This window comes from Martes martes (assembly GCF_963455335.1).
Source record: "Martes martes genome assembly, chromosome: 6".
NCBI classification, from domain to species: domain Eukaryota; kingdom Metazoa; phylum Chordata; class Mammalia; order Carnivora; family Mustelidae; genus Martes; species Martes martes.
Window position 1 is genome coordinate 114293394 of NC_137893.1, and position 72089 is coordinate 114365482.

Here is a 72089-nt window from a genome sequence, read left to right on the forward strand (position 1 = left end):
GTCTTAAGCAAACTCTATGCTGAACACGGAGCCCCATGCAGGGTTCCATTTCCACCCTGAGATCACAACCTGAGCCAAAACCAAGAGTTGGATGCTTAACTGACTGCACCACTCAGACACCCCTAATATCTGTTTCTTTTCTGTAATTTGCGACTTCTTCATCATCCACCTGTTCTTTGTCAACCATTTCTTCTTTAGGCTTACAAATTGGCTTTGACCACCATTGCCTGGTGGAAATACTCTCCTTTTTCCATCTTCTTATGCTTGACTTCTTTTGAAACTGAGAACTTACTTCTGAATATTCTAGACCTACTCAATCTCTATGACTTCATGCTCCATGCTTTGACTCTATTTGCTCCCCATTCTCTTTTGCTGGCTCTTATTTCACCACTTATAGGGTAACTAGTCATTCTTTTTTTTTTTTTTTTTTTCTGGGAACTATCCCACATTTAGCACCAAAAGTCCCCTATCCCAGGAAACCCCTTAGTCCCAAGCAAACCAAGGTTGGTCACCCAAAACTTGTCCCTTAAATGTTGTCATTTCCCTAGACATCTGTCCCTAGTTCTCATCTCTTCTTAGGAGGAATCTTTGTGTTTTTGGAAAATTTTCACCTATTTACTATATATCAGTGATGACCAATTCTATGTCCCAGACATAAGTGCTCTACCAAATCCCAACAGTCTTTCTGAGAAAAAGAAATGGGCTCTGGGCTGGACCTCAAACATCCAAACCATACCAGCTTTAAGTGTGGAGCCTTATGTAATTTACTTAACATCTCCACATCATAGTTTACTAACTTGTGATGAGGATAATGCTCAGTTTAGGGGGTTGTTGTGGGGATTAAAACGAAAAAATTGAAAGTTCTCAGTGCAGTGCTGGTATAAAGAGGCATGAAATAATTTGCAGCTATTTTTCTTTATTATCATTGGAGTTATATTTGAATCTAGTGTTTTTTTGGCATTTTTTCTACCCCAATTCTTCTGAAAGATATAAAAGGTACTCCAGTCGGGGTGCCTGAGTGGTACAGTTGGGTCAGGGTCTGCCTTTGGCTTAGGACATGAGCCCAGGGTCCAGAGATCAAGACCCAAGTCAGGCTCCCTGCTCAGCCAACAGCCTGCTTCTCCCTCTCCTTCTGCTGCTTCTCTTCCTTGTGCTTTCCTGCTCTCTCTCCATCAAATAAATAAATAAAATATTAAAAAAAATAAAAATACTCCAGTTAGTCCACTGGCTCACTATGAGCAGGAATTTTCAATGAGTAGAAAGGAAAGACACGTCTAGCTTAGAAAAAAGGCACCAGGTGACCCTGGCATTCAAGCTCTTGGGAAGTCAGTGTCCATCTCCTCTCTCCACATGCCTCTGTTCTAGCAAGTTCAAAAGACTTTGTTATTTACAAATGTAAATTTAAATAACATAACTCAAAGTAAAATAACATTTTATTATATCTTCTTTACATTTCTGAATTTTTAAAAATTTTTATTATTGTGTTCAATTAGCCAACATAGAAGTACATCATTAGTTTTTGATGTAGTGTTCGATGAGTCATTATTTTTTATCCCATTCAGACAACGTGCTTATCAGTCACCTAACACCCATTAATTAAATCCAGCCTGTTTTAGCTAGAGTAGTGGTATTAGTACTAGTTATTAAAACTTACAATTTGGTTGTAGCTCTTAAAGTTTAGAGTGTGTCAGAGTCACCTGGAAGTTGTGTTAAAATGCAGGGTCCCCTGGCCAGGATTTCTGATTCAGTGGTCTGGGGTGAAGCCTGAAGATGAACGTTTCTCACATGTTCCTAGGTGTTGCTGGTCCAGGGACTATACTTTGAAAACTTTTCTAATGTATAGCATGACAGTTTAATTTAATTTTAACTTCAAGTATTTGAGGTTTTCTTCCCCTCTTCTCTTCCTCTTCCTTCTTCTTTTGGCTTTTTTTGTTTTTGTTTATTGTTTTTTTTAACCCGGAAATCTGATTTCTCTCCCTCATGTATATTTAGGTCATTGTTAGACAGAGGAATGGCAGTCCCAAAGCTATCCGTGGATTTCCATTTTACCTAGGATTATTGACCATGTCTTCCTGGCATCAAGACATCCAGCCGGGTAAAATAAGATGAAACATTGCAGTTTTTCCTGTGATCCAAATGGTTGATTTTTGGAAGCTCAGTGTTACTAATGGGAAGTTTTGTTTTTCTTCTTGCTTTTCTGCCTGTGAACTGTGAATTGTTTTTTAAAAAAATACTTCACAGCAGAACAGTGTGGGGAACGTGTGTGATCATCAAATGCCAAACACAGAGCATTTTAACCTAATGAGAGCTTTCACTTCCCAGGGTGACCTGTTTGTACTCTGTGCCAAAAGACCTCTAAGAGGTCCACAGCTGCTTTCATTTTGTCATTTCAGACTTGAAGTGTAGCCCCTGAGGCAGCTGCAGAGCCCCCCACCACCTGCTCTGCATATACTCAGGAAAGAGGCTCTTTAATCTCTGGGCTTGAGAAAAAAGTTTATTAAGGAAAGAAATGGGGCCACAGAATTCCTGGGGTGAGCCTCAGGAACACAGCAGGTGGTGGCCAAAAAGCCATGACAAAATTAAGGAAAAGGATTCAGATTCTTTTCAAGGCTATGCGTGATTAGCAAAGTACATGTGGGTTACAGCTGTCCCTTAGAGAAGACCACATGTTTCATCTCCAAGAATGAAGGGCAGCTTTCCATCTAATGAACTTGGAAGGGTCTCTTGGCAGGTTGTTTTGTTATAAATAGGTATCTCCAGTTATACTTTGTTTTTATTCTTTTCTAAAACCAACTCTATTCAGGCAAGCAATTCTGAATGCTCTTCTAAAGTTTGCAATAGGAAATGAGATTTCTTTTCTTCCTTTCTTTCTTTTTTTCTTGTTTTAATTAAATGTGGTCTTTATTAACTCTTGGACAAAGCCTCTCTCTCTGTTGCATCAATTTCAAGAAGCCCTGCTGGTGGTGATGGCTGTCTGTCATTCTGTTTCCAAAGTAAACTCACTAGGTATTGAAGCAGAGGCAGAGAATATGGAAACAAAGGTCAATACTAAAGACAAATGATAGCAGCAATAGCAGATTCTTTAAAAACTTTAAAAATCACCAACAACACTGGAAGTTTTTAGGGATGATAGGCTAGCGAAAAGTCAACTAACAGTCTCACTTCAGTATAGGCTTATCCTGGACCCCCAGCAACTATGGAATTATCAGTGATGTGCATGAGAGATTAGGGGAACTTGATTTTCTTTCTTCTAAATCAGCATCCTGTTTTTTTCCCCTCCTCCCTGTAGGTATTTCATGTGTTTGTGTTCTGTGTATGTTATCTTCTGGGTACCAGGTAATTGAAGTGGAGTAAACATATCTAATTCGTCTAAGTATAAAATGCTATTGTATTCACTTTTCACTGCATATGCTAACCAAATGTTCTTAACATTGATTTGTTTGCATCCATAAACCTGCCAATGAAAACAACTCAGTGGCAAAATTCTTTCTTATTTATTTTACTTCCTTCTTTGCACAGATGAAGGCACAAATCAAAATAGTTTGCTCTGCTATGTTATCCAAAGGTTAAAGAAAAAAAAAAAGCTACACAAAAACTAAGCTGACTTTTGCAGATAACCTTTATATTGTTTGCTATATTTCTGCCTTGATAAGAAGGTATATGGAAATTATGTGTTAAATACTTCAAAACATTTGGTCACATATTGGAACCTTCCTTGCTCAATGTAACCTATTTATAGTCAGTACCAAATGACTCTCAGGAGGACTATAGCTACTTGCATTTTGCTGTTTTAGGCCCAAACCATAGCTGCTGCAGCTGCTTTGGGTGCCCTCTTCCATAACTGCATGTTTCCTTCTCTCCCACTTCACAGATTCATTCTTCTGTCCACACCACATGCCCAGGGCCTTCATAATGACTGACAGCTCCCCAAACCCATTATGCCCCAAACTGATTGAAACCTTGGACCCAAAACACCCCTCCCCTCTTTCTTCACTTGATTAACTTTTACTGATCCTTCAAAATGTAGCTGAAATATCACCTGCTCTAGGAAGCTTTCCTTGATCTGTCACCTCCCTGGCTCTCAAGTTGTATGGTTCCTCCTATATGCTTGCATAGGACACAAGGTTGTATTTTGCAATAACCTGTATTATCTGTTTGCCTTTTCCTTTTCTAACCAGTTCCAGAATTCTTTGGTGAGAAAAAGTGTGTTTTACTGATTTCGCTGTCCTTCATTACCATAGTGTTGAGTACCTGAATAAAAGTGCTGTCAAGTGAAAATTGAATGAATAACTTTAAACAGATATGTAAAGCATAATTGAAGAGTGGTATATTATGCTAATGTCAGGAGCCCTTTCAAATGAACTCAAAATGTGTGTGGCTCAAACACAATAGAAGTCTATTATTCACATAACAGTTTGAGGTGGTATTATTGGTCGGTGGGACCAGAAATTCTTCATGGGATCATTCAGTAATTGAGGCTCACAGAGGCTCTACCATCTTTGATATCTGACTTCCAACCACTTCAGTAACTCTGGCCTGGTTGGCCAGGAGAGTGAAAGAGCTCTGAGAATTGCTCCAAAGAGCAGAATGCACACATGTGAGAGGAGCTGCTGGGCCAGGCCAGAAGGGGCACACGTCACTTTCACACACATTCCACTGCCTAGAGCTCAGTCTCTTGGGAGCACAGACCTCTTCCAGGGCTAACATTCTAGTACATGAATTTAACGAAATGTCAATGTGACTCCTTTTCATACTGGGCCAGCCTTTAATTAAATTTCTATAAAACCATGAAATTGCTAGTTTCTAAATGTTTTACTTTATGTCTTCAAAAATAAAGCTGCTTTTGGTCAATTATGAAACACTTTTCAAACACTTAAATCATAACAAAAGATAACTCAAAATGCATTTTATTTGTCTGAGTCCCACCATATGTCTCCCTGTTCAGTTCTGAATTTTTTTTTGTCCAGTGTGTGTGTGTCGGCGGGATGGGGGGAGAGAGGAAGAGAGAGAGAGAGAGAGAGAGACATAGAAAAAGTATATTCATTAACCTATCTATTCATTCCTATTAGGTAATTAGGTACCAGATGCCATGTTCAGTGGTAAGAATGCAAAATGAGTAAGACATAGTATCTCCTTTCAAGGTTCTTATAGTTGTGGCATTCACATAGACAGAAAATTATGAATCAGTATCGTAGGCAAACTTCTCTTTCCATTTTTCATTTCATTTAATATTTTGACTTCTTTTCTCATATCCATTTTTTCCCAAAAGTGAACTTCAAATCCTCTAATCTTGTGCAATTATGGATCTTTTAAAATTTTCTGTTTATATCATGTGCAAACAAAGAGATTTCATATAAGTAGCCAATACTAGTGATTTGTGAGAACTATCAGACTGTAGGCATTTTCATATTATATATTCTTTGGGGAGAATAAAACAGACTTATTTAATGAGTCATTCTAGAAGCCTAGAATGTTAGATAATTGAGCAACATAAACACCACTAACCATCAAAGAAATGTAAATCAAAATCACAATGAGATTTCACCTCATATCTGTTAGAATAGCTATTATCAAGGGGCTCCTGGGTGGCTCAGCCTTTGGCTCAGGTCATGATCTCAAGGTCCTGGGATTGAGGCCCATAACAGGCTCCCTGCTCAGCAGAAAGCCTGCTTCTCCCTCTCCCATTGCGCCTGCTGTGTTCCCTTTCTCGCTGTCCCTTTCTGTCAAATAAATAAATAAATAAATAAAACCTTAAAAAATAAAAAGAATAGCTATTATGAAGAAGACAAGAAATGAAAAGTACTGGCAAAGATGTGGAGAACATGGAAGCCATGTACACTATTGGTGGAATGTAAATTGGTTCATCCACTATGCAAAAAATATGGAGGTTCCTAAAAAAATTACAAATAGAACTACTATATGATCTAGCAGTCCCACTTCTGGGTATGTATCCAAAGGAAATGAAAACAGGATTTGAAAGGGATCCCTGTACTTCTATGTTTATTGCAGCATTATTCACAATAGCCAAGATTTGTATATATATGTATACATACACACACACATACATACACTACACACACACACACACATATATATTTCAGTCACGAGAAAGGAGGACATGGACATCCTCTCATATGTAACAACATGGATGAAACTTGAGCACGTTATGTTAAGTGAGATAAGTCAGACAGAGAAACACAAGTACTCTATGTATCACTTTCTGTGGAATCTAAAAGTGCCAAATTCATAAAAAAAGAGACTAAAATGGTTATTATGATGGGCATAGAACAAATTTGTTTAAAGGTACAAGCTTACAAGGAGTAGTAAATAGGCCTTAGAGATCTAATGCACAACATGGTTAATATAGACAGCAGTATTGTAGTATGATCAACAACCTTGATAATAAACTAATTGTTTTACCCACTTAAAGAAAGGATGAGTATGTAATGTGACAGAGGGCCCACTTATCTCAACAATGCTGTGATATTATGATATATGAATACACAAATTAACATGTTGTACACCTTAAATTTCCATGTTATATGTTATATATCATGTTATATATCAAATATATATCATGTTATATATCAAATATATTCTTTAAAAAAGAATATATTCATTATATTCACACAAAACATCATAGAATTTTCAACTAATTTTGAGAAAATAAAAACTTTTTTTCCCTTAAATTTGAAAGGAATCACTTTAAAAAGAAGCTTCACTGTTACTCATATTACCTCTCATATATTTTTTTCTTGTATCACAAGATAATTCTTTTAGTAAAACTTTCTATACATATTTTTTTCTATGCCAGTTTCAGTAGATGGGTCTAGATGGAAAAAAAATGAAGAGTAATTTGTTTCAAGTAAGTTCTGGGAAAGGTGAAACATTTTCCCCCCAGATATGTGCATATAATGTAAATTCAAATCATGTAATATAAAATAAAATATTATACTAAATATTGACTAAATATTTTATACAGTTATGTTTTGTCTCAACGCTGAGATTGTAAGCTTCTTGAGAACTGAAATCAACATTTTCTTTTTCAACTTTATCATGGTATGTCTTATAATTAGTGATAATTGGATTATGTATTCATTCTTGCGTATGGTATATGCTGCTAGCAATTTTGCGCTTTTACCTTCTTCTTATATTTGTATTTTTAAGGTTTTTGCTAATAATTGTAACTTAGTATTTATTTATCATATAGTTATATTTACTGAATACTGAAAGAAGTCAGTAAGAAAGCAGAGCAAATTTGAATTTTCTTTATTTTTCTCAGAAGATTCTAGGGTAAGTTAAAAAATACATTGCTAGAATAGCTGTCAAAATATTAGACAAATCACTTAAAATATAGTAAATGGAAATATGCATATAAAGAATAAACCATTTTTAATCCTCACAAAAATGGAGGGGAAAAAGAGTCAGCCTTTGTAAAGGGTCTATGAGTCAGAAGTTCCAAACTTCATCAAAGACTTAAAAAACAAAACAAGAAAAAGAAAGAAACCAGATGTACATTTGGGGCCCATCTATGGAAAGTATTATATTTTGTATTGTGCCAACAAAGGTACTAGAATAATAAAATGATTATTATGTTCAGTAGGACTCACAATGAAAGTGAGAAATTGCAGAACTGCTTTAGGAAGTACTTGTTCATTTTAAAACTCTCAGTTGAGGATACTTTTGCAGACATCCCTTGAATCCTAAATGAATACAATTAGATACCCTTGAAAAGTTGCATTTTGCCATGTTGTGTCCACCTGATAGATAATGGACATGAACCAAACAGCTGGATATACGAACTAGGTGCCATGGTGGATTACAAGGCGAGTGCTGGCAAAAGTTTTCAAATTTGGGTAGACCACTAAAACAGCTAAGTTATAGAGATCAGAATATCATTTTGTGGGGTACTGCTGCTGGTTACCTCTATCATTATCTCTATCAATCTATCTATCTATTTATCTATCATCTATCTATCTCAGATTAATTGATATATAGTTTACACACATTAAAATTTACCCATTTTAAATGCACAGTTGTCTGAATTTTGTTAATGATATAGAGTTCTGTAATCACCACCAAAATCACCCTAAAAAGTTTCCTCATGTACCTCTACAGTGTTCCCCTCCTGTGATCTTTGCTCGCAGGCAACCACTGCTCCGATTTCTGCCATTTCATTTTTTTTTCTCTAGCATTTCATATAAATGAATTTATGTAGTATTAACATCTTTTTTTTATTTTAAAAGATTTTATTTATTTGACAAAGAGAGAGAGACAGCAAGAGAGGGAACACAAGCAGGAGGAATGGGAGAGGGAGAATCAGGTTCTTTGCGGAGCAGGGAGCCTGATGCGGGGCTTGATCCCAGGACCCTGGGATCATGACCTGAGCTGAAGGCAGACGCTTAACAACTGAGCCAGCCTGGCATCCCAGTATATAGTATTAACATCTTAAGTTTGACTTCTTTGTTTTAGCGTAATGGTTTTGGGTTTCCTCCATGTTGTATACATTAATATTTTGTTTCTTCTATTGTCAAGTAGTGTTCTACTATACGGTTGGTTATATCACAAATTGTTTATTCATTCACCAGTTTACAGGCATTTGAATTATTTCTAGTTTTTGATTATTAAGAGTGATGCTGCAGTGAACATTTGTGTACAAGTCTTCATGTAGACCTGATTTCATTTGTCTTGGATATATATCCAGAAATAGAATTGCTGGGTCGTGGGCCACCTGGGTGGCTCAGTTGGTTTTAAGTGTCTGCTTTTGGCTCAGGTCATGATCTCAGGGTCTTGGGATCAAGCCCGGAGTTGGGCTCCCTGCTTGGCAGGGAGACTGCACCTCTTTCTCCCTCTGCCTCTCCCTCTGCTTGTGCTCTCTCCCTCTCTCCCTCTCTCTCTCTGTCAAATAAATAAAATCTTAAAAAAAAAAAAAAAAAAGAATTGCTGGGTCCTGTGACAAGTGTATATGAAACTTTGTAGGGCACTCTCATACTAATTTCCAAAAGCGGCAGTACCATTTTCTACTTCTGCTAACAAAATATGAGGATTGCAGTAGCTCCTCATTTTCACCAGCACTTGATATGGGCAGTCTTTTAAATTTTAGCTGTTTTAGGAGTTGTATAGTGATGTATTGTTGTGATTTTAACTTGCATTTACCTGATATCTAGCAATGTTGAACATCTTTGTATATGCTTATTGTTTCTGCTCAGATCTTTTGACTATTTTGTAATTGGGTTGTTTTCTTATAATTGTGTTGTAATATTTTGTTATAGATTCACTACATATAAGCTCCAGTGTCAGATACATGTTTGCAAACACATTCTCCCAGTCTATGCCTTATCTTTTAATTTTCTTAAGTACGTCTTTCAAAGAAAAAATGATTTTAATTTTGATGTTAAAACTATGTTTCGTAACATTTGATGCTTTTGTAAGTATTTTTCTAATTTCAAATTCCAATTGTTTATTAGTATGTAGAAATCCATTTTTGTGTATTTATCTTTATCCTGGAAACTTAATAATATAACTTATGATGCATGCGTCATCAAATTTTCTATGTAGATGATCATGTTGCCTGTAAATAAATACAGTTTTTCTTTTTTTTTTTTCCTAATCTGGATCCTTTTTGTTTCTTCTTTTCATTTTATCGCTCCAGTGCAATGTTGAATGGGAATGGCCAAAGCAAGCATCATTGTCTTTTTCTGGATCTTAAGGAGACATCATTCAGGCTTCACTATTAAATATATCAGTTGTAGGTCTTCTTAGATGCCTTATTATGTTGAGGAGGTTTGTTTTTATTCCTAGTTTGTTGAGAGGTTTTTTTTTTTTTTTCTCACAAATGAAGGTTAAATTTTGTCAGATGCTTTTTCTGCACCTATTGAGATAATCATATAATTCTTCTTTTCAAATGATTGTTAAACAAACTTTGCATTTCCAGGATAAACCTAATTGGTCATGGTATATTATGTAATATATATTTCTGGATTGGATTTGCTTAAGTTTTGTTAACATTGTTTGCATCTGTATTCCTGAGCAATATTTGTCTGTAGTTTTCCTTTCTTGTGATGGCTTTCTCTGGTTTTGTATCAGAGTAGAGTATCCTTCATAGAATAAGTTGGGAAGTATTTTCTTCTCTTCAAGTTCCTCAAAGAGTTTATATGGAATTGGCATTATTTCTTACCTGAATATTGGTAGGATTTCCCAGTGATGCAACAAGGCCTGGAGCTTTCTTTGTAGAAAAGTATTGACTACAAATTCAACTTTTTAAATACTTATAGGACTATTGAATTTATTTAATTCTTCCTGACTGAGTTTGATGTTGTGTCTTCCAAGAAGTTTGTTCATCTAATTGTCAAATTTATCATCATAAAGTTGTTCTTAATATTCAATTCTTATCTCCTACTTTTATTTATTTATTTATTTTTAAATATTTTATTTATTTATTTCACAGACAGAGATCACAAGTTGGCAGAGAGGCAGGCAGAGACAGAGAGGGCAGCAGGCTACCAGCTGAGCAGAGAGCCCAATGTGGGGCTTGATCCCAGGACCCTGGGATCATGACCTGAGCCGAAGGCAGAGGCTTTAACCCACTAAGCCACCAGGTCCCCCTTATCTCCTACTTTTAATTAAATATTTGGGGCATAATTACAGTTCACATGCAGTTGTAAGAAATAATACAGAGAGATCCCATGTACCTTTTTTCTACCTTCCCCCAGTGATAACATCTTGTAAAACTATGGTACTAGAGTATAGGACTAGGGTATATACCTGATATCCAGGAAGTGGACATTGAAATAATGGAGATATAGAACATTTCTATGACAACAAGGATCCCTCCTGTTGCCCCCCCCTTTTTTTAACCCCAATTCACTTTCCCTCCCTAATTCTTAACCCCTGAAAACCACTCATCTGTTCTCCATTTCTGTAGTTTTGGTATTATAAGATGTATATAAATAGAATCATTCAGTAAGTAATTTATTAAGATTTGCATTTTTTCATTCAGCATACTTCTCTGGAGGTTCATACAGATTGTTGCATGTATCAATAGGTTGTTCTTTTTTACTGCTAAGTAGTATACTATGGTATGGGTATACCATACTTTAACCATCCTTTCAAGATATCTGGATTGTTCCCAATAGTTGTCTATTATGAATAAAGCTGCTACAAACATTTGTGCACAAGTTCTTGTGTGAGCATAAGTTTTTATTTTTCTGATGTGAATTTTGAGGTTGTATGGTAGTTGCATGTTTAGTTTTTTTATTTTTTAAGATTTATTTATTTATTTTTTTAGAGAGAGATTAAGAGAGAGAGAGAGAGCGAGCGTGCATGAAAGACCAGAGGAGCAGAAGGACAGGGAGAAGGAGAGAAGCAGGCTCCCTGTTGGGCATGGAGCCCAATGTGGGCATGCTCAGTCCCACGACCCATGAGATCATGACCTGAACTGAAATCAAGAGTCAGGCATTTAACTGACTGAGCCACCCAAATACCCCACATGTTTAGTTTTTAAAGAAATGCCTATTTTTTGGAAGAGCTATATCATTTTACATTCCCACTAGCAGAGTATGAGTGATATGGTTTCTCTACATGTTTGCCCAACATTTGACATTGTCATTTTTTTTTATTTTAGCAATTCTGATAGGTGTGTAGTGACATCTCATTATGGTTTTAATTTGCATTTACTTAAGGGCTAACATCTTTTCATATGCTTATCTGCATCTGTATTTCATCTTCAGTGAATTGTCTGTTCAGGTCTTTTGCCCATTTCTAATTATATTTTTTTTTCAACTGTTAAGTCTTGAGAATTTATTATATATACTAGCTATTAGTCCTTTGTTGGACATGTGTTTTGGAAATATTTTCTTCTTGCCCATAGCTTGCATTTTCATTTTCTGGTTAGGGATTTTTTGCAGAGCAAAAGTATTTAATTTTGATGAAGCCTAGTTTATCAAAGTTTTCTTTTATGGACAGTGCTTTTGGTGTGATGTCTAAAAACTCTTTACCTAATCCTAAATCTCAATTTTTTAAAATTAGTTTCATTCTTTTACATTTTATATTTAAGTCAGTGATCCATTTTGACTTAATTTTTGTCCTAGATGTGAGCCATAGACCTATGTATATCTAGTTGATCCCGCAATATTTGTGGAAAAGGCTATCCTTACTCCATTGAGGGAGGCATATTTGTGTAGGTCTGTTTCTGAGTTCTCTATTCTAGGGCATAGGTCTAAGTATCTATCCTTCTGTCAGTACCAGATAGTTTTGATTATAGTAGCTATCTAAGTAATTTTAAAATTGGGTAGATTGATTCCACCCATTTTATCCTTCTTTTTCAAAAGTGTTTTAGCTATTTTAGATTTTGTGCCCTCTCATGTAAACCTTACAATTACCTTGTGTACATATACTGAAAAATCTTGCTGTTATTTTGGTAAGATGTCTTAAAACTTTATGTCAATTTGACAAGAGCTGCCAAATTTACTATACTGTGTCTTCCAATCCACAAACACACCATATGTCTCTACTTATTTAGATCTTTAATTTTATCAACATTTAGTATATAAGTCCTTTATGTGTCTTGTTTAGATTTACACCTAAATATTTTATTTTTTGAGCAATTTAGATGGTATTATATATTTAATTTTAGTGTACTTTCTAATATATAAAAATACAATTGATTTTTAATTTTTATGTTGTATTCTGCAAACTCCTGAATCCATTTATTAGTTCTACATGTTATTTTGGTAGATTTCTTGGGATTTTATATGGAGATAATCATGTTATCAGCAAATAAGGAATGTTTTATTTCTTCTTTTTTTTTTTTAAAGATTTTATTTATTTATTTGACAGACAGAGATCACAAGTAGGCAGAGAGGCAGACAGAGAGAGGAGGAAGCAGGCCCCCCACTGAGCAGAGAGCCTGATGCGGGGCTCGATCCCACGACCCTGGGATCATGACCTGAGCTGAAGGCAGAGGCTTTAACCCACTGAGTCACCCAGGTGCCCCGTTTTATTTCTTCTTTACTGGTCTCTGTGCCTTTTATATTCTTTTATTGTCTTACTGCATTGACTAAAACTTCCAACCCTGAGTTGAATAAGAGTCATAGGAGCAGGTCATCCTAGGGTTGTTCTGAATCTTAGGGGAAAGTATTCAATCTTTTATCCTTAAGTATAATGTTAGTTGTGTATTTTTTAATAGATATTCATTATTGAGCTAAGGAACTTCAGAGTTCTTGCTGTAAGTGCAGAATTTTCTCAAATATTTTTCTGCACCAGTTGATATAGTCACATGATTTTTTTTCATTGTTAGCCTCTTAGCATGGCATGTTACACTGATTGATTTTTGAATGTTGAATGAGGTGCTTAAATAAATCCCACTGAGCCATGTAATTCTTTTTATATGTTGCTAACTTCTTTTCTGTAATATTTTGTTAAGGATTTTTGCATCTATATTTATGAGTGATATTGGTTTGGAGTTTTCTTTTCCTTGTACTTTGTTTTAGTATCAGGGCTATACAAGCTTTGTAAAACATATTGGAAGTGTTACCTTATATTCTATTTTCTGGAAGAGATTGTTTAGAATTAGTGTTACTTCTCTAAACATTTGGTCGAATTCTCTAGAGAAACTATGTAGTATGATTTTTTTTTTCCTGAGTGTTTTAAAATTATGAATTCAATTTACTTAATCATTTTGGGAATATTCAGATTACTTATTTCATGTTGGGTGAATTGTGGCAGAGTGTGTTTTTGAAGACTTGGTCCATTTCAACTAAGCTGTCAAATTTGTGTGGGTAGAGTTATTCATAGTACTTCCTAATTACTCTTTAGATGTCCTCAGAGTCTATAATGATATCCCTGTTTCATTCTCATATTGGTAATTTCAGTCTTCTCATTTTCTTTCAGTCTTGCCAAAGGTTTGTGAATTTTATTGGTATTTCCAAAGAACCAGCTCTTTGTTCATTGATTTTCTTTATTTTTAAGTGTTTTTAATTTCAGTGTTGTCTGCTCTTATCATTATATTTCCTTCTTTCTGCCTGCTTTGTTTCTTTTTTTCTCTTTTGTAGGTTTTGAAGTCAGTGCTTAGATTTATTGTTTTGTGATGTTTTCTCTTTTCTAATGTAAGAAGTTAGTACTACATATTTTCTTCTCAGCACTGCTTTAGCTGTGTCTCACTGTCTTTGATAGGTTGTGTTTTCCTTTTTATTCAATTCAGTGTAATTTTAAAATTTCCTTTGAGATTTCATCTTTGACACACAGGTTATTAGAAGTGTATGTTTAGTTTCCAAGTGTTTGGAGGTATTTCTGCTATTGATTTCTAGTTTGATTCCATTGTGACTGCAGAGTACATTCTGTATGATTTCAATTATTTTAAATTTGTTGAGGCCCATAGAAATGGTCTCTAGCCTGTGCACACTTGAAAAGAATGCTGTATAGAGTGTTATATAAATATCAATTTGATTCTGTTGATTAATGGTGTTGTTCAGTTCTTCTGTATCCTTTCTGATGCTGATTTTTTGTCAAGTTTTCTGTTAATTTTTGAGAGAATTTTAATAATTTCTATTAATTTTAATAGTTGAAGTCTCCAACTATAATTGTGGAATTGTTATTTCTCTTTTCAGTTTTTAAGTTTTTTCTTTTAATGTATTTTAGCTTTGTTGTTTGGAGCATGCACAGTGAGATTGCTTGTATTCTTGGTAGACTGACCCTTTCTCAGCATGTAATGCCCTCTCTATCTCTGGTAAACTTAGTTTTAAAAAATTTTTGTTTGTTTGTTTGTTTTTATTTTTGGTAATCTCTACATCCAGTGTGGGGCTTGAACTCATGACTCCAAGCTCAAGAGTCATGTGCTCTTCTGACTGAGCCTGCCAGGTGCCCCTCTGGTAAACTTTTTGTGTTCTGAATATACTTAATCTGATATTAATAGAGTCATTCTTGCTTTTATTTGAATAATGTTTGTATGATATACTCTCTTCCATCCTTTTACTTTCAACCTGCCAATATCATTATATTTGAAGTGAGTTTCTAATAAACAGCATGTAGGAGTCATATTTTTAAATACACTCTTCCCATTCTCTGTATTTTTATTGATATTTTGAGACTATTTATATTTAGTATAATTATTCATACGTTAGGCTTTAGTCTGCAATTTCAGTTCTGGTTTTCCATTTGTTTTGTTTTTCATTTCTCTGTTTTTTTTTTTTCATACAAATCTGTGGGTTGCTTGATTATATTTTAGAATTCCATTTTTAATTATCTATGGTGTGCTTCAGTGTATCACCAATTTTTTCTTCTGTCTTATAGTCAAGTTATTGTGTTGAAACTTAGTTATGGGTAGCTGCTTCCAGGCTCTCTGGGGAGGAATGAAGTGATTTATTAATGATGTCTTCCATATAGTGTAAAGGGAATTGGTCGCATTCTATATATGCTGTAGTCAATGAAAATTAATATCATTTGGTTTGGCAGATACTTTAGTCACCTATCCAACAGCCATTCTTCTTTTTCTTTTGTCTTGCTGGCAGAACCCACTTCCCATAATAAAGAGTGATAATATCAGATACTTGAATTTCCAATTAGCCTTGTACCTTGGAATGAGCCTGTGATTCAGTATTGGCCAAAAAAGCTGAGAGTAAATATTCTGGAAATTGTAGTAAAAAGACAGAGATACATGAAAAGATCCTCTCTGGTTAGACATGTGATAATTAGATGCTTGGGGTTTTTATGGCTCCCATGTTACCTTGATGGGAAGAACAAAATAATTGGAGACAAGGTAATTAAGAGCCCTAGCTTTCTTGATATTAAGTCTGGAAGAATTGTTTGGGAGTGGCATCATCAACATGGTGGAATATGAGTTCTCTACCATCTTCCTTCAAAAGAACACCCACAGAAGATAGTGCCTTTGTGAAAGTCCAGGAGTCCAGTTGAGGAGATCAAGCACAATGTTAGAGGGGGAAAAAACACACAAGATTGGACACCTTAAAAAGAATGAAAGGAACAGTTTTACTTTATCTGTATCGTGCATCATCCAGGGCAGCAAAGCTCAGTCACAAAACAGTTCTTGGCCCATGACTTTTCTCATGGGAGAAAGTGAGAGCATGGGAGTGAGCACCCAGCTTCCCATTTGTGCAGGATGCCAGCAAAGAGACGTACTTCTTTCTTGCCCCAACCAGAAAACAAAGGGTTCTAAAGAATGTGGGACAGGGAATGGCTAGAAGAATAGCAGCCAGGGCTCTTGGAGGGCATCAAAGAACATGGATTCTGCTGTTTCACAGATTCCATCAGGAAGACCATCCTAGAGCTTTTGCAGATGTCTCACCTGCAGATCTCTCCAGTTGGTCCACAGCACCCTCAATGCTATGCATGCCTCATGCACATCTCCCTTTCACCCCATAGCTATCTTCCTATATGCTCCCCCAGGGCAGCAAGAGAGATCCTTTACAGAAAAAAAAAAAATCTAAAATTTATATGGAACCACAAAAGACCCTGAATATCCAAAGCAACTCTGAGAAAGAACAAAATTAGAGACATCATACTTCCTGATTTTGACCTATAATATAAAGCTATAGGAATCAATACAGCATGGTATTGGCATTAAAAATAGACACATGGACCAATGAAATAGAATCAAAAGTCCAGATATAAACCCATGAATATATAGTAAACTAATGTTTTAAAAGGGATCCAAGAAGACTCAATGGGAAAATGATAGCCTCTTTAATAACTCCTTAATGGTGGGAAAACTGGATATCACATGGAAAAGAATGAAATTGGAACCCTATCTTATACCACTCACAAAAGTTAACTTGAAATGGGTTAAGGTCTTAAATATAAGACCTGAAACCATAATACTCCAAGAAGAAAACATAGGGAAAATCTCCTTGTTATTGGTCTTGGCAAGATTATTTAGATATGACAACAGAAGCACAAAACCAAAAATAAACAAATGGGGCTGCATCAAACTAAAAAGCTTCCGCACAGTAAAATAATCAACACAGTGAAAACATAACTTAAAGAATGGAAGAAAATATTTGTAAACCACGTAGGCAATAATGGGTTAATATTCAAAGTATACAAGGAATTCATACAACTCTCTAACAAAAAAATTAAAAGTGTACAGAGGACACAGACATTCTTCTAAAGTAGACATACAAATGGCTAACAGGCACATGAAAACTTGGTCAACTGAAAAATCATCAGAGAAATGCAAATCAAAACTGCAATGAGATAGCTCACATTTATTAGAATGGTTACTATCAAAAAGACAAGTGGGGCGCCTGGGTGGCTCAATGGGTTAAAGCCTCTGCCTTCAGCTCAGGTCATGATCCCAGGGTCCTGGGATCGAGCCCCGCATTGGGCTCTCTGCTCAGCAGGGAGCCTGCTTCCTCCTCTCTCTCTCTGCCTGCCTCTCTGCCTACTTGTAATCTCTGTCTGTCAAATAAATAAATAAATAAATCTTTAAAAAAAAAAAGACAAGTGATAGAAAGTGTTGATAAGAATATGGAGAAAAGGAAACTCTTGTGCACTGTTGGTGAGAATATAAATTGATTCAGCCACTATGGAAAACAGTATAGATATTTTTCAGAAATTAAAAATAAAAACTACCACATAATCATGTAATCCCACTTCTTGGTATATATACATACATATATATATATATATATATATATATATATGCAATGAAGTCACTAAGAGATGTCTGTACTGCCCCTCCCCCATCCTGTGTTTATTGTTGCATTACTCACAGTAGGGAATGTATGGAGACAATCTGAGTGCTCTTCAATGAATAAAAGTGTCCATATTTATATGATAGAATGTTATTCAGCCATAGAAAATAGGGTAACTCTGCCATTTGTGATACATGGATGAACCTTGAGAACATTATGCTAAATGAAATAAGTCAGACAAAGAAAGAAATAAATATACTAGATAATCTTAATTACATGTGGAACTTAGAAGAGCTGAACCCATAGAAACAGAGGGTAGAATAGTGGTTGCTAAGGACTGAAGGGTGGGAGAAGTAAGGAGACATTGATTCAAGAGTACACATTTCCAGTTATAAGATGAATAAATTCTGAGGATTTAACATACAGCATGGTATTATATATTGAAAGTTGCTAAGAGAGTAGATCTTAAATGTTTTCACACAAAAAGAAATAATCATGTGAGGTGATGATGTGTTTACTAACCCACTCGTAATAATTTCACTATATATATAGTGAAATTTTATATATATACATATATATGAATATATATATATACACACATATATATATACACTCACACACATATAAAATCATCAAATTATGTATCTTAAACTTATACAATGTTATATATCAGTTATATTTCATAAAGCTGGAAAAATAATGTTATCTTCCTTCAGACTTCTGGCTATATGAAAAAAATAAACCACAATTGTTTAAGTTACTTTTTCTCAAATTTCAATGTGAATATGAATCTCTTGGGCATTTTTCTAAAATGAAGATTTGAATTCAGGAATTCTAAGGTAGGGCCTGAGAGTCTGCATTTATAACAAGTGTTCAGATGATCCCAATGCTGTTGTTTATGGACCATGCCTTGTGTAGTTAAGGGATTAAGCCATTTTGATCAGGAGTATTCATAGCCAAAACATTCTAAGCGATTCCCTAAAACTTGATGATGAGAGCCACTAAGTTTACTATAGCAAAAAACTTCCGGCAAAGAAGAGCAGAATAAATTTTAAGGAATTTGATGATAGAATATAGAGTTTAATGAATTTAACTTAGGCAACCTACAACAGGATGCTAATGAATGTTTTAACAACAGGCTCTAGGGCTAAGAGAAGGCCTGGATTAAAAAAAAAAAAAAGACTCTTTAGGGAGAAAAATGCCATGCTAATTTCCTTCCTATAAATATTCCTGCCATGGCTTATTTCAAGGTGCTAATGTGACAGCATTGAAAGTGGAGTTGGGAAGAGATTTGCACAATAGGCTCTTGTGGTCTGGTACCAGTCACCTCCTCCTCACCACTCCTCCATAAACCACACTTTAATTAAATTAACTAGCTATACACTGAATAAAGCTCTGGTTTATAAAAGAATATTCCTTCTCTGATTATAAAATAACATATTTACATGAGTAATAAAGTTGAGTATGAAGAAGAAAGGAAAAACAATTCATAAACCCTTCAGATAACTTGCACTTCACTTTTTGGTATTAGTCTGACTCAGAGTTCTTAGTTGTAAGCAATAGAGGTTGATTCTGGTTTAATTAAGAAGGGAAGGAACTCATTAAGTGAACACTTAGGAGCCTAGAGAATTGCTAGAAGTTTGTGAGTGTCAGATTTACTAAGCAACCAGAGCAAATAGCATAAACCTAGAACTCGTTATTTTGGAGGTACTCTTCTTGCTGCTGTCAGATAGAATACTTCATCTCTTATATCTTGGAGGAGTTGCTCTTGAACCAGTCTGTTATAGTTGCACTAGAAAATTTACATGCCTATGCCTTAATTTCAGAGGAATGTGGAAAAAATAGTATTGGCTCCTAAGTTTTCTACTTAAAAGGCAGAACATTTCCCAAATACTGGGTGGATATTGCAAAGTCAAAAAGAATAACACATTTTCACTTATATTAAAATTAAGATCACAAAAACATGGTTATATATTTTGATTTTAAAATTAACATTTCAGGAGGGGAGGAGTCAAGATGGCGGAGAAATAGCAGGCTGAGACGACATCGGGTAGGAGGAGATCAGCTAGATAGTTTATCAAATCATTCCGAACACCTACAAATCCAACAGGAGATTGACGAGAAGAAGAACAACAATTCTAGAAACAGAAAATCGATCACTTTCTGAAAGGTAGGACCTGCGGAGAAGTGAATCCAAAGTGACGGGAAGATAGACCCCAGGGGGAGGGGCTGGCTCCCGGCAAGTGGCGGAGCAACAGAGCACAAAATCGGGACTTTTAAAAGTCTGCTCCACTGGGAGACATCGCTCCAGAGGCTAAACCGGGGGGAAACCCAGGTGGGGTCAGCATAACCCCAGGTCCCGCGGCGTCACAGAAGGACCGGGGGTGTCTGAGTGCCACAGAGCTCACAGGTATTAGAGCGGGGAAGCTGGCTACAGCAACAAAGCCGAGGAGTGAGCTCTCAGCCCGGGGTTACCTTGTGTCGGTCGCAGGCTGGGTGGGCTCAGAGCGCAGCCAGAGGCCACGGAGATGGAAGCGACCGGGTGCATTTCTCCAGGTTCCAGCAATTGACTGCTTTCCTCAAGGTGCGACTGCAGGCCAGGGTGGCGGGGCGGTTGGGCGCTTTTCTCTGAGGGTTCACTGAGAAGCGGAACCCCAAGCTCTTGGCTCCTCCAGGCCGAGAGATTGGGAGGCCGCCATCTTCATTCCCGTCCTCCGGAACTCTACAGAAAGCGCTCAGGGAACAAAAGCTCCAGAAAGCAAACCCGAGCAGATTACTTAGCCCGGCCCCTGGCAAGGGCGGTGCAATTCCACCTGCGGCAAAGACACTTGAGAATCACTGCAACAGGCCCCTCCCCCAGAAGATCAACAAGAAACCCATCCAAAACCAACTTCACTCACCAAAAACAGGGGAATTCCACAGCAGGAGAAAGCAAATCTTATCTGGAAAAAATGACAAGGCGGAAAAACTCACCTCAAAAAAAAGAACAAGAGGCCATACTGAAGGCTGGAGACCTAATCAACATGGACATTGGTAACATGACAGATCTAGAGTTCAGAAAGAAAATTCTCAAGGTTCTAGCTGGGCTCGAAAAAGGCATAGAAGATATTAGAGAAACCTTCTCCGGAGAGATAAAAGCCCTTTCTGGAGAAATAAAAGAACTAAAATCTAACCAAGTTGAAATCAAAAAAGCTATTAATGAGGTGCAATCAAAAATGGAAGCTCTCACTGCTAGGATAAATGAGGCAGAAGAAAGAATTAGTGACGTAGAAGACCAAATGACAGAGAATAACGAAGCTGAGCAAAAGAGAGACAAACAAATACTGGACCACGAGGAGAGAATTGGAGAGATAAGCGATACCATAAGACGACACAACATTAGAATAATTGGAATTCCAGAAGAAGAAGAAAGAGAGAGGGGAGCAGAAGGTATATTGGAGACAATTATTGGAGAGAATTTCCCTATTATGGCAAAGGGAACAAACATCAAAATCCAGGAGATGCTAAGAATGCCCTCAAAATCAATAAAAATAGGTCCACTCCTCGTCACCTGATAGTAAAATTTATAAGTCTTAGTGACAAAGAGAAAATCCTGAAAGCAGCCCGGGAAAAGAAGTCTGTAACATACAAGGGTAAAAACATTAGATTGGCAGCGGACCTATCCACAGAGACCCGGCAGGCCAGAAAGAACTGGCATGATATATTCAGAGCACTAAACGAGAAAAACATGCAGCCAAGAATACTATATCCGGCTAGGCTATCATTGAAAATAGAAGGAGAGATAAAGAGCTTCCAGGACAAACAAAAGCTGAAAGAATTTGCAAACACCAAACCAGCTCAACAGGAAATATTGAAAGGGGTCCTCTAAGCAAAGAGAGACCCTAAAAGTGGTAGATCAGAAAGAAACAGAGACAATATACAGTAACAGTCACCTTACAGGCAATCCAATGGCACTAAATTCATATCTCTCCATAGTTACCCTGAATGTTAATGGGCTAAATGCCCCAATCAAAAGACACAGGGTATCAGAATGGATAAAAAAACAAAACCCATCAATATGTGGCCTACAAGAAAATCATTTTAGACCCAAAGACACCTCCAGATTTAAAGTGAGGAGGTGGAAAACAATGTACCATGCTAATGGACATCAGAAGAAAGCTGGGGTAGCAATCCTTCTATCAGATCAATTAGATTTTAAGCCAAAGACTATCATAAGAGATGAGGAAGGACACTATATCATACTCAAAGGGTCTGTCCAACAAGAAGACCTAACAATCTTAAATATCTATGACCCTAACATGGGAGCAGCTAACTATATAAACGAATTAATAACAAAATCAAAGAAATACATCAACAGTAATACAATAATAGCAGGGGTCTTTAACACTCCCCTCACTGAAATGGACAGATCATCTAAGCAAAAGATCAACAAGGAAATAAAGGCCTTAAATGACACACTGGACCAGATGGACATCACAGATATATTCAGAACATTCCATCCCAAAGCAACAGAATACACATTCTTCTCTAGTGCACATGGAACATTCTCCAGAATAGACCACATCCTGGCTCATAAATCAGGTCTCAACTGGTATCAAAAGATTGGGATCATTCCCTGCATATTTACAGACCACAATGCTCTGAAGCTAGAACTCAATCACAAGAGGAAATTTGGAAAGAACGCAAATGCATGGAGACTAAACAGCATCCTTCTAAAAAATGAATGGGTCAACAAGGAAATTAAAGAAGAATTGAAAAAAATCATGGAAACAAATGATAATGAAAACACAATGGTTCAAAATCTGTGGGACACAACAAAGGCAGTCCTGAGAGGAAAATATATAGCAGTGCAAGCCTTTCTCAAGAAACAAGAAAGGTCTCAAATACACAACCTAACCCTACACCTAAAGGAGCTGGAGAAAGAACAACAAAGAAAGCCTAAACCCAGCAGGAGAAGAGAAATCATAAAGATCAGAGCAGAAATCAATGAAATAGAAACTAAAAACACAATAGAACAAATCAACAAAACTAGGAGCTGGTTCTTTGAAAGAATTAATAAGATTGACAAACCCCTGACCAGACTTATCAAAAAGAAAAGAGAAAGGACGCAAATAAGTAAAATCATGAATGAAAGAGGAGAGATCACAACCAACACCAAAGAAATACAAACAATTATAAGAACATACTACGAGCAACTATACACCAACAAATTTGACAATCTGGAAGAAATGGATACATTTCTAGAGACATATAAACTACCACAACTGAACCAGGAAGAAATAGAAAACCTGAACAGACCCATAACCAGTAAGGAGATTGAAACAGTCATCAAAAATCTCCAAACAAACAAAAGCCCAGGACCAGACGGCTTCCCAAGGGAATTCTACCAAACATTTAAAGAAGAATTAATTCCTATTCTCCTGAAACTGTTCCAAAAAATAGAAATGGAAGGAAAACTTCCAAACTCATTTTATGAGGCCAGCATCACCTTGATCCCCAAACCAGACAAGGATACCACCAAAAAAGAGAATTACAGACCCATATCCTTGATGAACACAGATGTGAAAATTCTCACCAAAATACTGGCCAATAGGATCCAACAGTACATTAAAAGGATTATTCACCACGACCAAGTGGGATTTATTCCAGGGCTGCAAGGTTGGTTCAACAGTCGCATTTCTTTACACTAACAACAAGACAGAAGAAAGAGAAATTGAGGAGTTAGTCCCATTTACAGTCGCACCCAAAACCATAATATACCTAGGAATAAATCTAACCAAAGAGGCAAAGAATCTGTACTCAGAAAACTATAAAGTACTCATGAAAGAAATTGAGGAAGACACAAAGAAATGGAAAAATATTCCATGCTCATGGATTGGAAGAACAAATATTGTGAAAATGTCTATTCTACCTAAAGCAATCTACACATTTAATGCAATCCCTATCAAAATCCCATCCACTTTTTTTAAAGAAATAGAACAAATAATCCTAAAATTTATATGGAACCAGAAAAGACCTCAAATAGCCAAAGGAATATTGAAAAAGAAAGCCAAAGTTAGTGGCATCACAATTCCAGACTTCAAGCTCTATTACAAAGCTGTCATCATCAAGACAGTATGGTACTGGCACAAAAACAGACATATAGATCAATGGAACAGAATAGAGAGCCCAGAAATAGACCCTCAACTCTATGGTCAACTAATCTTTGACAAAGCAGGAAAGAATATCCAATGGAAAAAAGACAGCCTCTTCAACAAATGGTGCTGGGAAAATTGGACAGCCACATGCAGAAAAATGAAATTGGACTATTTCCTTACACCACACACAAAAATAGACTCAAAATGGATGAAGGACCTCAATGTGAGAAAGGAATCTATCAAAATCCTTGAGGAGAATGCAGGCGGCAACCTCTTTGACCTCAACCGCAGCAACTTCTTCCTAGGAACATCGCCAAAGACAACAGAAGCAAGGGCAAAAATGAACTATTGGGATTTCATCAAGATCAAAGGCTTTTGCACAGCAAAGGAAACAGTTAACATAACCAAAAGACAACTGACAGAATGGGAGAAGATATTTGCAAACAACATATCAGATAAAGGGCTAGTATCCAAAATCTATAAAGAGCTTATCAAACTCAATACCCAAAGAACAAATAATCCAATCAAGAAATGGGCAGAGGACATGAACAGACATTTCTGCAAAGAAGACATCCAGATGGCCAACAGACACATGAAAAAATGCTCCACATCACTCAGCATCAGGGAAATACAAATCAAAACCACAATGAGATACCACCTCACACCAGTCAGAATGGCTAAAATTAACAAGTCAAGAAATGACAGATGCTGGCGAGGATGTGGAGAGAGGGGAATCCTCTTACACTGTTGGTGGGAATGCAAGCTGATGCAACCACTCTGGAAAACAGTGTGGAGGTTCCTCAAAAAACTGAAAATAGAGCTACCCTATGACCCAGCAATTGCACTACTGGTTATATATCCTAAAGATACAAACGTGGTGCTCTGAAGGGGCACGTGCACCCGAATGTTTATAGCAGCAATGTCCACAATAGCCAAACTGTGGAAAGAGCCTAGATGTCCATCAACAGATGAATGGATAAAGAAGAAATGGTGTATATACCCAATGGAATACTATGCAGCCATCAAAAGACATGAAATCTTGCCATTTGCGACAACGTGGATGGAACAAGAGGGTATCATCCTTAGCGAAATAAGTCAATTGGAGAAAGACAACTATCATATGATCTCTTTGATATGAGGAAGTGGAGATGCAATGCGGGGTGGTTGGGGGGAGGTAGGAAACGAAAAAATGAAAAGATGGGATTGGGAGGGAGACAAACTATAAAAGACTCAATCTCAAAAAACAGACTGAGGGTTGCTGGGGGGAGGGGGTACAGGAGAGGGTGGTGGGGAAATGGACATTGGGGAGGGTATGTGCTATGATGAGTGCTGTGAAATGTGTAAACCTGGCGATTCACAGACCTGTACCCCTGGGGATAAAAATACATTATATGTTTATTAAAATAAAAAAAAAATTAACATTTCATCATGGGGCACCTGGGTGGCTCAGTGGGTTAAAGCCGCTGCCTTTGGCTCAGGTCATGATCCCAGCATCCTGGGATCGAGCCCCGCATTGGGCTTTCTGCTCAGCAGGGAGCCTGCTTCCTCCCTTCTCTCTCTGCCTGTCTCTCTGCCTACTTGTGATCTGTCTGTCAAATAAATAAATAAAATCTTTAAAAAAAATTAACATTTTATCATGAGACTTTTCTTAACTTTTCAGTGTCCTTTGAGAGCATGGTTTTAGTGATTACATAATATTCCACCATACACTACTTCTAAATTACACAAATCCCAGTTTTTTTTTCTGAAAATACCACTCTTTATGAATTTCTTCAAACGTTTGCAACTTTTAATTTCAGTGACTTATCAAATATTCGATTTCATACAATTTATCAAATCTAGGAAACAGCTTTTTTGGTTTCTTAGTCTACTATTTTGTAATTTATAAATTTCAACCATCTTGTTTTTAGCATATGGATTGAAGGAGTGTCTCTTTCCAAGAATGATATACCTTTGTGGCATTTAGTACACAAATGATGCTATACTGTCACTTTACAGGTATGTATGAGCTGGCTCATGGCAAACTTCTGCTAAACTCTAGATTTCTTCGTCTGTTATTAAGTAGTCTCTCCTAAAAACTCTCAATTCATTTGGGCTTTTGTTTTTGAATAGTTGAAATGCAATCTTTTATTTTTCTTTGTAATATTTCCCAGAATATGGTCTCAGAAATTTTTGAATTTTAGTTTTACATCCATGTATTGTATGAGCAGTAATGACATATACCTAGAGAACTATAATATGAGCCTAAAATGTAGCTACTGACTGCTAATCAATGTTGTTATGGTTAATGCTTCTCAGATTACTAGGATGCCCTGGAACTCTCCTTTTCTATCTCTCTCTCTCTCTCTCTTTCTTTCCTTTCCTTTCTTTCTTTCATTCTTTCATCTTTTTACTTGCTTGCGTAATTTCTCACACAGAAAACTAATATTTTATCTGTTTAAAAATTCTGTCATATAGCTGCATTGACTTGCTATTAAATTCCTCCAGCTGCTTATACAAAATAACTCTGGAATGGTTTGAATTAATGTTGAATGATGAAAGAGGAAAAACATCAGTTACTGCGTGACTTTTCTTAAAATTCAGCAAGTATATTTAGAGTATGTTAAGTTGAATTTATGAATGTGACTGAATGTCTAGTTTATTCTTTCATATTGTCCTTCAATCTAATTTTGATAAACACTTCATTATTTTTAATGTAGATATTTCTTATTATTTTATTTTTAGTTTTTAAAAGATTTTATGTATTTGACAGTGAGAGAGACTGTGCGCACACAAGCAGGAGGTGCTGCAGGCAGAGGGAGAGGGAGAAGTAGGTTCCCCATGGAGCAGGGAGCCTGAAGCGGGGTTGATCCCAGGACCCTGGGATCATGACCTGAGCTGAAGGCAGACACTTAACCGATTGAACCAACCAGGTGCCCCATTGTTATTTTATTAATGAAACGTTTACTAGTGGTTTCCTAATTAAAAATAGGTTTGTTTATCATCTAGCTAATAAATATATCCTTTTCTTATTTTTTGATCTGTATGTAACACTTTTATAATATACTTTATATAATATGCTGACGTCACTATTGGTAAAACAGTGAGTTGTTTTGAAAATCATATGAAAACTAAAGCATCTTGTTCAAATATGGCTGAATTCTGGAAAATTAGAATATTTTTTCTTGGTTTATGAGAAAGGAAGTCACTCTAATTGACAATCATTTCCATTAATTTGGATTTTAACTATTTAAAGTGCTAAGGCATTTTATCTTAATTCAAGCTAATTTTAAAGGGTACTGTAGCTGCTAAATTCAGCATTAGAAAAATATACATAAAAGTGTAGGCCTAATTATTTACGTAAGAAAATTATTATATTTCAGAAAGAAGGAAATTTCAGAGAAGTTAGTAATAATAGTTTATCAATTTTAAAAAAATTTACCTCACAAATTTTGGTATTTAGATATTTAAAAAAAATAGAATATTTTTAGAAAAATCATAAACTTTTCTATTTTATCATTAAATTTCTAGAATGAAAATATGAAGAAGGTGATATGGTAAAGGTTAAGACATTAAAAGTTTTCACTTGCTTAATTCTGCAAGGCATTTTTTAGTGATATTACAGAGGTCCATAGAATTTGTTCTCCCAGCTAGCTACTATGCTTGAATAGTGGCTAGCACTAATTGATTAATGTGGTATGAAAACAGAATTTTGTGCACTGTAGGCCCAGCTTTTTGTAAACAAGGGTGACTTTAAATGTACGTGAAAGTGGCACTGGCCCACCACCTCTGGGGCATGTGTTCTTAGATTTTGCTGACAGTGGAAATGAATTTATAATGATTCAGCCACATCTTTTGCCAAGACCCCATTTATGGTCAACAAGTTTACAGGCTGCTTGCTAGCTATAGACAGATCTCAGGAAAACTAACTGCCTTGCCTAGATTTGAACCTTTTCTCTGTTGGTGTTATACCCTGGATTTGAGCCTTATCCCTGTTGGTATTATTACCAGTCAGAATCTTTATAAATATAGAGCTTGTTCTGAATAGTAGAGCCTATGGGGAAAATCCTCAGCTATGGGCATACAGGTATGCTATGACTGCACCAGACATAGTCTTTCTGGCATAAATTCTGAGAGTGGAAAGATAAAACATAGGAGACCTCAGTGCTAAAGTATTTCAAGTCTCTGGAGCTATTCTGGGCATTAATAATGCCTGTCAGCCTATCAACAAAACAAATAATTTTGGAAGAGTTTGACAACTTAAAAAAGAATCATTCTTAAAAGCATCTGTAGATAACTGATAAGAAAATATGTGAAGAATATACATATATGAGCCCACACATAAATGGTATATGCATGTACTAAATATTCAGTTGAAAATAACTGCTAGGTATGGAAATTATTTAACTTCCCATAACTCTATGCCAGAAGTACTTGTCCATAATTGATTTTATTAGCCATCGCTAGTCAATGTGTAAAAGAAATAAGGAAAACACATACTTTGGAAACAATTTCAGATAGGATTCAGATAGAATATTTACTTAAAATAAACTGATTTGTAATGAAAATAAGTTTAAAAAATGAACTCATGTTCTTAATGTATACCCTTGTTGCTCTCAGATTAGTTTCTGTTTCATGGAGGTTATACAAGATGCCCTTCTCTCCTTCTGTTGGTATTCTGTGTATTACAGGCTGTGATCTGCTAAAGGATAAAATTCTGTAGGGAGTTGCTTTGTTAAGTCTGCAGGAAGATCTTATATATACCAATGGAAGGAGGCCCATTGAATAAAAAATGTGGAGTCATTGAAAAATGTTCTTGTTTTTGAAAACATTTTTATTATTTATTATTTATTATTTATTATTTATTTATTTTCTACCTGGGGAAACCTCCAGGTAGTTTGAATAAGTATCTAAGTATCTAAGTATCTAAGTGGTTTGAGTAAATATGCAGCATTTTTACATTAACGTGTGAACAATAAACCTCAAAAATAATTACCACAAAGATCATGTTTAAGAAGAAAACAATTCACCTTTGTGACTTGTATTACTTATACTCAGACACTATTGAGTGATTTCAGCTTTTAATTGAATTCCTCATGATCTGAAAATTTTGATTTATCTCCTATTTTATTTCCTTTAGGGAGTTCATTTACTCACCACAGGTGTGAATTGCATTATAGTTAGACTTTTTAGCTTGATAATATATACTTAATTTTTTAGCCTAGTAATAAGATATACTTTCACAAGGTGAATGAATTAACTCTCTTATAGGAAAGCATTTTTTTTTGTCAAGAGAAGTTATGTTAAAATACATATTTATATTTATTTTAACATTTTCTCTTATTTTATGATGGACATTCATTTTATTTGATGTGCTCTGTATAATCAATTAATAATTGCTTCATATAAAATTATTATAAAACTATAAACAAAACCAAGTAGGGGTATCAAATGAAACTAAATAAGGGTATCTCTACCCTATCTCTACATCTCACTATTGAAATATAAACTTTTAATTTTTTGTATATTTAGCCTTATAGTAATAATTTTCATAATCAAATAAAACATTTATGTCTTTATTTCTAGACTGATGTATTTTAACCAATAGTTATAGACTTTTGCTAGAAAAGATGCAACATTTTGCTTGTTTATACTGATAATGTTCCTTTCATTTTATCATTGTTTTATTTGTACTTAGTTTCAATTTTTCAATAATTTTAAAATATTGTGTTGTTTACTTTTAAACTTTAAATAATGTACATAACACTCAACTTTATAAACCAGTATTTTTTTTTACTACAAATGGTGTAATAAGGAGAGGTTTTCAGTGTTATAATCATCTTTACTTTGTTCCTCTCTACCTGTTAACTCCTATTAAGCCCTCGCTATGATTTAAAATTTGTAGCTCTATTTTTCTCTGTTATATTTACTCACTATGTTTTACCTATAGATTGATCCTGTAAAGTAGTGATTTTTTAAAAAAAGATTTTATTTATTTATTTGACAGACAGAGATCACAAGTAGGCAGAGAGGCAGGCAGAGAGAGAGGAGGAAGCAGGCTCCCTGCTGAGCAGAGAGCCCGACTCGGGGCTCGATCCCAGGACTCTGGGATCATGACCTGAGCTGAAGGCAGAGGCTTAACCCAATGAGCCACCCAGGTGCCCCAGTAGTAAATGATTTTAATAATATATTTTGATATTATCATTTATTTATAATATTATTCATTGAAGTACAAATAGTATGACTTGACCATAGAAAAGTAAGTGTAAAAAATCTGTTCTTGGCCATCATAGAATAGGTAATTTGGACCAATTCTCCCACTTAGAACAACTAGATGAGGTAGAAAAATTCGTTTGAGAAAATAGAAAAGTACCAAAGCAGTAAGGAAATGCAGGACCAGTATCCAGGAGAGGAAAGCACTATAAAATGTTAGCCCAGAATTTGGGGCTGTTTTTATTCAGAGAAATATGCTGATTTTTAAAAATATCTTATTTACTTTATTTTAGAGAGAGAGAGAGACAGTGAGTGGGGGAAGGACAGAGGGAGAGAGAGAGAGAATCTCAAGCAGACTTTGTGCCAAGCACAGAGTTCAATGCAGGGCTCAGTCTCTGAGATCATGACCCTGAGATCATGACCTGAGCCAAAACCAAGAGTCAGATGCTTGACCAACTGAGCTAACCAAGTACCCCAAGTACCCCAAGAAATATGCTGGTTCTAAAAGTGGTAGCTGAGAAAATAAGAAGCTGAGCAAGTCTTCTACTATATTTTTCAGGCTGGAGTGGTAAAACTGGGAGTCAGCACCTTATGAGAAAAGACATTGAAAGAGAGAGAGAGAGAGAGAACAAAACAACCTAAGCAAACAAGCTTTTAGTTGGGTTCTCAGATGGCTTCCCTCTAAGAGTAAGAGTAAGCCATCAAAATACCATCTCAAGGGATTTAAATCCAGTTTAAAATTATCTCAGTATCTAATCTGATAAGGATACTCTGAAATTCCTACTTTTCCTAGTCCAGCTACCTGGCAAAACAAAGTAAATCTTTATTCAACAAAGTGGATAGGTAGAAATGACATAATTCACAACCTAAAATTACCTCTAAAACTTTCAGACAGAATGTCTGACATTCAGGAAAAAAATAGACAGATGAAAGAACAAGGAGTACTCCAACTCAAGGGATGATAATAAAAATTGAATGACCAACAGGGAATTCAGATAATACTATTATTATACTATTATCAAACACAGATTTAAATATAGCTATGATTAATATGTTCAAGGAATTAAAAACATGACTAAAAATGTGGAAGAGAAGTGAAAACAATTAAGAAATACCAAATTAAAATTTTAGAACTAAAAAATAGAATAGTAAGAAAAAAAACGAATGGATGAATTACCTGCAAATTAGACACAATTGAAAAGAGAATATATGATCTAGAAGATAGGTTAGAAGGAATAACCAGAGTCAATAGCTTAGACTAAATAAAGGAAAACAAAGAAGAGTGTGAGAGTTTAAATATCTACCATAGGTATAATTTGAATAGCAGACAAAGTGGAGAGAGTGGGGCATAATATTTAATGACATATTACTTGAGAGTTTTCTACATTTGACACAGGATATCAACTATAGCAAAACAGTTCAAAACCAAAGAGAAAATTTTAATTGCAAAGAAGACATCTTAAAAGCAATGACTTTCAGATAGATGGCTGACTTCTTAATTGAAATTATGGAAACAAGAGGTTACTAGATTTAAAAAAAAATCTTTAAATTTCTGAAAGGTAGATGGGAAGGCATAAAGCTAATTTCTATCAATAATTATAGTTTCTTTATGAGACAACACACCCACTTGTACTAAGCAGAAGACCCAGACACCAGAGGAAAAAATAACTGCCAATCTAGAATTCTATATACAGTAAAAATGTCTTCAAAAGTGAAAGCACAAATTGCCATACAAACAAAAATGGAGACAATTGGTCATGAGCAAAACTGCACTAAAAGATCGTACAGTTGCTATGTGCCATCTGACAGATGTTATGAAATAGTTATGAAATAGTTATCACTGAAAGCACATGAGAAAACTTGTTCATAGTTGTATAAAAACTTCTGTTTATGTTTTGACATTTTGCTAAGAGCACTCTTCAGAATGGGTGTCAGCATCTTGGAAAAACACTTTGACACAACAGAGGAACATGTTTGTAATAAATGCTTTTTCTCTAATGTTCTTGATAAGGCAGAAAACAAATTTGTGTGGGAAAACATGGATATAGATTTCCCTGGGTTAAAAAATGATTCAGCTAGGGTAGGAAAAATACATAAGGTGAGCCTGGAGAATCTTGCAGTGCCAGAAAATAAAGAAGTGCTAAAAAAAAAAAAAGAAAAAGAAAAGAAAAAGACGCAATAATGGGGGTTTTTCAAAGAGATAACCAAAGTCAACTAAAGATCTCCCAATAGCCCAAATTGGAATAATTTGAGTAACAGAATAAGACTGGAATTGAATTGTGATCCAAAGAATAAAATAAATATTAATGAGTCTATACTGCTACGAATAAATACTTGGATAGATAAGTGAATGGGTAGGAAGAGACAAATCTCCCCTGCATAAGAATTTTAATTTATTTATATAGATACTGCACCCTCAGGGAGTGTTGAACAAGTAAGGACTGTGCATAGTGACTTTCTTCCAAAGCATGTACTATGGAAAGAGTAACTTTACAAGGGAGAAACTGGACAAACATGATTTCAGCTAGGTGTTCAAGGTCAACATCAATAGTGATAAGTCATCTTGATAGTACATTCTCTTGATATGATGTTATGGTATTTCTACAGAACCCATAAATCACGAGATAAACATAAGATAAATCCTAACAGAGGAGCATTCTGAAAAATAACTGACCAGTAATTCTTCAAGTTGTCAATGCCATCAAAAATAAGGAAAGTTTGAGAAATTACTACATTCTAGGGGAGCCTTAGGAGAAAATGACAACTGAATGTAATGTGGTATACTAGATTATATTCTGGAACATAAAAAGGGCGTTAGGTAAAACCTAAGGAAGTTTGAATAAACTATGGGTATTACTACTTAATTTACCAATATCAACTCATTCATTGCACCAAATATACCATGGTAATATATTAATAATGAAGGAAATAATAGAGGAAACACTGGGTATGAGGTGTATTGAAGCTCAACTATCTTTGTGACTTTTCTGTAAATCTAAAACTATTCTAAAGCAGTTTCTTTTTAAAAAGTGGTTCAGAAGTATTTGACTTTGAATGTGGAGCTGTTTTAAAAACTATTTAACACATTTTATTTGTCTTTAATATATAATGAAAATTATATCTAAATAAATACAAAAAGTTTTAAGAACTTTTTACAGAAACTTCAAAACATGTCCAGTAGAGAGAATAATAATAATGGACCCAAATGTATCTATTATCTAACTTGCAAAATTGTCAACTTCCTATCATTTTTATCTCCCAGTGCTCTTATATATTTTTGGGGTGGAATATTCAAACTCAAATGCCAGATATCGTGTTATTTTTAAATTCTTTATTGTGTATCTCTAATGTATAATGAATTCCAAAAATGTAACTATCATAGCTCTATTTCACTCAGTAGTATTAATAATCATTTTTCAATAAAAGTTAATGACCTGTCTGTATTTAATTTTCCCCAGTTACCTGAAATATTAATTTTTACAGTTGGTTTGTTGGAATCAGATTTCAAACAAGATCTACATGTTGCATTTGCATGTCTCAATTTTCTTTTAATCTATAATAGTTCATCCTTTATGCTAGTTTTTGTAGTTGTTACATAAACAGATTTATTTTTATAATAGAATTTTGTACATTTCAGATTTGGTCAATTATATCTTTGTAGTGTCATTTAATATAGTCTTTAAAATAGCTCTTTCAGGGACACCTGGGTGGCTCAGTCAATTAAGCTTCTGCCTTCAGCTCACATCATGATCTCAAGGTCCTGGGATGGAGCCCTGCATTGGGCTCTCTGCTCAGCAGTGAGTCTGCTTTTTCCTCTCACTCTCCCTTTGTGTTCTTTTTCCCTCTCAAATAAATAAACAGAATCTTTAAAATGGAAACAAATTGAGGGTTTTGGAGGGGAGAGGGATGGGAGTTAGGTGAGCCTGGTGATGTGTATTAAGGAGGGTGCATATTGTATGGAGCACTGGGTGTGGTGCATAAACAATGAATCTTGGAACCCTGAAAAAATAAAATAAAATAAGTAGCTCTTTCATTAAGAATGAAATAAAATTTTAAATGATTAAAGATGTATTATGACTTAATGCCTTAGAGTAAAGGCTAATTAATTTCTGTGTCCGTTTCCTCTCTGTAAATGTGGAAGATTAGATAATGATTTCTGGGGATCTTTCTCATTCTAAAAGTCTATGAATTTGCATGTACAATGAAAAGATCTTATAAACACTAAGCTAGTAGACACAGGTGTAAGTAACTTCTTTGCCCACCTTGGAGTAAACAGAAGTTCTTTGTGCATCCCTCAAACAAATCCAATGTCACAATGTTAAGGAGTAACAGATTTTACTAAATCTCTTTACTTTGCAGGCAATGGACAATATAGCTCATAAGCAATAAAGTAAGCTCCAAAAGAAAAAGGTCCTTAGAAATTCTTGTTCTACTCCTCTCCAAAGTCTTGATTTTGCTTTTGGTTGATTTCTCTATTGAAACTTGTCTTGCTGGTTCTTCAGTGCATTTTATCTTTCTCTACTTCCTGAAATTTTCAGATGTTTTTAGATCTTTGTGTTTTTTCTTAAGCAGCTAAATTTGCCTCTTAGTTGTCTTTGCATCTTCATACCCAGCACATTTATCATCAAACAATTGTACTTCCCTTAAAAGGCAAGGAGTGGGGGCAAGTAGGAGATTTTCTTCATAATAACAAGTAGTATTCCACACATACATTTATACTGAATCCATGCCCTTATGAAGCACCTACTTTATATGTGCCAGGAATTAGGCCTGATGGGAATAATGACTAACAATACTGCTTCCTTTTCCTCATGAATTTATGGTCAAATTATTTATACATATTAGTAAGACGTCAAGGTTAAGTACAGAATCAAAGTCAGTGTGGAGTGATTTACAAAAAGGATAACAACTATTCACACTTTAATCCACTTTTGCAAATCTGTGGAACATTTGCATATTCTCTTAGGGTTTCTGGGTGACAGCAAGCTGTAGTGAAGCCAGATTCTCCTGCCAGGATTCCAGCAGGAGTTACATGCTGGCTCTGTGTCCCAGTCTGCATTCAGAGCCAGGACGAAAAACCTTTGCCACAGGAAATGAGATAATGCATCCACAAACTCTTCTCAGGAAAATTTGTTACCCTAGGACGTATATTTATGCCCTAGACATTTTAACAGATACACAACAGTTACCCTCATTTTTCTTTTTTTTGTGTGTTCTTGATTCACAATCGTAATTAAGCCTGCTAAGTATACCTCTATGTGAAACAAAAGAAAGTTTTTGAGTTTTCTAGGTAAAACATTCCAAAATGACATTTTTCTGTAAAAAAAAAGACAGCAAGGTGGCATAAAGAGTGGGGGTCAGGGTGATATAGAGTGAGAAGACCTTGATGGACCTGGGCCTTGGTTTTGCCATTTAAAAGCCACATGACCTTGAGCAAGTCCCATAGCCTCAGTTTACTCATTAAATGGAAAAAGGGAATCTCTCAAATTTATAGGAATTTTGAGAGAATTAAATTAGATAATATGAATGAAAAGACTTCTGAAATTATAAACCACATGCAAACAGAGACTTGGTTCTTGAGTCTGCTGGGAACAGACTACTACTTTGGATCTTAGTGCCCCCTCCCTCAGGTTAAAATGCAAAAACAAATATAAAGCACTTAAAATGTGCAGAGGTAGTGACATCATTGGCTGAATTGACTCAGAACTCAAAGTTTCAATTCAAATTGGTCAACCTGTCTATATATGGGAGAATTTCCATTCAAATGGGAACATTTCACTAGCCCACCAACAGCCTTAGACATGATTTCCTGTTTACCTTGAAATGGATGTTGTGGTTTGTTCTTAATGATTGGAGGAAGTTCCAGTTCTTGGTGGAATGATCTCATTTAAACACAGAGCAGGATATGAGAAAGAACAATTAGCTTGTGGTTGTATATTTTAGACACAGCTGGATAGATCTATGAATATAATTATTAACAATTTCTCTCATTAATTTTTTCCTTTCATGAATATTTATTGAATATCTATTATGTCCCAGGCATTGTTGTAGGGATGACAACAAAGAACAAAATGTTGTCCTTGCTTTCAAGAGTCTGGTAATCTTGTTTAGAAAATAAGGAAAGAAATCAGTGATTATGGTATAATGTGGTAATACTTTTTTATAAGTTGGTGTGATCTGTTTGACATCAGATATTTCTTGGCTATTGCCTCTGAGGTTATTTTAACTTCTATGTAAGAATTATAATGTTCATGAAAATATGCAAAGAGGTTTACTTTTTAGCTCAGGTTCCTTGTTAATTTCCTATCTCCTCATCCCCAGCAGGCACTTACTCACTTCCCCTTATGTGACATACAGTCCTTCACAACATCCTTTTCCTTGTTCCATACTTACAAAATTTCTGCCATTGTGGAGAGAACATAGTCCCCAGAAATACAGACATGGGTTAGTTTAAATAGTTTAAGTTAGTTTAAATAGTTAAACAAGAAGGCTGGAACATTGTATACTCACAGCCAATATTGTTTTGAGCAAATTGGAGGGAAGCCAAAACTTTCATTGAAATCAGCTGATAGTTATTCAATACTTAAAAATTATAATTTGAAAATGTACAAGGGAAGGAGGATTGTTTAGAAATGAAAGCCCAGAAGCAGCCATACTAGTATTGACTGCAGGAGATAAGAGGGACACAGAGAGGTTCCTGGTAAGGCCAGGGTCTTTTTCTTGGTTCCTCTGGTTCAGTTATCATGGGTTTTCTAGTGAGGAAGACCTTGAGATTAATATTAGAACTTACTGAATATACCACATAGGTCATTGTTTTGTGGGTACCATTTTCACAGGAGTATATGAAAAATATAACTTTTTCTTGCAAATCAATTTAAATTCTTACTTTCTTAGCTCTCATTCTGCTCGATGGTCGGAAATGTAATCTAGCCAATTCCAGATGATCTCAGACATCTTCTCATGTTTTATTTCCCTTCAGGAAAGCATCTAAGGTCTAGGGGGCTTATATAATGTGCTGGCTTCAGGAGAACTGTGCAACCTATGCTGGCATCTGTCGAGATGCCTGTGTTTGCAACAACCTGTGTTCTGCTCCTTCTGGCTGCATGGCCTCTCCAGATCTTCAGATCCTTTCTCTGCTAACTTCCCAGCTCTTTTACTGTTTTACTTTGCCACTTGCAGATGCACTGCAAAAGACTCCCTGGGCTCTGAGCCCACTTGGCCCAGGCTCTTCTGCAGCCATTCATCCCCTACTGCACCAGAGAGGAAGATGGAGCTTTGGCTGGGCTGCCTCCTGAGAGTTCCAGATGGCAGGCTGCACAAGCCCCGTGATTCTGGAACTCCTCAGAACGTGTCCTTCCTGGGGGCTCTGCCTGAGTAGAGGTGGCGGAGCCATCTCCTCTACCTTCTAGTCTGGGGATCTTCAGCTAGCTTTGGGGAGAGAGATGCTGATAAAAACTTTGCCTGATCATGTTTTCTTTCAGATATTATGCCATACAGATGGACTGTGTTTTTGAACTTACAAATCTGAGAATTTTATGTCTTTGTGCTCTGATTCTGCTCTCCTTGGAAGTGATGGAATACTTATATCTAGTTTGGTAATGAAGTATGAAAAAACACATTTTCTTCCTTCATCATTGAATATAAATAATATCACGAAGCGAAAAGGGTTCTTATAAAATGCACATATAATCATTCTTTAGTCATTCTTGAGAAATTCTCTTATAAACTACTTGGTTTAGGGTGCCTGTGTTAAAGCCTCTGCCTCCGGCTCAGGTCATGATTTCAGGGTCCTGAGATCAAGCCCCACATCGGGCTCTCTGCTCAGCAGAGAGCCTGCCTCCCTCTCTCTCTCTCTGCTTGACTCTCTGCCTACTTGTGATCTCTGTCAAATAAATAAACAAAATCCTTAAAAAAATAAATAAACTACTTGGTTTAATTATTTTATTAATTAATTAAATTAATTAATTATTTTATTAATTAGCTCAGGTATCTTTACAGGTGCTTATATCTTCTGGGTCTCTCTCATATGCATAGTTTCAATGCAAGGGCAGATGAAACTGATAAGCACTATCCTCAGAGAATTCTGTCTAATGGCTTCTCTTTGCCTGGAGTGCTAATAGTTACCTATGTGAAGAGAGCAAAGAATAATAAATAAATAAAATCTAAAAAAAAAAAAATTAAAAAAAAGAGAGCAAAGATTATAGAAGAGGGATTATGTTAACACTTTATGGAGGAACACAAGAAGTGATGATCGGTTGAATTTATTTTACTACCTGTGCCCCTTTGGGTATAGGGCATAGAACTGGTAGACATTTATAACAGTAAGACCTAAAATGACCACTTTATGGGAAACTCCTTAAGGAAAAAACCTACATATTATAGCATTATATTAATCCTTTCTTGTGGAACACATAATAAGCCCTTAAACTTTGTAGCATGAATATGGTTTCAGGCTACTGTAGTACCTAGTTGCCTATGAATTTTGTCAGATAATGTTGCTACTTTCCAGGACACAGTGTCCCACAAGAAGCCAAATGACAAAACCAAAAATAAAACAAAACAATAGAAGAAGAGTTTCACAGCAAATAAGTCTGAGAAACAGCTGTATATCATATGCAACTTTGAGAGAATGTTTTGAATAACATTGTACCAAAATTCCCTTTTCCTTTTGTGTTCTTTTTGTGTTCCCTGTATTCATATGCTACTTTCTTCCTTTTCTTGTTTATTAACTATGAGAATTTAATGCACTATTTTTTTCTTTTTTATGAGCTATAGCTGATAATCTTGATAGTCATGATTTATTAAATCAGAAGGCACAGCATGGGGGAGCATGGGGAGAGGAAAACTTCTAGGCTTCATTTATTTCAGATGTCTCAAGTATATGACTTCTTCACATTCAGAAGAATAGTTTTCATATGAGATGGTACTCAAGGTTGAAAAAAACACATTGAAAATCCACTCAAAGTTTTCGGAAAAGTTTCTAATGTGTAATACAAATGCCAACCATCAAGCAGTTTGAGGGTTTTCTTATCTACTTTCCTACTTATTTAAAATTTATTTAAACTTTAGCCTTCCTGGTTTTCTTTGTGCCTATACTCGACTGCATGAAGTTGTTTTTCCTAGCCATCTGCAAACATGTTCCTTTTTATTTAGGAGTGCTAAGTAATAGAAAGAAAGCTGCTATAAATTGTTAAAAATAATATACTGAACTATAAATAGGATTTATCAGTAGGATTCCATTGTATTTATTTATTCTATTTATATACTTGTCTATTTGTAAAACAATTTGGAGGGACTTATTATTTCACATAAAGACTTTTTTTTTATGAAGGCCATAATGAATACAGTGAACATAGCTGTAATTACTATTCCAGCCCTGAAAGCCACTGTGATGAAGTCATGGAATTATGATCTCTTCTAAGCTTATAATTGTGTGTGAACATATGTACAAGTTTATATTACTTCACTGGGATCCTTGGAAAGAATCACATACTGGAAACATTTAAGACAAAATAAGTCTTTCTGATCTGTTAATAAAGTAAACAATCTTGATTTAAAAAGAATAAATCATGTTGGGGACAAAAATGTCAAGTCCTTTGTGTGGGGTCATAGTTCTGTGTTTTCTTCTCTTCAAAAATGGAAAAACATACCCATGCAGTTGTCTTTACTGTCAAAATGTAAATAACATATCCCAAAAGTCTTCTTAGGCTAAATCAGCTTTGCTTTAAGATTTTTTTTTTCTTCTTTGAGTTTACACTAGGCCCTGCACTTATCTCTTAAAGTAGGTAGGACTTGTTCTCTAGAATAATTGGGACATCAGTTAGCAGTCAAATTTGGGCACAGGGAGGAAAGAAAACATTTTGGAGCTATTAGACACCTAACACCCACTTCTCAAGCAAGAGGCTGTGCTTGGTGAGAAAAGGGCCTGGCCATCCAAATGTCTGCTCTTAGAGATTCTGCAAAGAGGCTTTCCCTTACAATGATTCCTTTATACAGCCCACGTTTGACTGTACAAAGTGGCAAGAACAGAAACGAAAACTGTGAATTGATCTACCTGCTCGGGAAGCCAAACTTAAAAAGGAAAATAATTCATTTGACTCTTCCGACCTCTTCACCTTGTCTGAGTCCAAAAGGAACTTGGCCTTTTCGTCTACCTTTTTTTCTGCTCTTGTAGCTTGGCATTAGTTGTGAATTTGGCAACAGGGTTGAAAGTTTCTTTTTATTCAGGGGAAAATATATCCAAGGACCTATGATTCTGAACTTTCAAGGAAAAATCCTGAAAGCAACAAATAATGCAGTTTTAAGGAAACATGAAAGCACATATATTATATTTACTTAAATCACTGATGAGTTTTAAAACATTAAAAATTCTTCTGTTCAAATAACTTGCATTTTACATGCTTATTGTAAAAAATAGAAAAATATGAAGAAGTCAGTCAACCATAATTCTATTATCTAAAGAAATGTCCTGTTAACATTTTAGTGTTTTTTCCTAAGTATAATATATGTTTAGGAATCTAATAGGCATGAAATTATAATTCTAATGCACTAGACAGTTATGTGTGTGGCCATGGTAATCTTAGCGGTTAATGTCAGAAAAGAACCAGTGCAATCTGAAAAGTTGCTGAGTGTCTATGGTAGTGAAGAATAAATGACATGGAGAACAACACTGGCTCTAGGGAGAGCTGCATCATTTAAAACTCTTTGCAGCAACCATGTGAGTGAAACTGGAAGCCAGTTCTCCCTCCAGTTAAGACTTCGGATGAGACCTCAGCCGTGGCCAACAGCTTGACTGCAACCTTAGGAAAGATGCTGAACCAGAGGCATCCAGCTAAGCCACATCTGAATTTCCAACGCGGAGAGACTGTGACATAATGTTTATTGTTTTCAACCACTAAGTTTTGAGCAATTTGTTATGGAGCCATAGATAGCTAAGACATAGCATAAAACAGTCAAATGAACCTTGGTCATTACACAAACCCTACCATTCAGTTTACAGTGTGGAATGTTAGTCAAACCACTTAATTGATTCTTCAGTTTTCTTCTTTGTAGGGTTTGGACAGATTAATGTTTCCTAAACTTCAGTCATTTATTTAAAACTTTCTAAAAAATAAAAAAAAAAATAAGACTTCCTAATACTTTATATATCTACTTAAAGCCTCTTATATACTGAGTTCTTTGAATTGTATCAGGAAGCAAAATTACCTGTAAGCTAATTAGACCATGTGGCATACATCTCTTTGGTAAATATTGCTAGTCCTCCAATAGTTACAAATTTGGTAAAAGATATTTTCCTCTTCCTGACAACTTTATTACTAGATGATATATTGCAATGAATGAAAATCTTAGATAAAATTTTGTCCAGTGAAGGAACATTCACCATGTCTTACCCAAACTAAGATACTATCTGTTTGGAGATGTACAATAGTTCTGTGGATTGTTGAGAATGATAGAAACACAACTAATCATAATTGTAAAATGCCATTGATTGTAAGACACATCCAATTCCAGGCATGTTAAAATGCGAGAAAAGTTGCACTTTAAGATTAAAGACATGAGGTGTTAGCAGCTAAGCACCAAAGGAGCCCATCCATTTTATCAGTACCTTTTTTTTTTTTAAAGATTTAATTTATTTATTTAGCAGAGAGGGAGAGAGAGAGAGAGATTACAAGTAGGCAGAGCAGCAGGCAGAGAGGGGAGGAAGCAGGCTCCCTGCCGAGTAGAGAGCCCAATGCGGGGCTCGATCCCCGGACCCTGAGATCATGACCTGAGCCGAAGGCAGAGGCTTAACCCACTGAGCCACCCAGGCGCCCCCATCAGTACCTTTAAATTCATACTTCTGCCCTAAGTGTGCTGGCCCTAGCAAAAAAGGCTTTCTCCAAACAGGACATCAGAGTGTTCTGATGCCAGTGTCTGTTCATAGTGTTATTACAGCCATTCCTCTAAACAGTTCAGGCTAATCTGGGTCCTCTGTGCAATGGAAGGTTGCAGGATCAACACAGCTCTGGATCTGAAGTGAGGCACTGTGGTTTTGCAGTGCCTGTGGGAGGGTGGTAGGACCAGTTCAGTATTCCTAATTCATCACCTGTCTTGAATAATACTCATTTAAGCTAATAAAGATTATTTCTAACATAACAATACTGATTGGCAAAACATTTGGTATAGGTTTGATTAAGGACTTATTATCTTCTAAGAATAGTTCTCTTTGGGTTTTGAGTCCTCATTAGGGCCTCAAATGGTAATCAACCATTCCTGAAATATAGATTAGGAACAACTTGTTTAACACGCATAGCCTACTGTTCACACTGAAGCATTGTAAAATAAATTATCGTATCCATACTATAAAAACCCTTATTTTACCAAGGTAAATTTATCTGAGTAGGGAACTATGTTACCATGACTGTAAATGGAGAATGGGTAACAATGCTGTAAACAGAAGTCACCTATAAAAATAAACACAATGCATCAAAACCCTAGGTGCCATTGCCTAGTTAAGGCTCTAAGCTGAGGTCAATTCTCCTTGTTAAAAAAAGGTTAGTAACTGAGATTCTTTTCCCTGACTTAATTAGAAAGGAAAAACTGTTAAGGGAGTCATTTCCTTAGAATGTTATTTAAGTTATTTAAATCTCCACGACTGTACCACCAGGGTCCAGGTCTTACATCTTACATGAAAAATGACGTTAGATGATTTCAAAGTCCCTGACAACTTTAATATTCTCTGAAATCCAGTTTTTCTCTTCCTCATGTAAAGTTATGGGTGGAAATACATGTCATCTCAGAAAATAGTACATAGGTCATTGGCATCTTATGCAGAGTAGTTGCTGCGAATACTGGAATCAGTGAAGTATCTATTTTTTTAATGAGCTCATTAACAAATGAGAACATTATGGGCAATTACATATTTTTTCCTCATGGTGCTCATATTATGCATTTATAACATTTATATTACAGATTTTTAAGCTGTGTTTAAAATGTAGGCTCAAGCCTTCCAATTTTAGAAAAAAACAAAAAAACAAATGGTTTATTCGTCTAAAAGCTTTTGGGATTTAAGTTTTTTCTGTTTGTTTTCTGTTTTACCTGCCAGTGATAATACAGCAGTATCTGGTACATCTTGATTTTTGGCGTCACTTCATCTTTACTTCACAGTTGTAGGGTTCACATGCTTCATCGGATAAATACTTCCAAGTGTCCCTTATGAAAGTAATCATGATGTTAGCTAAGCTAAAAGAACCCATACTGATAACCAATAGTTTGGTTTTCCGTCTTCTTTGTGACATAGTTGGCAGAGGATCTGCATTCTTTACAACTCACTGCCGAAGAAAACTATTTTCTATGCAAGTCTTACAGGAAAATGAGAAAAAATGTTTTATGACTTACGGGAGTGATAAGGATTCTGGTGCCTGGAATTAGTCACCTGTGGACAACTTTCACCTCTACATTTCCAATAGTGAGATGGAGTGCTCAGAAACAGACATTTACCCATTTCTCACATTTTTTTTTTAACCATTTGTTTTAAAGCTTATCCTCAGCTATACATTTTATTTCCCTGGCTAAAAATTTTGGAGGGATATCTATTTGAGTTGTTTTAAAAATAATTCTGTAGCAGTCTAGCTAAATTTCTCTCGTGAAATTTGACCAAGAACAAAAAAAGACAAACATTAGTGTTTCTATTACAGAATTGTATTGACAACTGGTAAAGATTATCTCTTGCTGAAACCTTCTGATCTCCAATAGTCTTGCATTTTATTTTAATGTTTTATTGCATTTTAAATGTTTCTGAAGTTTAATATTGAAACTAGGGTTTTTTTGTTTCTCTTTAATGTTGTAATTCTTATCCCAAGCGGTGGGTTTTCATAGCAGTCTAATTAACTGCTAATAACCAAAAGTAGGTTATATTAGAGACAAGATACAAGAGCACAAATGCAAGCCAAAGTAAAATTAGCAGTTAACTCATGGTGGTTTTTTAAATGCTTTTCCAACTTTCTAGTAGCATTTACTTATTATGTCTATTGATTCTTTATGCTTCCAGACTTCCATCTATCAATATTCATATATTCTTTCACTCCCACATGAGATAAGATGATAGCTTAACTATCTCTGAGGTATTAGTATTGGCAGCTACAATTTTCTTCAAAGGCAACAACGTGGTTTGACAACTGCCTTTTATCCAATCTAAAACAGTAACCAACAGTGACAATTTTGGCACTGAGGCAAGAAAGTGACAAAGAGCTTCTTGTTGTAATTTGTAAGGTTTTTTTTGTTTTGTTTTTTTTTGGGGGTATGCAATAAACAACACCATGCAGATGGCTAAATGTGGCACAGATTTTATCTGAAGGAGAGCATAATCTTTCACTATAGTTATAGTTTTTGCTTACTCTGCTAACAAAGCCCCCCCCTTTTTTGCAAAAGAATGTGTTTCTCATTGAGATACAGTCATGCCAAGTCTGAAATTTAAAATCCAAAACATATTGTATTATCTAAGAGCAAACAAAGCTTTGGAAAAAATTATCTGATGGAAAATTACTAGATTCTTTTTTTCCCTGGGTACCCAAATATATTTCTCTTTAAACATTTATCAACTAATTATTTTGTAGTTTTAGGGAAATTAACATTTATTTGGGGAAACTTATACTCTATTAAAACCAGAAACGGGAAGGATGATGACTTTGGAAATTTATACCACATATCCATTTCAGAGACATTAACACTGTCACAAAGCTTCTAAATCCATGTAATTTATTTAGCTCATTTTTTTTTACATCGAAATAGACAAGGGTAAACATTAAAACCGTCGTGTGATATTGATCCTGTATGAATTGTGCCAACTGTGTGGTTGGATGTGCAAAGGAATGGGTCACTGGTTGTGTCTAGGTTATACTGCGTGATATAATTACATTTATTAGTAGCTGTATTTTTAACCAAATGTCATCTTAAATAGTTCCTACCTTTCATTTCATTTGTCTTATGACATATGCTTGTTCTGAGATATAACCAATTCATACACTTGGGACAGAAAGGCATTCCTGAGGGTGAGAACATACGGTGTAGGGAGTGATTAGCAACATGGATTCTACACTCAATTAGCCAAACTCTGTTTCCACTACTTGATTATGGGGGTCGTTTAACTCCAGCAGCTTTAGCTGTTAACATTGGGATTATAACAGGCTGGACTGTGACGACCATATATGTAAGACAAGTAACACTGTGCCTGGAAAATAGAAAATACACTTCTAATGCTAAATTTTATATCTCTTTTGATCTTAGGGATGAAAATTGTCCAGCATATGTTGGAGGTTTTGGATATGGTGGCTGGGATTGTGCTAGATAAAAATTAACAATAATAATTCTAGTTGTACTGATATGAATTCTATACATTTTTCATTTCTCTTATGCTGATTCACTCCTTCAGAAATGTTTCATTATTTTAGCAACACTTAAGTCAGGTATGGTGACGTAGCAAAAAAACACTGGACTTTAGAATCAGAGGATTTGTTTCTGGACTTGGCTTTGCCACCTGCTGGAAATGAGGGTGGTCTGCTGTGTGGTCTGTGACTACACCAGGTGTGGGATTGGGGCAACTGATCTAAACAGGTAATCTCTGTGCCTCCCTTTCTTACTTCTTGTGCTCTGAACCTTCCAGAGTCAAAAAAGATAGTGGTACAATGCAGCAATTAAAGACATTTGATCAGCCAGGCCCCTTTTAGAACCTCCCCTAAATTGACTGTTGGCTTACTTTAGGACAGAGCCTTCTCTGTTGCCATCTCCACAGCAGATGTAGCAAAGTTGGGGTCAGCTGCCTGTTAGGTACTGCGGAAGTGCCCTCCAGGCTTTTAAACCTAATACATGTCACATAATACTTTCCAGTCTTTTTAATTACCATTCTATTTTAACTCAGATACTACAGCCACCGTTTGGAGTTAAGAGAATCCTAGGTGATGCTGATATCATATGGTTCTCAAGAAGCAAAATGAAACAAAATTTAAAAATAAACAAATCCTCTCCCTCCCTTCCAAAAATTCCAAAAGCCATGTTAAAGCATACTTCTTAAATTTTCCTATAAGCCTGTGTCCTTCAAGTCCTTTTCCCCAGGAAGCAGTCCATCGGAGAGTCTGGGCTCAGCACCAAGACAGTCATGTGTATTATTTGATGATCTCCTCTTCAGGGAGTGGGAAGACAGTGTTGATTTCAGGGTGTCTGCATCATTTCTGTTGACACATCCAGGATACCCTCTAGCCTTAAGGACTTCCAAGGGTGCTCCTTACATCTTGGTGCAGCACGTGATGGCCTGCCTAGGCTGGATGGGACCCCGGATGGGTAGATCATTGTCTTTGACTTTCTCTGGGACTTTTATTCTCCTTTCCAATTCTTCCTCTCCACCCACATTTTCTAAAGTGTTAACTAATACTATATGATTCATACTAGCATTCTGATGGGACTGATGATATTCACCCACTTTTTGGGAAAGTGTCATTTTTGCCAATAAACTTTTTGGGACATGCAATGCATCGCCTTTAGTTTCTAAATGCAGGGATTGTCGTCCTTCATCCCCGACTTCACTTTCTTTTTCTTTTTCTTTTTCAGTTCCTGAAGGAGGAAAGGCTGAGCAAGTCAGAGATGGCATTGCTCCTAATGGTACTGTATGGATAGTCAACTATTGGCCAAAATAGAGCTCCCTCTGTTTTAAAAGCCATTTATGTCTTTTACTCTTTATATGTCATAAGGTTCTCTGTGAGGATAGATTAGTTTTTTAACACTGCCCCAGGATGTGAAATGGCCTTTCATTCTAAAAGAAAATAAACTGAAAGCAGGGCTGGGGAAGGTATATTGTTTCCTAATTTGAGAAAACTTCAGGAGCTGTTCTCTTAACTAATACCTGGACGTCCCACTTGCAGTAAATTCTTCTGGCCCAGTTTGTCCTTGTTCCTCGCATCTACTGTCTACTCCCAAACAGACGACACTCCCAAACAGATGTTCTGGCTCTGCGCTGATTCCCACCTGGCAGCTTTTGGCTGCTGCGTCGCTTGTTTCTCAGCACAAATTTCTCCTGGGGCAGGGGAAGGCCAGACCCCAACACCTGGAAGGTCTTTTCATGACCTTTGCTCTTGTTATTTTCTACTCAACCGCCATATGATTTACTTCTTTTTTATTGCTGTTATCCCTTCCCCACCTCATTCCAGACACAAAGACCCACCTCTTCTAGAAGGCATAACATTTTCTGCCTCTACCCAGAAGCGGAGACCATATTTTATAGGTCTTTAAATCCTCAAGACACAATTATAACTAATATGTAGTGAGTTTAGTAAGTTAATAAAATTCCCAGTGTTGCTGAATGTACATTTCAGAAATCACCCAATTCTCTAAAATAATAGAGTAAATTAAGGGCTTTCATTAGTTCATTCATTTCCTTACTGCCATATTCATTTTATACAGTCTGCTTTTAGTCATCTTCACTAATGGATGAGAACAGAAACCAAGAATTCATTAATATGCAATGGAATCCCCAACCCATTTGCCTTCGGAATGCATTCTGTGTTTACAGGCAAATTCATATGTCTAAAGCCTGAAAGAGACGCTACCAATAAATCAAGTGGTCTGGACATCTCCCAGTTTAGGAAGAACTGGGAATATTTCCAATTCCTTCTCCTTTTTTCCCCCTCCTCCCTCTTCTCTTGCTGTACATGAGCATCTTGGTCTCATTCTGAGGCAAAAAATGAGCAGAAATGCCCTCACAGACTGGGAAAGAGAAGCGTTTAAATGTCTGAGGCTAAAAGACTTGTTTGCTTGGTATGTTCAAAATAATTAGACTTAAAGCTCATAGATAATCAGTGTATGTATTGAGCACACTACATGTCCAGGATTTGGGGGAGATAAAGCTAGACTCCAATATTAAGACAGGGGAGGCAGACCACTACCTATGGACAAAAATGTACATGCAACACAGTAATAATAGCCCTCTGGATGACCCAGACCATAAAAGCTATGAGACTTCAGAGGAAAGATAGATTATTTCATTTGGAGGCAAAGAGGAGTGATGAATAGATGGGAGAAATTCTATCTAGGACTGGGATGATGGAATGATGTAGTGATGGTAGAGTGAATTATAGGTGTTCCAAATTAAGGGGGAAGGCCTGAATAAAGGTATAGAGTCAAGACATACCATTTGTGTCAAAAAACAGGACAGATGTATGAGAGTAGTGGCATAGCATAGTGATTTTGCAATATGTTTTTCTGTGTTGAATGAGGAAGGGTATGGTGTGACAGAATCACTAAAATGGAAGTACTTGATAGACAACTAGACGGCTGGTGTCAGAAAAGCCAGTTATAAAATGCTTTTCATAAGATAAAAATATGTAGTAGACAGTCTTTGAATAGGGTGGCAACTAGGGCTGTCTTCACATAAAGTCTCACTCTAGAAGGACCCTGTGCTTGGTTTTAATGCCCCACTATTGTTTTCTTGAGATTCTTAATTTCCGAACAAGGGACTCAACATTTTTGTCTTGCCCTGAGCTCCGCAGACAATTTAGTTGATCTTGCTGTTCAACAATAAAAATTGATGATGGGAACAGGAACAAGGGCTTGAGGAAGGAGGAGGGGATCTGGTTACCAGACTATAAGAATCTGCAGAGTCATAAATTGGGAGTCTCACAGCACCAGCAATGCAAGAAGATTAGGTTTGGGGCCAAGGGATTACTCTGAGCAGGTGTTCTGTTTGGAACCATTGAATTTAGTATTGAAGGCCAGAGAATGTCATAAGGCAAGGTGTGCATGAAAAGAAAGGGAAATAAAGTGGCAGGTTGGAAACTGGGTAGAAAGTGAAAGAAGGCATGCATTTTAGAAATCAGGACAGAGAAACTTGGGAGCTCAAAATAAAGCAACAGAACAGTTGAAAGGTGGAAAACACAGGGAGTAGAATTGAGAGGCCCCAACAATGCTGATTCCATAGGATAGAGCCTCCTGTGAAGGTGAAGAGAAACCTTTCTCCTGCAGGAAGACACCCTCAAGGCTGGTCATGATAGGAGAGGCTGATCCAAAATAGAAACCTGGAAACGGAGCCTTCAGCAGGGAATGGAGGGGCCACTTCTTTTTGTAGTTTTATGCTTCTCCAAAGGAGTAAAAGTTTTTCTGGTTCTTAAAGCCACAGGAAAAAAACATGCACATTTCTAAGGCATTTATTTTATCTATAGATGTGGGGAAATTTTTACGTTAAGACCAACACTGCTAAATTGAGCACTTGGAAGGAAAAGTCCCATGGAAGGTTAAGGTAAGCTTGAGACTTCACAGACACTTCTGCTCTCAGCCACTTGCTTACGCCACTCACTCTGGCTTACTAGGTATCTGTCAGGGGACTGAATGTCATGGCCCTCGGCAACTGGCTGTGAGCTTGGGAATCACCTGGGGAGTTTCAAAAAGTTTTCCACTTCTGGAGAGTCAGAGTTAGTAGAATTTGTATTTTTTTAAACTTTTTTTTTTCTTTCACAGGTGATAGAGATAACATGACTGCTCTGGGACTGCCTTTCTGTGTTTCTCCTTTCTTCTTCTCTTCCTTTTCTCTCTCTCTTCTTCTCTCCCTTCCTCCTTCTGTCTCTTCCTTCTTCTCTCCATCCCTTCCTTCCTTTCTTCCTTCCATCCTCCTTTTCTTCCCTTTCCCCCCTCCCCCACCCTGTCCATCTTCTCCCCCTGCCCCATCTCTGTCTCTCTCTGACTCTCAGGAATCTAGCTGTGTTTTGGGACAATCCCATTTTTAAAGATTAATTTATTTGAGAGAGAGAGAGAGAAAGAGAGACAGAGAGGGAGTGCACGCACAAGCAGTGGGTGGGTAGAGGGAGAGGGAGAGAGAATCTTGAGCAGATACCCCGCTGACTGGGGAGCACCATGTGGGGCTGGATCCCAGGACCCTGAGAAACCAACTCAACTGACTGAGCCATCCAGACTCCCCATGGGACAGAAAATTCCATTTTTAGTATATGAGCTGCAGAGGCTAGCACTGGGACAATCCCAAATAGTGTCTACTAAACAAAGGCCATCAAGCTGAAGTGAAGTAAGTCATACCTTTTAAATTAGGACTAAGCCATTGAAAATATGCCATTATTTCTGTTTATTCCTTTCTGTTATCCAAACTTTAGTAAAATATTATTTAAAACATCACAGCCAAGTCTATTATGCTTTGGGGTGTTAAAGGAAGAGTCATATATCCCCTCAAGTCAGCTCCTCTAAAAGGGATGGTCATTGCAGAGAGGTCTCTGAAGGAACTGTGGAGTGTCTGGGCTACAAAGTCCAGCTACCCTCCTCACAGAATAGCTTTTGGGGTGAAAACCACGGCAATTCCTAGTTCCCTGCCTTACATCTTATAGCTCTCTTATAGCTCCTGCTACCAGGTTCTCAAATCCTGAAGAATGGTTTTCTTGTCATGGCTTAGGTCAGATTTCATTTCCATATCAATCAATTTTGACCAGAGGATTGAAATCTTCTTCTTCTTCTTCTTCTTTTTTTTTTAAGATTTTATTTATTTATTTGACAGACAGAGATCACAAGTAGGCGGAGAGGCAGGCAGAGAGAGAGAGGAGGAAGCAGGCTCCCTGCTGAGCAGAGAGCCTGATGCGGGGCTTGATCCCAGGACCCTGGGATCATGACCTGAGCCGAAGGCAGAGGCTTTAACCCGCTGAGCCACCCAGGCGCCCCGGATTGAAGTCTTTTAAGAAATTAACAGTAGCCAGCAAGACCATGTAGATGGAAAAAGCTCCAAGGAAGCTCGCAAAAGGCATTGAAACTGTAGTATTCCGGGAAAATAAAACAATAACTCTCCATTATAGTCCGCATTAGTAACAGGAGCAAACTGGATTGTGTATTTGATTGTCTACCATGATCTACATATTTTATGTGGTTAAGGAAAGAGTAGTTGTCTCACCCTTTTTTTTTTTTATTTTTAATTTTTGTGGTTTAGTTTTAGTACCCAGGCTTAATAAGATTGAACGAAATAGGAGATCTTATATTTCTATGACATGATAGATTTTGGTGATTTCAGCAAGCAAAGGTACTGGAATCATTTCATTCCAAGTGGTTCTTCTGAATGTAGCAATTCAATCTGTATGTTAACAAATTCTGCACTGCCTTCCCATAAAAATCTGCAGTATACCTCACCATCATTTGAAGATATATCCCTCATTTTTGTAATTGGTACCAGAAGCTTCTATCTTTTTAGATCCCTTTAGTGATCTCACTGTTTACTATTCAAGCTGTGTAGTGGCAGCTGTTTTTTTTGCTTGTGTATACAGTGGTTTATTGGAATGTTCTCTTCAAATTGGAATTATTTGTGTTTCAAAATTTATATTCACTCACTGTCTATGTAAAACTGAACAAAATTATGTATTTCCCCCCCTGAGGATACTGTATCAATAGTACTTAAAATAGGAAGAAAGACATTTCTCTTCTTTACATGTTTGTCCCATTATTACTATGTCTGTTGATATTAATTGAATAGTGTTATTTCCTAGAAATGATGTCCTTTGATGTGTGACACATTCTTGCTGGAATTCAGCCTGAAGCAGATTATATTTTCTAAAAAGGGCCACATCTCTGTGTTGCCCATCCTACACACTCTTCTTACAATGTGACGTGCCATTCTTTATCCTAAGTTGGAGATGATAGTCCCTTTCTTTGGGTGGACTTCAGAAAGGCCTGGAGCAACAGGATAGGGTAGAAATGATGCTGTGTGGCTTCTGAGACTAGATAAAAAAATGTGATATGGCTTCTTCCTTGTTCTCTCTTGGGAAGTTTACCTTTGGGAAGTAGCTACGATGTTGTGAGGAGGTCTAGGCAGCATAGCTGTTCTAGGCTCCACTTGTGGCTAAACTCTCAACTGAGGGCCAACTATCTGACTGTGAGTAAACAATATGATTCCAGAGCTCAGCTTTTTAAGTCCTCTGGCTGAGGCCCTGCCTTATTCTATCCCATTAGGTTTGGGGGTAATTTTTTTGCACAATCATAGGCCTGGAACAGAGTCTATTCTATTTCTGAAAGACAGTTGAGGGCAAAAAGATTAAAAATAAATTATGTCTCTTTCTAAAAATTCTGTACCCTATATGACAAAAGAGGCCTTTATTTAGATCACAACTGGCTATTCCAAGGGAGATGTTTAGATACAGCAGCTCCCCCTTGGAATAGGATCTGCTTGCTATTAAATTATAAAAATTATCTCAAGATGATCATATCCCACTGATTTGTAATCTTAGAACTCAAACAATTTAGAAAAAAAAATATTTAGGGGAATGAAAACCCAAGGAGATGTTTTTGTGATGAAATACTGGAATGGAGGAAGGGTAATATTCATCTGTAAAATTATTTGAAAATAACCACAGATTTATCTTGATTACTTTTATTTGGAGAGTAGATGTATATATTGGAACAATTTTTGAGGTCTTTTATTGCTTTTTTTATGGTTTTGGAATGTCCTCAATTTATCCATTACTTATGAAAAGTCTGCATTATAGACAAAATGGCTAAATGACAATTTTGATTAATGCTCATGTAGAGAGAAATAGAATTTTACACCTTGAGGTTTCACATCCTACATATAAAACAGAAGCATACAATATGGCTTCCGTGGACTGGACTATCTCACATTTCCTACTTTTTTTGAAGAAGTTATTCACATTGCTACTCAAGATTTTTATAAACTTGTAACATTTTCAATTTTATTTTTAATGTAGTTAGTTTGCTTTCTAAGGAATTTCTCAATTATCAATGTATGGTCCATATAACTGCTTTGTATCCCTGAATAAGATTTTTGCTTTTGTGTTCTCACCCAGCCATATATATATGTAAATATGTCACACACACACACACACACACATATATTTATGTTAAGCTTTATCTCTTAAAATATTTGTTGCTGCATGGTCAATTCTTTATCACCTTTGAGATGCAAACACAAACAAAGAATCCAAACTAGCAATTTAACAATAGCCACCATATTCAGCCAGAAACAAGAATCTCCAACTAGTACGACCTTCTGGAATAAACTCCTACAAAGAGCAAGGTCTATAGACACTCCACAATTTACTTAAGACTCATTCACTTACGGACTATATACATCTGTTTTCTTGATATCTCCTTGTTACCCATTTGTCACTGAATACTTAACTTGGTAATATACAGAATTGTACAAGTTAGCTGTTCAGAACCTCTTCTTAAGTCTTTCAAAGCAGAAACAAACACAAATGGCAGGCAAAAAATAACAACAAAATCTTTTAGGATAAATAATTCTGAAGATAAGAACAAACCATTGCTCTTGTGATCTCAGTTTAGTTCCAGTGGCTCAATCAGGGACTTGTTCTTTCCAGGGAGGTAGGGCAATTCTAAGCCCTTCTTAGGCCTCAACCATCAAACCAATTTCTTCCCAAATGCTGCTCAACTATCTCTGTAATCACTTCTCCAGACTGCCTCCTTCCCTCTCTACTTACCACTGCCTACCCCTGATCGAGACTCTTGGAGCAGACAGTAGTCTGTCTCCGGTCATGCTCTCATAGCTATGTCTTCACCAGGACATCTGTATACAACGCAGATCAGATCTTGCTGATGCACTGTTTTTAAAGCCATCCCAAAGCTTTTCATTACCTATAACATGAAGTAAAATCTACTCCCATGGCATGCAGGAACCTCTATAACTCTGTGTCTTTTTGGTCTCCTTGTGTTTTTCTTCCTTTAACTTAATGCCCAAAATGGAAACAAAACTTCCTGCATCTCCCCCAAACACCATGAACTTCCTGCCTCTCTGCATTTACTCATGACTGTGCTTCTACTGATGAACCTGCCCTTCCTTTACGTTCCAGCTCAGGCAACACCTATTCCGGGAAGGCTTCCCTCTTGTCTTCAGCCACAGTGTTTCTAATCTGTGCTCCTGCAAACTGCAGCCACTACTTCTTTGATAACACTTACTTCATTATACTGATATTTTTTTGTGTCGATGTTCATCTCCCCTCTTAGGAGTGTTTTTAATTTTTGGAACGATGGGAAAAAAATCTTTGCATTACCAGCTCCTGTTACAAATACTACAAATTCAATGTCAGTTTGTTGACCTGAGGTAAACTGAATCAATAGGAACAAACATTCTGGTTTGCATAATCACAAGGTCCTTAACCAAACTCATTTCCCTGAGCCTGGTAACTGGAATCTAAGCATCCAGTAAGTTCTTGTTTTATCTAACCGAATGTACACATTTTGGTTCTTTTTTTTTTTTCCTTAAAAATAAATGAACTTTATTAGTAAGACATTTTTTAGTGGTTGTGCTGGAATAGTTTTGGAAAGTGAAAATAACAACCTTACACTCCTCACAACCTCTTCCCATCTGTATTAGTTTCGTATTGTTGTTATAACAAATTACCACACACTTAGTGGCTTAAACCAACACAAAGCTATTATCATATAGTTTTGGAGACCAGAAGTCTAAGATGGGTCAGTAGAACTATGTTCCTTTGGGAGGCTCCAAGGGAGAATTGTTTCTTTGCCTTTTCCAGCTTCTAGGGACTACCTCATTCCTTGGCTTGTGGCCGGGGAGATGCAACATTACATTTTCTCTGGCTCTAACTCTCCCACCTTCCTCTTTTCCCTAATAAGCACCCTTATGATTACATGGGCTTGCCTGGATAATTCAGAGTAATTTCCCAATTTCTTTCAATATCCTTAAGCATAATCCCATCAGCAGAATCCCTTTAGCCATACAAAGTTACATGTTCACAGGTTCTGGGCATGGATATCTTTGGGGAGCCGTGATTCTTACCTACCTTGCCATCTATTTTACATTGCTATGCATGGCAGTCTTGGCTTTTCAACTGGGAGACAGCTCTGTAGATGGGTTTTGGATTAAAAAAAATGAGAGGTTGAGAAAGAGGGTAGGAAATGGAATGTATTATTGCTTCTCATTTAGGACCAAGGAATGGTTTGAACTCTTAAATATGCAAAGAATGGTCAAACTCTGGTAAATACTACTTATTGTTGGTTGGTTGATTGGTTTTCTCTCTCCAACAGCATCACTAAAATGTGAGTTACCATGAAGTTCTGTCCATATGATTATAATCAATTCATTGGCTTTCTCCATACCTTCTGGTTTTTCAAAGCAGCTCTTCATAGTATAGCCATAGTGTGCTGCAACAATTAGTCTGAGATTTCTTTTGGATTTTCCATGTGTACAAATATATATCAAGACTGTGACTAACTGACAGGTTTTAACCAATTAATATTTTAAACTGAATTCTGTTACTCTGCAACTTGCCCACCAGGGCATGAAGGATCTGACCTCAGCCTGCCTCTCTAGCCTCATGCTGCACCCTTTCCTTATTTTTTAAAATTTATTTTATTTTATTTTTTATTAACATATAATGTATTATTAGCCCCAGGGTACAGGTCTGTGAATTGTCAGGCTTACACACTTCACAGCACTCATCATATCACATACCCTCCCCAAAGTCCATAACCCAACCACCCTCTCCCTATCCCCCCAGCAACCCTTAGTTTGTTTTATGAGGTTAAGAGTCTCTTATGGTTTGTCTCCCTCCTGATCCCATCTTGTTTCATTTTTTTCCTTCCCTACCCCTCAAGCCCCCCACTTTGCCTCTCAAATTCTTCATATCAGGGAGATCATATGATAATTGTCTTTCTCTGACTGACTTATTTCACTCAGCCTAATACCCTTTAGTTCCATCCATATCATCACAAATGGCAAGATTTCATTTCTTTTGATGGCTGCATTGTATTCCATTGTAATATATACCACATCTTCTTAATCCGTTCATCTGTTTATGGACATCTAGGTTCTTTCCATAGTTTGGCTATTGTGGACATTGCTGCTGTAAACATTCAGGTGCATGTGCCCCTTTGGATCACTACATTTGTATCTTTAAGGTAAATACCTAGTAGTGTGATTGCTGGGTCATAAGGTAGCTCTATTTTCAACTTTTTGAGGAACCTCCGTGCTGTTGTCCAGAGTGGCTGCACCAGCTTGCATTCCTTCTTGATCTCCAAGCTCTATTAAACATACTCCCCTCATTCCAAATAATTGGTGTGTCAGGAATGTGTTTTCATTCACAGCCCAGAAAATTAACTCCTCCTGCATCACATTGTGGATTCAATTGACACTTTCTTTCAGCTCTCATCTCAATTTGTAATTCTGTGCTTATTTAATGTAATTATATGCTTAACATTTCTGCCTTTAAGTGAAGAGTAAGGCAAGATTCCAAATGCTGCCACTTCTATTTAGTATTGCATTGGAGGTCTTAGGGGAAAATATGTAAGTAATGGTATAGGTAAATCATATTTATGGCTAGGACATTCCACAAATATGTTGTTTTTCCTCAAACTGATCTTTGGATTCAATGCATTGGCAATAACAATTCCAAGGAGATTTTTTTCATGAAATTTGATAAACTGATTCTAAAATTTGTAATGTAATAAGCAAAGATGCAAGAAGAAACAACACATTCTAAAAAATACCTATTTTAGTTTTGCCTTACCAAGACTTATTATAATTTGAGATTGATTAGGAGAGTGGATATTAAAACAAGATTGGACAAATAGACCAAAGGAACCTAATAGAAAATCTGGAAACTGTCTCACACAATAACATAAGCCTGAGTATATGAAACAATAAAAAAAATATCAATTCCACAATGGTGCATGACTTAAATGTGAAATGCAAAACATTGCAACCTTTAGAATATTTAGGGGAATGTCTGTATAATTCAGCTAGGAACAAATTTGATAAAATGCTGAAAACACTAAATCTAAAGGATGTGACCAGCACAGTAAAATTAAAATTAAAGAATATTAAAATCAATAATTATGTTCATCAAAATGTATCAGTAACACAAAAAAGTAACAAAAGATTAATAGCCAGAATTAATATATAACTTCTAGGACTCAATAATTAAAAATGAATAATTCAATAGGTATGAAGGCAAACGTGAACAGGCTTTTGAGAGAAGATCTGTGACAACAGATACACAAAGGAGTGTAAGATTTCACTGGCAACAAGGAAAACATAAACTAAAATGCAATATGAATTTATTTCACATCTACTGATAGGCAATAATTAAAATTCTCACAATTGTAAATGTTGGTAATGTTATCAAGAAAGAAGAATAGTTAGATAAATTGGTATAGCTCCTTTGGAAACCAGTTTGGCAATACCTTATAATGTTGAAAATGTGAATACCCTTGAGCCAGCAGTTGCATTCCTAGCAAATATTCTCTGGAAATACCATTGCATGTTTGTACCAGGTGTCACATAAGAGACCATTCAGACTAGCACTGCTTGTAAGAGTCAAAGCCAGAAACAATGCAGTGACCATCCGTAGAAGAGGTGAAAAGCAAATCGTGCTATGTGCTTACAGTGGAATTCTCTGCAGCAGTGAAAAAGAAATAACTGTAATTACACACATCAATATGTATGAATATGAAAATCATACAGTGCCAAGCAAAAATATGACAAATAAATACATTCGAAATGACTCCATTTACATAAGTCACAAGATGAGTAAAGCTAAATAATAGCAAGCATGGGTGAGTGTGTGTCTTTGTGTGGTAAATGTTTTTTTCAAGCAAAGGAAAGATAAAAATTTGGGATAGTAGTTACCTAAGATGGAGAGAGGGGGATCCTATCATATCGGGGATAGGAGGCTTCAAATCTACACTGGTGATAGTCCATTTTAAAAAAAGATATTTATTTATTTATTTACTCATTCATTCATTCATTTTAGACAGAGAGAGAGATAAGGGGGAAGAGCAGAGGAGAGGAACAAGCAGATTCTGTGCTGAGCATAGAGCTCCACATTGGGCTCAATCCCATGACAGTGAGATCATGACCTGAGCTGAAATCAAGAGTCGAATGCTTACCTGACTGAGCTACCCAGGCACCCTGGTGATATTCTATTTTTAAAGCATGATGGTGGAAGAACATAGACATTTTTTTTAAGTATTGTTTAAAATGGATATATGTTGTGTATATGTGTATATATGTATGTGTCTGTGTGCGTGTACAGTGTATTGTGTATATGTGCGTGTGTGTGTGTGTGTGTGTATGCTTATGTATAGTATATTCCATAATGAAAAAGTGTTTTTTTTTTTTAAATAAAGAACACTGGAGAAAAGCCTTAGGAACCCAAGTTCAGGTATCTCAGTTCAACATCTAATAGATGTTAGATGGACAGATGTTTGAGTCTGAGTTTCCTCAACTATAAAGATATTTGAAATGGAAAATCTCTTTTTAGAAATTTTAATTCTGTTAGCCAACATGTAGTAATAACATCATTAGTTTTTGATGTAGCGTTTGTTGATTAATTGGTTGAGTATGACAACCAATGCTCATGGCATCACGTGCCCTCCCTAATGCCCATCACTCATGCCCTCACCTCCCCTACAGCAACCTTCAGTTTGTTTCCCAGAGTCAAGAGTCTCTCATGGTTTGTCATGGTTTGTCTCCCTCTCTAATTTCTTCTCATTCAGTTTTCCCCTAACTTCCCCGTGATCCTCTGTGCTATTTCTTATATTCCACATATGAGTAAAACCATATGTCTTTCTCTAATTGACTTGTTTCACTTAGCATAATTCCCTCCAGTTCCATCCATGTCGATGTAAATGGTAGGTATTCATCCTTTCTGATGGCTGAGTAATATTCCATTATATATATGAACCACATCTTCTTTACCCATTCATCTGTTGAAGGACATCTTGGGTCCTTCCACAGTTTGGCTACTGTGGACATTGCTGCTATGAACACTGGGGTGCAGGTCCTCCTTCCTTTCACCACATCTGTATCTTTGGGATAAATAGCCAGTAGAGCAATTGCTGGGTCATAGAGTAGCTCTATTTTTAACCTTTGGGTTAAAGTTGGTGTTTTCCAGAGTGGCTGCACCAACTTGCATTCCCACCAACAGTGTAAGAGGGTTCCCCTTTCTCCATATCCTCTCCAACATTTGTTGTTTCCTGTCTTGTTAATTTTAGCCATTCTAACTGGTGTAAGGTGGGATCTCACTGTGGTTTTTATTTGTATTTCCCTGAAACAGAAAATCTTGAAGGAGTTTTTCCAACTCAAGTTCTTGGTTGTTGTGAGATATCTAATCTTTCTAGCTTTATTGCAATGATTTTGAAAGGCAAAAGAGTAAAATTCCTCTTGGGAAAGATGCATTATATTCTGATGATCACAGGTGAACCTAAATAATCTGCAGGCCTCTAAATGGTTCATCATATTTGGATCTATCTCATATATTCATGTCTTACTTAGTATTTTCACACTGGGACAGAAGGCATTCACCATGACTTACTGTTTTCTGATTCTGATTTTCCTGGGGCCTAAAAGGAATTTTGGACCTTCGTCCAAACCCTAATTTTACCACTTACCCTGTGCGTGGCCTTAGGCAATTACCTAACCAGACTGAATCTTGGCTGTCCCTTTTCTGAGATGCTCATCACAAAAGGATGTAAAAAAAAGATGCTTTTGGGGCGCCTGGGTGGCTCAGTGGGTTAAAGCCTCTGCCTTCGGCTCAGGTCATGATCTTAGGGTCCTGGGATGGAGCCCCGCATGGGGCTTTCTGCTCAGGGTGGAGCCTGCTTCCCTCCCTCTCTGGAGCCTGCTTCTCCCTCTCTCTCTGCCTACTTGTGATCTCTCTCTCTGTCAAATAAATAAATGAAATCTTAAAAAAAAAGTTAACTGTGTGTTTATGAAATACAATACAAATTACAATGCATATCCGGTCTACCTATCTCTGAACTCTTTAAAAATATATGGAATATACATGGAGAATAATGGCAAGTTGGGAATATAATTTGGGTTCATAAGCAATAAATAATTTAATAATTAAATAAAAGCTGGCCTCCATTTTATTGATCCTCCCATCAAGCTAGTAAGCCAGAATCTATTGTGGAATCCTTTTAATTGTCAAAGCCACATTTTAAATTTAAAACAGTCAAATGAAGTAATGTTGCAGGCAGGTTATAGATCAGTTGAGTTGTGAACATTCTGTTCTGATTTTTCCCCATAAACTAGAAGTATTGAGTGTCATGCTAACATCTGTGACCTAAGCATAAAGTTGACAAAAATCAACTTTAATGGCTTTTTCTACTCTAAAATAATGTCTAGTTTCAATCTGTGGTTAAAAAAATCTGGAGTGTCAAAGTAATATATGCCTTATATTTCTAACCATTTTATGTTTTCCCATTGAACATAGTTTCACTGGAATCTAAATTAAGGTTTTTGTTTTCCTTTAATTTGGTTTATGATGAGATTTTGTTTTCATGTGGTCTCAAATGTTCTTTATGTCAAAGATTCAGAGCCATGAGGGCTTTAGCAATCATCTAATATGACATTTTAGTTTGACATGCGTAGAAAATGATCTCCCTTTAATTCCATAGGGTCTTAGTGGAAAATGGAAAAATTGTTCCAGAAGTGGGCTCAAAGGTGGTGGTAGCTTGTGTGTGTGTATTTTGGGCAGGTTGTTGATAGGAGCAGGGCACAGCCTGTATGGTTGATTATCTCTGTGTATATGTACATGATGAATGTTTATTATATTTTTTGGTTAGATTTTTCTACATTCGAGTGAAATTGCAACCACAAGTCCACAGTCTCTCTTCTGATTATTACCAACACTGCCCTTTGATCCCCAGCATAGCCTTTTTTTGCTTTTGCTTTTGATTCCAATAGGGAATAGATGCCTTTTGCTTCAGCTCATCACTGTGGCCCTTTCTAATTGTCCTGTTTGTGGTCATATCTCTTTGGTTTTCCTCTCAACTGCTGTGGAGTTCAGCCATCATCTCTTGATCACATATATCCTAACACAGCTCAGCCGAGTGGCTGTGAGTTTTGTTTCAGGACCGGCAATACTCCAGGAGTCTGGTTTTATTTGTTGGGTGAATTTTTTGTCTTGCTGTTTGTTGATGATGTCGTTTCTAGGTGACCCTAATAAAAATGTCCAGGAAGTTATGTGTGATGCTGTTGACAGGTCCAAGTCTAACAGCTGCTTATTAGGAGAGATGTCTGACTTTATCTGGTGCCTGATGATTTTGTTGTGGCTTAGCATTCTGCTGACTGGATTGTGTTAGGTACTCTTCATAACAGACACACACTTGGGCCTCTGCCTTCTGGAAGCTGATGCCATCCAATTCAGGAACCTGAAGGGCACAGGACCACCCTCAGAAGGACTGGAAAGCCTGTGAGGTTTTCCTTAGTGCTCTCAGCTTTGTTTATCATTTCTTTTTTTCCTCCTAAGTGGCTCATACCCTAATCCCACATACTTCATTCATACTGAAAACTATAATGTATCCAAAACAATGTAAAGGACCATCCCTACTTGACTTTTTTTGTTTTGTTTTGTTTTTTAGTACTGAATGAATCTCCCATCCAAGTACTAACCAGGCCCAAACTTGCTTAGCTTCCAAGATCAAAAGAAATTAGATGCATTCATGGTTGTATGGCCATAGACAATACTGAACAAACCTCAAACAAATAGGAATAAGTTATAATATTTGGATTGCAAATACCAATGACAGAGGAATATTTTCTACTTTGGGGTCTTCTATAGCCACTAGTGGTCATTTTGTATGACTTTCTAATAAACAGATTCACCTTATGTCAGTTTGTGTATGTCCTTCTAAATAACTCGTGCTAGAATTACACTGTTCAGCAGTAGTACGGGAAGTTATCAGCTGATCTGTCTGTATATTAGTAATCATGCTCAGATGAATAATTAAACTAATTATAAAGAAGTTATCACAGCATCTTGTTTGGGACCAAGCTATTTTTTCCAGTTTTATTGAGACATAATTGATACATAACATTGTGTAAGTTTAAGGTATACAATGTGATGATTTGATACATATATATATTGAAAAATGATTAAAGTATGCTTTGGGTTATTGGTATCTTTTGGGTATATATGGCATCTATAACTCAGGAAAGAAGATAGGGAATTTTAAATTTGAATGTTTTTAGGTACTATATTGTATTAGTTATCTCTTTCTACATAACAAATTACCCCAAAACTTCATGACTTAAAACCACAAACATTTACTAGTCACAGTTTTTGTTAAGTCAGGGATTTGACAGCAGCTTAGCTGAGGTTCTGGCATAGCATGTCTCATGAATCTCCCAAGCTGTAGCCAGGGCTGCAGTCATCCAAAGGTTTGACTGGAGCTGGATGAGCTACTGTCAGATGTTTGATTCACATGGCTTTTTGTAGGGGACCTCAGTTTCTTGCTGTGGGGACCTCTTTGTAGGGTTCTTGGCTATCCTTAATATATGATACCTGGGTTCCACCAGAGAGAGTGATATGAGAGAAAGAACAAGGAGGATTCTTAATGAATTGAACCATTAATTCTGTCACATTCTAGTTCTTAGAAGTTAATCACTAAGTTGAGCCTACGCTTCAAGAGAGGAGAGTTAAGCTTTGCCTCTTGAAGAGATGAGTATAAAAGAATTTGTGGACACAAATTGAAAGAACAGGAGGAGGAGGCAGGGGAAAACATCCAACCTAATTGAGTCATGAAGGATCCAACTTTATTTTAAAGGTTTCTTTCTCTATTTCTCCTATTACCTGGGAAATATCTTCTCTTGATTTTTGGACCTACTGATCTATATCTGGTTGCTATATATATATATATATATATATATATTCTTAATACAGCCTCAACTAATTGTTAGGTGAACCCACAGAAACTATATGTTTATTCTTTTCTCATTCTAGAAGATAATATGTTGTCCTCTTGTTGACCTCTTGTTGTCACAGAGTTTCAGCAGGGGCTTCGAGGCTGAGAACAATGAATTTTAAATGCTCTCTTGTCCTGAAAACCAGTACTGATATGTTCATAGGACTTGCTGAAAGGGAAGTTAAAAATGATCGTATCATGGACCCTTAGCCCCTGCTACATGAGATGATGAATTTGGAGTAGAGGGATATGACTGAGGAAGAAGATAATTTGAAAAGGATTGTTGGCCATAGTAGGATGGAGCTGTTTTCCTCTAACTTGTGCTAAATGGAGTGGCTGCCTTCAAGGGAGTTACTGGTGGAGAGAGGAAACTGCTGTTTTGCCCCAGCTGGTTGCTGACTGACCTGTAGATATGAGTAGGCCACCAGAATGGAGGGGATTGGCAAGTTTTTGGGTAGTGTTGATCTGTTGGTTTCGGCAGGCACTGGGCATGCTTCTGCTTTTTACCTGGAAAAGTCTCTAGTATGAGAGGCTGCCTGTGGCAGCTACTGAAACTCAAGTAAGGAGAGCACTGCAGTGGGAGTGACAGACTCCATGAATGGGGGGGTGGGTGGGCGTGTGCTTCCTGGAGCCAGAGAGGGTGTTGCAGAAGGAGGTGAGAACAGAGCCCTTTAGAGGTGTCTCGTGGGGCAAGCTGAACTGTAAGTGGAAGGGAATAATGTTTAAGTGAGGATGGAGAGAAACTTAAAAATTGGATGAGAAATGACTGGTTGGAATTTAATTAAAGTGGAAAGGAGGTGGAAAAGAAGACTGTTCTAATGCCTGAAAGTAATCCGAAAGCTGTGGAATCTCCCGAAGAAATGGTCAAGGGGTAGGGGAAGAAAAATATGACAGATATGTTTGGAGACAGATATGCGAAAAATAAGTATGTTTCCTATTTGTACTCTTCAGCTCGTTCAATAAACTGGTTGAACAAAAGCTTATTAAGCAATCATGTTCTAAAATCAGTGCCCCGTGGCATACTGGATCCTTTCCCTGGGTGTTCATCAAATGAAGATAAATGGGAGCAATGTATCTTTATTTCCCAAAGAGTAATCATCCTGTGAAGTCTGTGGGCTGAAATGATAAACTGAGAGGTTCATGCAGAGGGATATCGAGGGGCAAGCTGGAAGAGGACTAACATAAGGCCCATTGACTGCCAACGAGGGTTTGCACGCACGCTGAAGAGTACCAAATGTTGCCTCTCTGGTCGGAAGTGAACAGATCTGAGCAGACACGGTGATACATGGTGACAGGTGAACAAACACTACCACGAATGCTTTTCTGGACACCATAAGCCCCAATAATTGTACCGTGGCTATTTCCGATTTGTTTAGGAATTGTTTGGAATGTTTTAATCCTTCAATCATATTACCAAAAAAAAAAAAAGTCTGATATTTAAAAGTGCACCTGAAACCACTGTTGTAGATTAACAAAGAGACAGAAGTCAAAAGATGTCCAAGAGGAAAGTATAGTTAAAAATGATGATGATGATGATGACGATGATGGGCACTTATAACAATTCAGCATTGTTCTAAGTCTGCTAAATATGTTAGCTCATTTACTTGGATACACTTGCCTTGCCATAATATTAGCAAAGATTTTCTTAAGTTTTTAACATATCTGATTTTATTCAGACATTTTTATATTTGTTCTGTGTCATAGGCATCCCATTTAAACATAACTGGTTAGGATTTTTTTTTTTTCAGTACTGAAGAACTATCACTATTCAGAAGTGTTGTGTCATGCTTCTAGCTATATTTTTGGAAAGCCAGACTTTGTTTCTCACCTTCAGAATCACTATTTGTGATATACTACTGCAATACAAACTAAGACTAAAAACCATTATGTTCAAGTTTTTTTCTTTCTGTCTCTCTTTCTTTTTTTAAGCACTGTATAGGCTCATTTTATAAGGGAAAGACAGAATTTCCCCCCCCTGTTTAGAGGTTTTGCATGAAAACCTCTTTTAAATATTTTGAGAGCTTTTTCACCCAGAAGAGGTGTTATCTCATTTGAGGATTCTCATTTGAGGATTGTGACTCATTTTTTTAATTAAACATACCCTGATAGTATCATTAAATGTGTTTTTAAATAATGTGATTTTTCCTACCATGTGTGGTAGTTTACTGTATGTACTAGTTATTTAAAACAGACATAAGCTGGGGGAGGCATAGGGGTAATTCTTTATTCCAGAACAAAGAATAGACTAAATGGAAACATGTCTGTTTCACTGCTCTTGGGTTCTATACTTGGTCTCGTTGACTTACCATTTTGAGGTCACCAGATTTATATCCTCTGAAATTATGGATGTTGGATCAAATTCTCATGTTGGAAAACAGTCTAAAGTGAAGTTAAATGAGCATGTAATTTGAACAACTTACAAATTTCATACAGGTTCAGATCACCAAAGTAAAAATATTTCCCATAAAATGCTGTAAATTTGCTGAAATTTAACACAAACCCCCTATGGTGCAGTAATACAAAGAAATTCTATTTATTAAAAAAATCCTGAAATATCCTTTCTGGGTTTTATTTTTAACAGTTTCTAGGCAGAAACATCCCACAGATATGAAAGAAGTATGTTCTCAGTTCAATTCAAGAGGTTATTTTTAAACACATGACTAACACGATACATTATTGGAGAACGTTGTTATTAAAATTACAAAATCTCAGAGTTGGAAGACTCTCTTAGACAGTTTATACCTACTATGTTAGTTGACTTCTCAGATTAGTCACAACTGATTCAGCGAGTCCAATGATCAGTTTAGAAGAATTTTCTATTGCTGTGTAAGGGATTATGACAAATTTAGTGGCTTAAAACAAGCCATTTAGTATGTCACAATTATGTGGAAATCTGGTCTTTCGGATTTCTGTTCAGAGTCTTACTGGGCTGAAACTGAAGTGTTGTCCAGAGCTGCAGTTTCCATCTGGTGCTTGGGATTCTCTTCCAAGTTCATTGTTTGCAGGCAGAATTCATTTCCTTGTGGATGTAGGACTGAACTTCATTGTCTGCTAGCTGTCGACCAGAGAAGACTCTCAGCTCTTGGAGGCAGCTCTCAGGTCTTGTGATGAGGTCTCCTCCATCTTCAAGTCAACAATCGTGCTTTCAATCTCTGACTTTCCCTTCTGCCACAAGACAGAGAAAATTCTCTGCTTTTGAAAGGATTATGCAAGTAGGTCATGCTCATAGGAAAATGTCCTTCTGATCGTATCATGTTAGCACAATTACAGGGATGATATCATATTCACAAATTCTGCTCATACTCTAGGAAAGGAGAGTTGAAAAGGGTATGGGTTACTTTGGGGTGGGGGGTTATCTTAGGAATTTGCCTACCACACATTTATATATACACCAGTTACTACAACTTTGTATTCTGCAGGACTGTTTATACCAGGGAAATCTGCACTGTGGACAGTGGTCAGGAGTTCTGGCTTGCCTGGTTATCACCATCCATTCCTACTTGATGTTTTTTTTTCACATATTCCTGGCCTTAAGGTACTTTCTTCAAAGTAGAAAACACTCCCTCTTCTTTGATTTTGACTCGTTAGTGCCAATATTCCAGGCTTAAGCTTCTCTATCCTTCATTTCCACACCACAGGCTTCTTCAAGTGAAGTCCGTGGCAAAGGGATAGGTTATAGTTGCATAGTGTTTGAAATAAAATGCCACATTTTCTATTATAAGAGATCTTTGGTTCAGAAATTTGTACAGAAACACAGTAAATTTGTCCCCTTCCCTTTTTCTTGTAATGAAACAATAATATTTGTTCCTTGATATTCTGGGTTTCTGAGAAGAACGCATACCTGACATTTCCTGAAATGAGTTTTCTCAGCAATGAACATACTCATTGCTTCTTGTTAATGCCCCTGTATTTTAGTGGAAGGTAAAGTTTCGTTTATATGTAGGATTTGCTCAATTTTTTACACATGATTTCTAAGAATGTGCATATTGAGGTTGGTGGGGATTACCATACATAAGAGCTGTATATTTACTCTTTTTGGCTCATATGTATTGGAAACACCAACTTGCCAAGGTTTTTTGATGAATTCAGACAAATGCATGTGAATATTTTCCGTCAAACAGGAGGTAGAGGATCAAGCATGGATTTTCTCTTTATAGCACTTCTGGCAGGAAGCTTTTGGAATGAAATTCACGTATTTCTTTTCCAACTTGGTAACCGCAACATCTGTTTGTCTCCATTGGCTTTTGGCCATTGATCTCCTGTCTTCAGTAGAAGACACCCACGATCCCTCTTAAGACCAAATGATGACAAGAAACAAGCAGTCCTCAAGTGATTTTAGTCATGGAACTAGTCATAGCCAAAGCGTGGCCTGGTTATGTCATCTAAATTCATTGAAAAGGGGCTTAATTTTATGTTTTTCTTTGATTTGGGGGACTGAATTATTAATAGTACTTACTTATTTCAAAGAGAAAGGTCAAGAGACTTAGAGTGGAATCAGGAAGCCATACTCCCTACTTCCTTAATATAGTACAGGATGTGTAAATTTACTTTTTAATAAAAGAAACACCAAAAGAATTTAGATTTTCATAAATTCAGAGAATAAAAATTTTAGCTGAAATAAAAAAATACAAATATGTTTAGAGTAAACATTAAAAAAATTAAGACACTATGTTCTCCAAGTTTTTAAAAAAGGGTTTTGCTAATATGTAGCAACAGCTCATAACTTTACCACAAAACTCTTGCTACTTTTAAAACTGCAAATTACAACTATTAAGCAGCACAAGGAAAAGTTCAGGAGAGGTCACTGCATGCAAGGTTGGTGGTATCATTGTCTTCCAACAAGGGTTTGGGGCCTGCCAAGCTATCCTTTGATCAAGGACTCTATTGGTGTTGGTCCCTCTCATTGGTGACTCTCTAGTTCTGCTTTGTTCTGGCTGACCACACCCTGTCCAGCGATGGCAAGTTCTTCAGCTACTGCTGCTGCTACTGCTTCTTAATCCTTTTGGTTTAACTGAAATTGCCCTAAACTAAAAATAGGTCAGGCCCTTTAGAAGCAGGGAGACTTAGACTGAAAATCTAGGCTTATGCTGTAAAAATTATAGCCCCGATGAAAGCACTTTTCCCTTAGATTTCTGAGATGAGGTGCTCAGATCTGGATTTGCTGCTGTCTCTAGTGTTAGCATCTCCTCTGGCGCATTGGCTGCCCATTCTGTGCCTCAAATTTCTGCTGTAGCCACTCATTCTTCCTTTGTCCTGGACTCAAAATGAGTACCGTCTGTTCCTGACACCTCCCAGTTTCATGGTCGTGTCTCTCTTCTGTGGTTCTCTCATAGGACCTTGGTTTGCCTCTGGCCCAATTCTGGCCTAGTGGATTCTGCCCTCCTGACCGCTCTCCCAGCTGGAGTAGTATTACATCACACTGTGCTCAAACTGAAGAAAGCTGGGGGAACAAGATAGATGTGGTATTCACCCACAAGGGACTCGCAGACTAGTAGCAATGGCAGACCTTCCTTAATTAATTAGAGTATCAATCCTTCATGCTCTAATTCTAAATTGCCTAAAATTTTGGAACATTATTTTTTTTTCTGTCCAGCCTTCATATTGGTTATTTCTAAAATATTCCAACACCCACTGATTTAAACTGAGGCTAGTTTCCAACCTGGCTACATCTCTGCTCTGGAGAGCTCACTAAATTCCCAGCTTCAGGGTCAGTAGTAAGAAGGAAGGGATTGAGTGGATGGATTCAACCTTAGGCTTCCCTTTGTCATGCAAGTGCCCTGAGTTTTGACTGTCAGTGTTCTTTATTTCATAAAAACTACCATCCCTGTGAAAACGTCCCTATGTGATTTTGTGTGCTGACTGAGGAGAAATTAGGGAGAAATAAATTAATAGTTGTTGCAGAAGAAAATGTTTCAATATAGGAGCTTGTTTTCCTCTCTTTTTAACCTTCATAATTCTGATGGTAATACTTTCTGGAAAACATCTTAGGTAGAGATATTTATGGTAAAATCAAATATGGTGAGGTGAAAGGAATTGTCTAGGGACCCACAGAAATGGAGGCACACTCATACTCTTGTGTTCTAGCCATTGAGCTTCTTTCTTGGTCTTTCTTTGTTCTGTCAGCCAAGGGATGACCAGAGCAGAAAACATCCTCAACCAATTAGTCAAGCTCCCTATTTGGTGATTAGCCTTGTTTTGAGAACATCTTGTGTATTACCACATTTGAGGCTTCAGTTTGAGTTTGTTCACCTTTGGGGGCAGTTCTTTCCAAGGAACTGACCTTCTAACTGAGCCAGGAGGAGCTATGTTACGCCTTTTTTCCGCTGGATGTTACATATTACATATTTAAAGTATTTGGTCACTGAGATCCATATGAGGCAGAGAAGGAGAAATCTATGCCTTACATGGCCTCCAAGTAGATTTCCAGTTCTTAAGTCCAACTTGGTCATCCATCTAATAACAACATTTAAATGTATCTATATTCTGAGATCTCCCAAATTTATATCTCCAGTGTGGACTTCTTGCCTAAACTACAGATGCTTACTTGATGTTACTATGTACTAGTAATCTTTGAATTTCACGAGCCCAATATCAACCTCAATATTCTTTTTAAAATCTACTTTTCCTTATCTTTATCATCTCAGTATCATCTCCGTCCAAAAACCATAGTCATCTTTAATCTCTTGTTTTTTTCTCCATCCTCTACCCATACTGTCAATAAGTTCTATTGACTCTACCTTCAAAATAAACACATCCAGAATCTGAACACACTTCATTTCCTCCAACACTACCACTTGGTCCAAGGCACCATTATTTCTTGCTTTGATTATTTTAAAACTTTTTAAATGGGTCTTCCCAATTCTTTCCTTTCTCTGTGGAATCTGTGCTCAGTGCTTAAGTTAAGTTAAGCAATCTGTATTACATAGGTAATACATCTTAGGGCAAAAACCATCTTAAGGCAAAAGGTCCTCAATACATATTAATATACCTATGATTAATATGCCTATGATTGTGGTATACTAAAAATCTGAAAGTTCAAAGCACTGCACATTTTCATAACTAGTTTTCATTATATTTTATTAAAATACTTTTGAAATGCTAATTCACAAGTCTCAATTATATTTTAAATAAATTAAAAATATAAAAATTATATATAATGTATATAATCTTTATATTTTATAAAATATAAAAATTCTTTTTGTAGCAGCATAAACAATGACTATTTCATAACACAGATTTATATGTGTCTAAATCATGATCTTCATCCTTTATTTTATGTTGTTAGGTAGTTTTAGAAAAAGAAAGAACTTTATATTCACACACACACACACAGGAAAAATAAAGGACTTTGACATAAATGTTGAAAGTTGTGAAGAATGCCAAAATCAGTTCTAATCAGGGGTCAGCCAAATATCACTTAAAAACAACAGTACAAATAATTCATACACTTAATTTTTCCATCAATAATGTGAAAGAACCTATAGGAAATTGCTAACTTGATGAAAAGGAGATCTGTTCTATGTCAAGTAAAAATTCTTCTCAATAAAGTTTATGTGTGTGTAAATGCACCTAAAATAGAATGACGTGCTAGTCCCAAGATGTAAAAATTAAAATGAGTTCAAAAAGTGAATCTGTGCCTTTAGAAGTGACTGAGGCAAAGGATTAGTTTATTTATTCTCTCTTGAGCTGTTCTGTGTGCAGTGTGTAGCCTGGCTTTATTATTTTTGGCATTGTTCCTTGCAGTACTCATTCTGACAAAATATATGTAGAATGAATAAATAAATACAAAAAATATTGTAGAGTGTGATGCTCAGAAGGTTTTTCCCTTGTGAATTTTCCAAGATCATACAGATATTTAGTGAATTTGCTATAAATAGCTTTTAAGCTTTCCTGATTTTAATGTCAAATAAAATGATTTTAGTTACATGAAAGTAAAATATTTTAGTTCAAGAGGCTCTAGTCCTGATGGAGTTAAAAAACTAATTTCAAAACACATATAAATAACAACTTCTGAAATGCAAAATCTTGCTATTTTTATTGAATGTGCATAAACACCTTTAGATTAAAACAAGAAGTTAAAAACGAACATACATATTTTTAATAGAAAAATAGAACTTAACTTTTCTTGACTTTTGATGTTAAAATTTGAAACTTCAAATGTTAATCCTGATTTTTCTCAAGAATCTGAAGTACTTTGAAAGAAAAAATCCTAATTGACTCTATGAATTTTGTTTAAAAATTGACCATATAAATAAATCACTCCCCTTGGATTTGAATTCCCTTTATTAGTGAAGGCTTAATATAAATTTTAGAAAATAGTTAAACATATTTATTAAATGACATTCTAATATGTGAAATATACCTTGCAGAGTTTAATTTCATAACTTCTTAGTAAAGAAAGATCATAAAAATTATGTAATTTTTAAAGAAATTCTTAGTTTTTACTATAATAAATTTCCAAAACTGAATAAATTTTCTTTCTTTCTTTTTTTTTTTTAAATTTTATTTACTTGAGAGAGAGAGAGCACAGAGGGAGAGGGAGAAGCAGACTCACTGCAGAGCAGAGAGTCTGATGTGGGGCTCTTTAACAAAATTTTTTCCCCATAGAATTAGTATAACTGGAATTATTATTTCTGACTTCAGACTTTCCATAAGATAATTTAAAAAATGCTTACGGGGCGCCTGTGTGTCTCAGTCAGTTCAGTGTCTGACTCTTGATTTTGGCTCAGATCACGATCTTGGGGTTGTCAGATTGAGCACCCAGTGTGGAGCCTACTTAAGATTTCCCCTCTTCCTCTTTCTCTGTCTCTCCCCCCTCTCTCCCTCTCTAAAAAAATAAATAAAAAAATAAAAAAAAGTTTATTGATGATAATCACATGGTGAAACAAAAAATGGTTATATACTTCTACATATTTAAAAATTGCAAACTATTTACCATTTCTATTGGATTGTAATTAATATATGTACATATACAAAGGGAGATCAGTTATAGAGCAACAAGAATTCTGAGGTTATATGGGGAAGAACTCTCTTCTTGCCACATTTTCCCTGAAACTAATTTCTAGTAATTAAACATTTTTATTGCCAGAAATTTGATTTGTGTTTTTTGGAAATTAAAAGACAGTGGGCATGGTTGAGTAGAGATTTGGATATTTGGATATTGTGAATTTTAATGAAGGTAGGTGAAGGCCTTGAATTGATGCCATCCTTTTTCATTGCTCTTTATTTCTCCCTGACCAATAGAAGCTTTCTAAATCATTGCATTGACTATAAAGCTGCTTTCATTTTCTATATGCAGTAATTAAAACTTTGTTGCAAGTTATTAGGACAATGGTTACTTTTCTACAAAGACTTTAAAATGGTTACCAGGTCTTTGACATGATTTTTTTTTTTTTTTTAAGATTTTATTTATTTATTTGACAGA